The sequence below is a fragment of the Lolium perenne genome, chromosome 3 (assembly GCF_019359855.2).
Source record: "Lolium perenne isolate Kyuss_39 chromosome 3, Kyuss_2.0, whole genome shotgun sequence".
Lineage (NCBI taxonomy): Eukaryota > Viridiplantae > Streptophyta > Magnoliopsida > Poales > Poaceae > Lolium > Lolium perenne.
In genome coordinates, this window is record NC_067246.2 from 331,181,180 (window position 1) to 331,253,268 (window position 72,089).

Sequence of the window (72,089 nt, forward strand, 5' to 3'; positions counted from 1 at the left end):
TAAAGATCACTTTGTATCTCAAAATTGTGAAATTTGTATGAATTAAGAGTTGTATGTAAAACATTTGACACTTGCCACTATATATGTATCTCGATCGGGCTCTAAGTTATGTGATGATGATGTCTATAATATATCTGTGCAATGTACATGTTATTTATATTATATCTGCATATTTCTGTATGTTGTTGTATATTGATGTATATAACCTGTATGTGTATAGCAGGCAGCACAAAATCGTGTATAATATGAGCAAATGATGTGGCGAACCTTTTTCTGTGGCGCACCTAAGACCTCGTGCGCCACATAAATCTTAATTCTGTGGCACATGTACAGGTGCGCCACAGAAATATTATTTTTGTGGCGAAGTTTCTGTGGCGCACCGCTCATACGCCACATAATCATTTTTTGGTGCGCCACTGATGAGGCTTTCCCTACTTGTGATAGGCAGTACCAGACCAATAGCCTGATGTGTCACTAATAACAATATTGGGGATAGTTGTTTTCCTAGTAGGCCAAGAAAGATGTCGTGCATGTGTTTGGTATCCTCCAAGCTCGTTGGGCTATTGTCCGGCGTCCTGCTCGGATATGGAGTGTCCAAACAGTGTGGGAGGTGATAACTGCTTGTGTGATTAAGGACAACATGATTATTAAGCAAGAGCGGTATGATTCACTGTTTGATAACGATTGGAAAAGCCGGGGAAAGTTGGTTGATCCTTAGGTTGGTCCGACAATGTTCCAAGATATCCTCCATGTCCATCACGAAATCTGCTCGATTAAACAGTCACAATCAACTTCAAACTCACGTGGTTGAATACACGTGGGTTGCATGTTCGTAACAATATTGGGAACAATGAAGAAAACCCTGCCTAGGACACTTTCTGTCATTTTTAGTTTCATTTAGTTCACATAATATGTTATTTAGTTATTAGAGGATCTATTTTTGTAATACCTTTTGAATATTTTAGTGTAATTTATATAATTTTGAGATTATTTGTGTGCCCATTTGGCTAAATGGCTTGTTTGCTAAATAAAATCAAATTATTTTGCCGCGACCCAAATGTGACCGCGTTGGGTTGAGCGTGTAAACCAAATGGCCAGAGGAACGCCAACCTCTCCCCCCACATCTGCGAGGCCATCCAATAAGACTAAATATGACACAAAAGGTGACCTATTGGCTCGGCTAAGTTAGACTGGGTGACGAAGGGACCAGAAAACATCCGTTTGCGTCCGTGCGGGTAAAAAATCATCTCCATCGGTCTGAGCAAAATGACCACAATGTTCGTTCAGACGCAAACACAGACTAAATTTGCGCCAAGTCCTCGCGTACATTTTGCATGCGCTTCCACTATCTCTCACTCTTTTTAATTAATGCCCAACCCATGGTCTGGCCAATGGTGTCCACACAAAAGGAATCTTTTTCTCTCTCTACTCTCCAATCAATGCATGGCACGAGCGATTTACACAAAAATAACCCAAAAGTGAAAGAAAAGCACAAACTAACCCTCTGGCCAAACTATTTCACCCATCTAACCCTTTTGTGTGGCGCCCCTCTCATGAGCGCCACACATGGCAGTGTGGCGCCCGTGCCTCCGGCACCACTCTCCCAGCCGACATGTGTAACATCCCAAAATTTTAAAAACAAAGAAAATGAATTTCCCTATTTTCCAAATTTTGGAACCAACAAAAACTTTTATGAAATTAAGTTTGAGGCATAGTAATCATGCTTATATGTTGTGATCTTGCCATAATTGTTTGTTGAGTATTTTGAAAGGATCTTAAACCCTAAAACCCTATCCTTCTCACCTTCCAAGGTAAAACCAAAAGAAAATAAATAAAATAAGAAAAGGGCCTATGTGCCTATGGCTATTTTGGTAAAACTTTTACCTAGACCTTGCTACCTTGTGTATATGTTTTCAAAACATTAAATCAACCCTAGCTAGTGCTCAACAAATCAAATCCAAGGTGAAAAACAAATTAAAAGGAAAATAAAAATGCCATAGAGGCATATGAGAGTAAAGAGCCAATTTGTGAAATTAAGAATCTTGACCCTAAGACTTGTTGTGAATGGTTGGATCACTCCTCTATACCATTTCAACAATCAACAACATCAATTGGGTCAAGAGAAATCAAATCAAATCAAAGAAAAATTCAAAACCATGTGGCATGTGATAATGGTCACTTGTGCCATTTTTAACAACATGCCCACTTGGAGCCCTTTTATTAAGAGATTCTTAAACCAAAACCTAACAACTCTTTGCACCTCATCCAATACCTCATCAAGATGAGCAACTTTGATGTTGACCACTTTGACCAGATCTTTGACCATTGCTCAAAATAGTCAAGCCAAGATGCTATGTTGAATTAGATTCTAGATTCCCTCAAAATTTAGAATTTTTACAAATCCATTCCAAATCTCAAACAAATACCACACATTGCTGCCCAACATCATTTAGAACCCATCCATCACAAAAATTGGTCAAAAGTCATCACACATGAGACCATATAGCAAATAATCAAATCAAGTACATAGAGGTACAACCACTATTTCAACCACCCTCCATCACCTCACCCTCTCTCTCTTTGGCTCAGCTATAGTATCTTGTACTCCTAACAACTCCCTCTTGACCTCACCTAGTGTGCATGGTCACCTCACATCACCACCATGCCCAAAAATCATGTCAGGTGTCACATACACTTTGACAAATATTATATGTGCACACCCTAGACCCCTCTCACCTTGCCCACCATGTCTACTAGACTCACCTCACCCCCCTTAAGCTTGCAGCACCTTTTTACACAAGAAAAATATGCACAAAGCGTCAATGCCATGACATGCCACTCCAAATGACATCACCATGCCAACCCTTGTCCTTCTCCCTCTCTGGTCACCCTCCCCTTGTCAAGTTGACTCATCACACTCCCATGAACACCACTCTGCAGGAATTGACCCAAGAATATCCTTGCAAGGACCCTTGCCAACCCATGCCATTCACATGATCACCACCATGCACCCACTTGCCCTGCCCTTTTTCCCTCTCTCTCACCTTGTCACACACCTCACCCTGGACCCTAGACACCTGCTAGACATGGTCCTTGGTGGAGGAGAGCAAGGAATCGACCACCACACTCATGCCATGCCACTTGATCACCCACCCGTGGCCACCCCTCTCCCTCTGCATGCACACAGCAAATCAACGCGTCCCACCGCGCCACTAGCATCCTCTCTCTCTCACAAACATGCTAGACACCAGCCTTGACCCTCTCACATGCCCTGGCAACGCCACGACGCGACGCCCTCAAAGGACGCCGACGTCAGCCTCGTCCTCGTGCGCACTGCACACTATGTCTGCAGGCCAGCCACTGTGCACGCGTTCACCCCTCCCCAGTACCTCCCTGGCTGACGCCATGGCCGTGCCAGGAACCCCTGCACACGACACGCCCGGCGACGTCACCGCCATGCCGGCCACATTGCGCCCCTCCTTTCTGGCCGCTATATAAACCCCCTCCGCGCCCCGGGACATCACCACCCAACCCAGCAGCATCCCTTTCTCCCCCCTAGCACTTCCCTCTCGCCCTCCTCGCAGCTCACCGGCGCCAACAAGATCGCCGACGGCCACACCAAAAGCCGCCCAAATTTTCATCACCATAGCCACCAAGCCCTACACCACTTTGAAGCCCTCAAAAAGCCCTTTCCAACGCAGCTAATCCCGCCGCAATCCGAGCTCCGAGGTGAGAGTTATGCCCCCCACAAGCTCACTGCGTCGGGAGGAACACGACGGCCCAGCGCCGTCGGATCCCGATCCAACGTCCCACACTCCCCGCGCGTGCCCGACGTGCATGCGCCATGCACGCCAGGCCCGGGCAGCAGCTGGGCTGGCCCAATCGCTTCCCGTCCTCCGTTTGAATTTGAATTCCGTTTTAATCTTTTCATTTAAATTGCATACTTATGCATTGCTAGAATTTAAATAGTTTCAAATTTACAAATCCAAATTTAGTGATTCAAAATGTTCTAGAAAGCTTACGGAATGATCTAACTAATACCACTGGTTTCAATTAAAAATTCATTCTAGATCCTCTACAATAAAAATGACAAATCAGTAACTTTTCAAACTTCAAATAAATATCTAAAATCAACCATAAACTATTTTGAGGTGTTTCCAACTCTCATAAATCACATTTGATGTTGTATAATTTATTATGTAATAAAATACTATAGTTGCTTCATATGATCATGGGCTAGAATCAAAAATTGGCTATGTAGTCAATACTAGCCCATTTCAATTATTTTCAAATTTAGGAATTTAAATCTATGAGGTGTAGCACCTCATTTAAATCATCTTCTCAAGTGTTATGAAGTGATGTGATGATCCTTGATGCTTGGTCTCATATTTGCTCACTTGAGGATATTAAATCAAATAGGATTGAAATTGCATGAGATGATGAATCTCATTTAAATCATGTTTCTCAGATAATAAGTGTGAAGTGTTGACCTTGGTCAACATGTGATCATACCTTGTTGTTTGAGAAGATTAAATCTTAACAGGATTCAATGAGAGGAAATTATTTCTCCAAAGGAACTAAAAGAGAAACCCTAATCTACATTTTCAATAAGAGGAAATTATTTTCCTAACCCTAAGTAAGAAAACCCTGGACTAATATTGAGTAAGGTAGATGATGATGCTAGATCATCTTGAGTGAGCCATTAAGGCTAGTTAGGTTCTTTAACTATTGATTTGGTGTTTGTATCCTCGTATTCGTTTATAGACGCTAGTACCGGAGACTATCAAGAGGAGGAGGATTTCTACCAAGAAGAAGAAGAGAACCTTGACCACTACCCCAACCAAGGCAAGCTTTTACCAATGCAAGCTAGACTAATGCAATTTATATTGTTGCAAGCTAATATTCTTGCAAGATACCCCAAAGTGCAAAGCTCCACAAGAGCAAGGCACCCTCACATATTACTTTATGCTTAATGCTCCTATCCCAAGTTTTTTACTTTGCAAGCCTTATTAAATTTTATTTATCAAAGTTACTATTTGATTTATGATTCACTTGGTCTAGATATGGAATAGTACAAGAGCATCACACTTAGCCTAGAAAACAATAAGCTAGTTAGCACCCCTCCTGACTAGTTGCTAGTGCTAATACTAAAAGTGACTACTTTAGATGGGAACTTGTGAAAACCAATGACTTTGAAAACCTTGGAATGATGAGTCATTCTATCGAAAGATTTTGAAGGTGAATATGACTGGTGAATGACTTGGTGAATTTTACAAAACTGATGGTTGGGTTCGGATGCGAAACCATTCCAATTTTACAAGTACCCCCACAATACCTGAATTTGGGTAAGGCTTAGCTGGAAACTTATGTATTTTAGTATGAGTTCCCTCTGAGCAAGCATCATAGGGGTTATGCCAAGGCTGCCTCCGTTGAAAGTGAAATGACGTGAAATGAGGTGAATGTCAGACCCAAGCCCTGTGCAGTTCCCAGGTTGACGGTTGGTCTTCACTGGGAGGCGAAGCTCATGGGGAGAGGTGCCTATACTAGGGTATGTAAATGAAAGGTTATGATTGGTAGTTCGCATACTGCGTACGATAAATCAGGGCCAGTTACCCCTGATGAACTATTGCAATTGTTGTGGCACAAGTGTACAACCTCTGCAGAGTTTAACCTATTCGAATAGCCGCGTCCGCGGTCATGGACAGTTGGGAAGGCCATACTGTTCCGTCATCAGAACTTTTCTAAAAATATGAATGGTGACTTGTGAATTGAATTTGAAAGGTGACTTTGACTTTGAATCACAACAGAGTTGTGGGAATGACACTAATGTTCCCACTTAAGTTAAATTAGGCAAAGGATGAAGTTTTATTTACTAAGGTGCTTATGAAATAAAACTGGCTTTATGCAAATGAAACTAGAGCTTAGAACCCCTTTACTATAGTTGATAATGCTTACACAAGTATTAGTTTGCGGGTACTTTAAAGTACTCATGGCTTTCTCCCTGGCTATTCAAATGGCCAGACTATGAAGAGGAGTATCAGAACCAGGAAGAAGGACAGTAGGACGTCTACGACAACTAGGACCACTCCCGACGTCAACAGTTGCCTATGGAACAGATGGGCCACATCCGCTACTTCGCTTCCGCTATGTGTTTTGTAATTGATCAATAGATCAACTATTATTGTAATGAGACTAGATCATGTGATCCTTTAATTTGTAAGACTATTATGATGTTGTAATGAATGATGTTCTGTGATATCAATCTATTATGTCTCGCAAAAACAATATTCCTGGGATTGCGATGAATGGCATAATAGGCATCTGGAATTAAAAATTCGGGTGTTGACAACGTGGCACCCTCGACGCTGAGCTGGTGCGCCGATCCGACGTGGCAGGAAATGTGGCGCCGCTCGGAAGGGCGCCACACATCCACTTAAGTGTGGCGCCCGCGCCCACCCCAGCCCGAGCTCTCCTCTTCTTCTCTGTTCTTTTCTTCTCTGCAAGCAAGAAACCGTTGATACGTCTCAAACGTATCTATAATTTCTTATGTTCCATGCTTGTTTTATGACAATACCTACATATTTTATACATACTTTATGTCATATTTATACATTTTCCGGCACTAACCTATTAACAAGATGCCGAAGAGCCAGTTGTTGTTTTCTGCTATTTTTGGTTTCAGAAATCCTAGTAAGGAAATATTCTCGGAATTGGACGAAATCAACGCCCAGGGGCTTATTTTTCCACGAAGCTTCCAGAACACCGAAAGGGAAACGAAGTGGGGCGACGAGGCGCCCACACAACAGGGCGGCGCGGCCAAGGCTTGGGCCGCGCGGCCCTAGCGTGTGGGGCCCTCGTGGTGCCCCCTGACCTACCATTCCGCCTACTTAAAGTCTTCGTCATGAATACCCCAGTACCGAGAGCCACGATACGGAAAACCTTCCAGAGACGCCGCCGCCAATCCCATCTCGGGGGATTCATGAGATCGCCTCCGGCACCCTGCCGGAGAGGGGAATCATCTCCCGGAGGACTCTTCACCGCCATGGTCGCCTCCGGAGTGATGTGTGAGTAGTTCACCCCTGGACTATGGGTCCATAGCAGTAGCTAGATGGTCGTCTTCTCCTAATTGTGCTATCATTGTTGGATCTTGTGAGCTGCCTAACATGATCAAGATCATCTATTTGTAATGCTACATGTTGTGTTTGTTGGGATCCGATGAATATTGAATGCTATGTTATGTTGATTATTAATCTATCATCTATGTGTTGTTTATGATCTTGCATGCTCTCCGTTATTAGTAGAGGCTCTGGCCAAGTCGTTACTTGTAACTCCAAGAGGGAGTATTTATGCTCGATAGTGGGTTCATGCCTCCATTAAATCTGGGACAGTGACAGAAAGTTCTAAGGTTGTGGATGTGCTGTTGCCACTAGGGATAAAACATCAATGCTATGTCTAAGGATGTATTTGTTGATTACATTACGCACCATACTTAATGCAATTGTCTGTTGTTTGCAACTTAATACTGGAAGGGGTTCGGATGATAACCTGAAGGTGGACTTTTTAGGCATAGATGCATGCTGGATAGCGGTCTATGTACTTTGTCGTAATGCCCAATTGAATTTCACACTACTCATCATAACATGTATGTGCATTGTCATGCCATCTTTATTTGTCAATTGCCCAACTGTAAATTGTTCACCCAACATGCTATTTCTTATCGGAGAGACACCACTAGTGAACTGTGGACCCCGGTCCATTCTTTACATCGAATACAATCTACTGCAATACTTGTTCTACTGTTCTCTGCAAACATCATCATCCACACTATACATCTAATCCTTTGTTAGAGCAAGCCGGTGAGATTGACAACCTCACTGTTAAGTTGGGGCAAAGTACTTTGGTTGTGTTGTGCAGGTTCCACGTTGGCGCCGGAATCCCTGGTGTTGCGCCGCACTACACTCCGCCACCATCAACCTTCAACGTGCTTCTTGGCTCCTACTGGTTCGATAACCTTGGTTTCTTACTGAGGAAAAAACTTGCCGCTGTACGCATCACACCTTCCTCTTGGGGTTCCCAACGGACGTGTGCTTTACCGTCACAAGCAGCAAAGCTTTTTCTGGCGCCGTTGCCGGGGAGATCAAGACACGCTGCAAGGGGAGTCTCCACTTCCAATCTCTTTACTTTGTTTTTGTCTTGCTTTATTTTATTTACTGCTTTGTTTGCTTTCCTTATATCAAAAATACAAAAAATTTAGTTACTTGTTTTACTTTACTTAATTCCATGCATGTTTTTATTTCACTAGTTAGGCTTAATGGAAAACAACAAAAATATTAGAGATCTTTATAGTATTTATCTTGAGTTGGGACATGAGGTGTTTGAAGAGAAAATTAAAAAACCTATGGAACTTTATATGCGTGCTAATTGCAATGTTATTAGTATGAATGCTTTGAACACTATTATTGCTAATGCTATGGAAGAATTTAAGCTTGGGGAGGCTGGTTTTGATGAGCATGATATTTTTAGTCCCCCAAGCATGGAGGAAAAAATTTACTTTGATGATACTTTGCCTCCCATTTATGATGATAGTGGTATTTTGGTGCCACCTACTATGGAGGATAAAGTTTATTATGATTACAATATGCCTCCTACATTTGATGATTATGGTGATGAGAATAATAATGTTAGCTACTTTGTTGAATTTGCTCCCACTACAATTAATAAAAATGATTATGCTTATGTTGGGAGAAGTAATTATTTTATGCATGAGACTCATGATAAGAATGCTTTATGTGATAGTTATATTGTTGAGTTTGTTCATGATGCTACTGAAGGTTATTATGAGAGAGGGAAACATGGTTATATGCATCTTAATAATATTAAGTTTCCCCTCTTTATGTTGAGAATCTTCAAGTTACGCTTGTGTTGCCTTTCTATGCTTGTTGTGTTATGCTTACATGACTTGTTTATTTACAAGATTCCTTTTCATAGGAAGTGGGTTAGGCTTAAATTTGTTTCATACTTGCTTTTTGATGCTCTCTTTGCTTCAACTATCATCCTTATGTGAGCATCATTGAAATTACTGAGCCCATCTTAATGGCTATAAAGAAAGCACTTCTTGGGAGATAACCCATGTTTTTATTTTGCTACTGTTTTGTTGTGTCTTGGGCGTTGTTACTACTGTATCAACCTCTCCTTATCTTTATTTTATTACATTGTTGTGCCAAGTAAAGTCTTTGATAGTAAGGTTCATACTAGATTTGGATTACTGCGCAGAAACAGATTTCTTGCTGTCACGAATTTGGGCAGGGTTCTCTGTAGGTAACTCAGAAAAATCTGCCAATTTACGTGAGTAATCCTCAGATATGTACGCAACTTTCATTAAATTTGAGCATTTTCATTTGAACAAGTCTGGTGCACCTAAAAAATTCGTCTTTATGGACTGTTCTGTTTTGACAGATTCTGCCTTTTTTTCGCATTGCCTGTTTTGCTATGCTTGATGGATTTCTTTATTCCATTAACTTTCAGTAGCTTTGTGCAATGTCCAGAAGTGTTAAGAATGATTATGTCACCTCTGAACATGTGAATTTTGATTATGCACTAACCCTCTAATGAGTTGTTTTGAGTTTGGTGTGGAGGAAGTTTTCAAGGATCAAGAGAGGAGGATGATACAATATGATCAAGTAGAGTGAAAGCTCTAAGCTTGGGGATGCCCCCGTGGTTCATCCCTGCATATTTCAAGAAGACTCAAGCATCTAAGCTTGGGGATGCCCAAGGCATCCCCTTCTTCATCGACAACATTATCAGGTTCCTCTAGTGAAACTATATTTTTATTCCATCACATCTTATGTGCTTTACTTGGAGTGTCTGTATGTTTTTGTTTTTGTTTTGTTTGAATAAAGTTGGATCCTAGCATTCATTGTGTGGGAGAGAGACACGCTCCGCTGTTGCATATGGACAAATATGTCCTTAGCTTTACTCATAATGTTCACGGCGAAGGTTGAAACTGCTTCGTTAATTGTTATATGGTTGGAAACGGGAAATGCTACATGTAGTAATTGGTATAATGTCTTGAATAATTTGATACTTGGCAATTGTTTTGCTCATAAGGATCATGTTTAAGCTCTTGCATCATATACTTTGCACCTATTAGTGAAGAAATACATAGAGCCTGCTAAAATTTGGTTTGCATGATTGGTCTCTCTAAGGTCTAGATATTTTCTAGTAAGGGTATGAACAACAAGGAAGACAGTGTAGAGTTTTATAATGCTTGCAATATGTTTTTATGTGAGTTTTGCTGTATCGGTTCATACTTGTGTTTGCTTCAAATAAAATTGCTAGCATAAGCCTTGTATTGAGAGGGATTACTTCTCGTGCATCCAAATCCTTGAGCCAAAAACTATGCCATTTGTGTCCACCATACCTACCTACTACATGGTATTTCTCTGCCATTCCAAAGTAAATTGCTTGAGTGCTATCTTTAAACACTTCAAAAGTTATTACCTCTTATTTGTGTTAATGTTTTATAGCTCATGAGGAAGTATGTGGTGTTTATCTTTCAATCTTGTTGGGAAACTTTCACCAATGGACTAGTGGCTTCATCCGCTTATCCAATAATTTTGCAAAAAGAGCTGGCAATGGGATTCCTAGTCCCAAATTAATTAGCCTTCGTAATTTTACAAAAATAGACACTCCTCCATGGTATGTGATTGTTGGACGGCACCCGAGGATTCGGTTAGCCATGGCTTGAGAAAGCAAAGGTGGGGAGGAGTGTCATCTAAATAAAACTAAAATAAAAAGGCACTCCTTCATGGTATGAGATTGTTGGAAGGCACCCGAGGATTCGGTTAGCCATGGTTTGTGAAAGCAAGGTTGGAAGGAGTGCCACCCAAAAATAAAAATGTTTCATGGGAGCCGCTCTTCGAATGTTTGTCTGGCAAGGGGGTTAGAGTGCCCATTACCATTCGTTGACAATAAAAAACACCTCTCAAAACTTTACTTTTATGCTCTCTCTATGTTTTCAAAATAAAAGCTTTTGCACAAATATAGCAATCAATGCTTCCCTCTTGGAAGGGCCTTTCTTCTACTTTTATGTTGATTTAGTTTACCTACTTCTTCCATCTTAGAAGCAAACACTTGTGTTAACTGTTCATTGATTCCTACATACTTGCATATTTGCATTCATCATATTACTTTGCATTGACAATTATCCATGAGATATACATGTTACAAGTTGAAAGCAACCGCTGAAACTTATATCTTCCTTTGTGTTGCTTCAATGCCTTTACTATGAATTTATTGCTTTATGAGTTAACTCTTATGCAAGACTTATTGATGCTTGTCTTGAAAGTACTATTCATGAAAAGTCTTTGCTATATGATTCAATTGTTTAACCATTGTCTTTACCATTGCTTCGAATCGCTGCATTCATTACATGTGCTTACAATTGTATTGATCAAGATTATGATGGCATGTCACTTCAGAAATTATATTTGTTATCGTTTACCTACTCGGGACGAGTAGGAACTAAGCTTGGGGAAGCTTGATATGTCTCAAACGTATCTATAATTTCTTATGTTCCATGCTTGTTTTATGACAATACCTACATGTTTTATACATACTTTATGTCATATTTATGCATTTTCCGGCACTAACCTATTAACAAGATGCCGAAGAGCCAGTTGCTGTTTTCTGCTCTTTTTGGTTTCAGAAATCCTAGTAAGGAAATATTCTCGGAATTGGACGAAATCAACGCCTAGGGGCTTATTTTTCCACGAAGCTTCCAGAACACCGAAAGGGAAACGAAGTGGGGTGATGAGACGCCCACACAACAGGGCGGCGCGGCCAAAACTTGGGCCGCGCGGCCCTAGCGTGTGGGGCCCTCGTGGCGCCCCCTGACCTACCCTTTCGCCTACTTAAAGTCTTCGTCATGAATACCCCAGTACCGAGAGCCACGATACGGAAAACCTTCCAGAGACGCCGTCGCCGCCAATCCCATCTCGGGGGATTCAGGAGATCGCCTCCGGCACCCTGCCGGAGAGGGGAATCATCTCCCGGAGGACTCTTCACCGCCTTGGTCGCCTCCGGAGTGATGTGTGAGTAGTTCACCCCTGGACTATGGGTCCATAGCAGTAGCTAGATGGTCGTCTTCTCCTAATTGTGCTATCATTGTTGGATCTTGTGAGCTGCCTAACATGATCAAGATCATCTATTTGTAATGATACATGTTGTGTTTGTTGGGATCCGATGAATATTGAATGCTATGTTATGTTGATTATCAATCTATCATCTATGTGTTGTTTATGATCTTGCATGCTCTCCGTTATTAGTAGAGGCTCTGGCCAAGTCGTTACTTGTAACTCCAAGAGGGAGTATTTATGCTCGATAGTGGGTTCATGCCTCCATTAAATGCAGGATGTGAGAAAGTTCTAAGGTTGTGGATGTGCTGTTGCCACTAGGGATAAAACGTCAATGCTATGTCTAAGGATGTATTTGTTGATTACATTACGCACCATACTTAATGCAATTCTTTGTTGTTTGCAACTTAATACTGGAAGGGGTTCGGATGATAACCTGAAGGTGGACTTTTTAGGCATAGATGCATGCTGGGTAGCGGTCTATGTACTTTGTCATAATGCCCAATTGAATTTCACACTACTCATCATAACATGTATGTGCATTGTCATGCCATCTTTATTTGTCAATTGCCCTACTGTAATTTGTTCACCCAACATGCTATTTCTTATCGGAGAGACACCACTAGTGAACTGTGGACCCTGGTCCATTCTTTACATCGAATACAATCTACTGCAGTACTTGTTCTACTGTTCTCTGCAAACATCATCATCCACACTATACATCTAATCCTTTGTTACAGCAAGCCGGTGAGATTTACAACCTCACTGTTAAGTTGGGGCAAAGTACTTTGGTTGTGTTGTGCAGGTTCCACGTTGGCGCCGGAATCCCTGGTGTTGCACCGCACTACACTCCGCCGCCATCAACCTTCAACATGCTTCTTGGCTCCTACTGGTTCGATAACCTTGGTTTCTTACTGAGGGAAAAACTTGCCGTTGTACGCATCACACCTTCCTCTTGGGGTTCCCAACGGACGTGTGCTTTACTGTCACAAGCAGCAACCGTCGCTGTCACCCGCCTCACCTTCGTCCCCCCACCAAATCCACCAAGGATTTGTCAGATCTGGCCAACCAACTCCTTCTTCATCCATTCCTCAAGGTATTCCCCTTCGATTCCCTCCGATTCATCCACTAGTGTTGGTGGATTTGGTAGATTTGGATATGAACCCTAGACATGGAAATTTATGTTGGTGGATTTGGATATGAACCATAGATATGGAAATTAATGTTGGTGGAATCTACATTGTAGTCTATGTGTTTGAACCAAAGATTTGTTTGAACCCTAGATATGAAATTTTACATGTATGTATTCAAACCCTATGTATGTATGTGTTGAAATGTCTAATATTTGCCTAGCAAATGCATTCAAATGTGTTATGTATGCCTAGTATTTGTGATGCAATAACTCATATTTGTTAGGAATGGCTCATAATATGGTGCTCTATCCCTAGATATGAATGTATATGTATGTATATGATGTATGTGTGATCGCTTATTTGGATATATTCTCATGTATGTGTTGCTCATATTTGTTAGGAATGGCTCATAATATGGTGTATTTGTGTAAACATGTAGGATGGTGTGGCTCCTAGATCAAAAGTATGACAGGGAACACCGGGCTTTTCATATGACGGAGAGGACAACGGATCTTCAACCTTTGAAGATTCGTTACCATGGCACAGTGGATATAGCGTATGACGAGAGGTACACGGAGTTCATCGAGCCTACCGGTCTTCTCCCGTTCATATCGCTTGTAAGCCGTGGGGGGCCAAACATGAACGCCGCGATACTCACCGCCCTTGTCGACCGGTGGAGACCGGAGACGCACACCTTCCACTTGAGGGCCGGCGAGATGACCCCTAGTCTTCAGGTGATTTCCATGATCCTTGGACTTCCTATTCAGGGCGATCCACACTATGTATGAACACAGCTTCTGATGGGTGGCGCCAGCAGATGGAGGCGCTTATTGGCATGGCTCCTCCGGCGCCAGCAGATCCAAAGACGAGAGCTCCCGCCGGCGCAGCTTTCTCTTGGATTAGGCTTAACTTTGCACAATGCCCTCAAGGGGCCAATGAGGACACTATCAGGACGTACACCCGCGTGTACTTGTGGTACATGATTTCGAGGACTCTCTTTCCTGACACTGGTGGGAAGCTGGCCCATTGGTGTTGGCTCAAGGCGCTTACGGTGTTGGAGCACCGGTGGAGTTGGGGAACAGCAGCACTTGCCTACCTCTACCGGCAGGTGATGATTTGTTGTATGTACTATTCTTCTATAGTAGTGTGCTAGACAAAGTACTAACCAATTGTATTATGTACGCAGTTGGACGAAGCTTGTCGCAGGACTGGGAGCGGCGGTATTGGTGGATGCTTGCTCGTACTTTCCGTATGGAGCTGGGACCGCCTACCAGTTGGGCGGCCTAGGACACTCACCGAGAGGCCATGGCCCCATCACCATGACAACCTTGATCGGGAGCCCACTTGGCCATACCTTTGGGACAATGTCTCCTAGATGACGAGCGATCCAAAGATCATGTACAGGCACTACACTGAGGAGTTGGACTCTCTTACCGCTGAGCAGGTAACCGATCACTCTTTTGCAATCCGAATTCATAAATTCTACTGGCATGTTGTAAATTCTGAAATATTTGTATGCTGCAGGTGGATTGGGAGCCATATGGTACCTACTACCATATTGGCGCGAGGATGTCTGACCTCAACCACAAGTGCCTTGAGGAGGCGCGGTTCTGGCGTATGCGCTGCCCACTCATATGCATGTGGCTTGTTGAATACCACCAGCCACACAGAGTGATGAGACAGTTTGGGCTGTATCAGGAGTGCCCACCTCAGTTGCAAGACACGGACCACACGCTTCATAGGTAAACTTCTGGAATCATGCCATGGAAGATTCTTGATTGAAGAGGTAGAATATAACTTCTTGATTCTTGTAGGCTTGATAGGCAGCGGCAGAGGAAGATCACAAATTGGCCTGTCCATCATAGAGGCCACGTCACAGCGTTCCAACACTGTTTGGAAGCGATACAGAATGCTGGCCTTGTGGAGATTGTGCCTCACGAGTTGGCCGCTTTCAACACCTATCTCCAATGGTTCCATCAAAGCACGCGTATCAATTTAGTGAAACACGCGTATGGTGATGACATCTTGGACGATCCCATCGAGTTCGATGAGGTTGCGCAAAGCCAACACGACATCTATGCTCGCAAAGGAAGATCGACTTCAATTGGTTCCGAGCTGAACTTCGTGGTAATGGATTCTCTCATTAACTAGTACATCATCTAGATTGCCATGTGCTCGCTTAAATTGTGTATACTATGTTTGTCACAGCGGTCGGAGATCCAAAAAACAGCTGACGAGTGCGAGGTTATGTGGGATCAGAGCCTTAGAGATGAAAAGCCTGTCGGACCGTTGCAGCATTTCATTAAGATATGATCACCAACTTTGAATGTACGCTATTATGTTCTGGTGGCTTTGTAACCATGAGTTCCATGACGCAGAACACTGCATGAAAGATGCGGCGGTTAGCCAACTTGCTAGGTTGCCACGACGCCGAAATTCCTACATTCTCTTCTAAAGAGCCGGAGGTATGGACTATTTTGTTGCTGTCAAACATGTTCTTACTAATTTCAACTTTTGTAATCTCATGTGTTCATGTTTGTGAAGATTCCTGACGACGACGAAATTTTGAGTCAAAGCATTAGTCGCGGCAAGAAGCAAGCCACACGGTCTGCTTATCAGTTGAAGCCAAGGGGCAAGGCTCCAAACCGATACACTCCGGAAGATTATGTCAACCGAGGAAAGAAGGTTGTCATTGAGGAGGATGAGGCGCCGCCGCGTAGATCATCTTTGTCGAGGATGAGGAACGACGAGCCGTTATCTTCAGAGGAGGAGGAGCAGGAGGAGCAGCAACAAGAAGATCCACGGCAGCATACGAAAAGGATGGCCTTCCGGAAGCAGCCCGTGAGGATGGCACGTCGAGGACGATACTAGGATTTGCTACGTGTTGTTGTCAACTCTATCTTCATAAGTATCGTGTTGTGAACCCTATGTCATTTCGAACCATGTTTGTAATGCTACTTGTTGTTTGAATCTACGTGCTACGATGTGAGCTATGATGTGTTATATGTGTATGTGTATGAAATTGCTACTGTTGTGTTCAAAACTGTTTAACTAAGGCAAGATTTTTCATGGTTTTAACACAAGTCAACAAGTGGCGCCCCTCACACTGGCGCCACACCTCACTATGTGGCGCCCATGGCATCGGCGCCACATATGTTGTTTATGAGTCGAAAACATCGGCGCCACAGTGTGGCGCCCGCGGCATGGGCGCCACACATAGAGCCTCGCCAAAACGGCTAAGTCCCAGACGTCCGGAGCCCCTGGATGTTTTGGGCAATTACAACTGCATGTGTGGCGCCCATGGGAGGGGCGCCACACTTCCTGCCACGTCGGATCGGCGCACCAGCTCAGCGTCGAGGGCGCCACGTCGGCTGGGAGAGTGGCGCCGAAGGCACGGGCGCCACTCTGGCATGTGTGGCGCCCATGAGAGGGGCGCCACACAAAAGTGTTAGATGGGTGAAATACTTTGCCCGGAGGGTCAGTCTATGCTATAGTTGCAACAAAGGGTTATTTTTGTGTAAATCGCCCATGGCACGCCACTTGCGGTAAAAAATAGGTGTTGCTGCTGGGGGAGGTACAGACGCATACGAACATTTGACCATTTTTCGTGTACATGCCCGATGCAAATGGAAACAAATCGTGTCCAAAATGTGTCGGGACGGGCTGTCCGCGGAGACGCAAACGTGGCCCAAATATGCGCCTTGGATGCGTCTCTGCGGTCACACCGCGTGACTGCCCTCGTCTGGGCGGACGTTTCTCAGCAGCGCTAGTACAGGCGATGAGGCGTCGCTTTGGCAGCCTACGCCATGTTAATGGTAATGCCTCGCCCGCCGAGCGGTCAACACTCACCTCTGCCAACGAAGTTATTGGCAATGCCACGCGCACCGTGCCCCTCCGCTGCCTTTGGCGTATATAAACAGGGGTGCGCGCTCGGCAGCCTCATCATCTCGTCCACACAAATCTTAGCCGCCACAACCTTCACCGTAGCGCCGCCTCGCACATGTCCTCCACCTCTTCCATGAGCAGCGGCGGACGCGGCCAGGCTACTGCGCCTTGCTGAGCGTAGATTGCCGTGGGAGTTTACAATCTCTGTGGTGTAAATTTTCATCAGTTCCTCGGTAGCGGCGCCAACAAATCTTGATGGTGCTCCGGTGATGGCGCCAGCAATCTTGGTGGCGGTTGTTGTGGAAGCGGTTGGGAAACCCCAAGCAGAAGGTGTGATGATGTCAACACCCGGATTTTTAAGTCCAGATGCCTATTATGCCATACATCGCAATCCTAGGAAGATTGTTTTTGCGAGACATAACAGTTGAATATCAAAGAGTCATCATTCATTACAATACCAACATAGTCATTACACAAATAGGATCACATGATCCAGTCTCATTACAACACTTGATCTATTGGTCATTACACAAATACGTAGCGGAAGTGAAGTAGTAGTGGACTATCTATTCCACAGGCAACGCTTGACGTTAGAAGCTCCTAGTTGTGGTAGACGTCCTGCTGGTCGTCCTCTTCATACTGCTGCCCGGCTTCATAGTCTAGCCATTTGAATAGTCAGGGACAAAGCCGTGAGTACTTTCAAGTACTCGCAAACTAATACTAATGTAAGTACTAACATTGCTATTGGGAGTGTTCTAAGCTCTAGGGTTATTTGCATAAAGCCAATTTTAGTTTAGAAACATTTTAGTAAACAACTCCTCATGTGCTAACTAACTCAAGTGGGAACATTAGTGTCATTCCCACAACTCTATTGTGATTCAAATTCAAGTCACCTTTCAAGTTTAAATCCCAAGTCAAAAAGAGAGAAATTTCTGATGACGGAAACAGTATGGCCTTTCCAACTGTCCATGACCGCAGACGCGGCTATTCGAATAGATTTACACTCTGCAGAGGTTGCACACTTGTGCCACAACATTTGATTACATCCGTCAGGGATAACCCCGAATCATCGTAACTCAGTACGCGGATCATCAACCTTTAACCTTTCACTTACACATCCTAGTATAGGCACCTCTCCCCATGAGCTTGGCCTCCCGGTGATAGCCAACTGTTATCCCGGGAACTGCACAGGGCTTGGCCGTACAATTCACCTCAATTCACGTCATTTCACTTTCAACAGAGGCAGCCTCGGCATAACCTCTATGACGCTTGTTTAGAGTGAACTCATACTAAGACACATAAATTTCCAGCTAAGCCTTACCAATAATCAGGTATTGTGGGGGTACTCAAGAATTGGAATGGTATCCCATCCAACTCAATCATCAGTTTTTAACCAGTTCACCAAGTCAAATTCATGTCATATTCACCTTCAAAATCATTCAATGGAAATGACTCATCATTCCAAGGTTTTCTCCATCATTTCACAAACATGTGTTCCCATCTAGAGTAGTCATTTTTAATTTAGCACTAGCATCTAGGTATGAGGGGTGCTAAGTAATTTGCTTTGCTTCTAGGCTAACTTTGATACTCTTGTACTAATCCAATACTAACCAAGTGAATCATAAATCAAAAAGTACTTTGATAAAACAAAAGTAATAAAGCTTGTAAAGTAAAACTTGGAAATATGATCATGAACATAAAATAAATGGGGGGATGCCTTGCTCATGGTGAGCTTTGCACTTTGCAAGAGTATTATCTTGCCTTGGTCGGGGAATTGGTCAAAGTGGTCTTCTTCTCCTTGGAAGTAGACCTCCTCCTCCTCTTGATACTCCTCGGTACTAGCGTCTAAAATACGAATACGGGGTATACAATCATCATACCAAACTTAAGTACTAAACTAAGCACACACACATGAGTCACACAACTTAGGCTAGCATCACACATTACTATTAAGTGGGTGGACTTGTTTTCTTATTTAAGAAAAATAATTTCCTCTCATACTAATTAAGGTGTTACTTTTAATTCCTTAGAGAAATAATTTCCTCTCATTCTCTTATTACAATTTAATTTCCTTCATGAAAAAGATATGACCTAGGTTGACCAAAGTCAACCTCTTCATACTCATCATTTAAGAAAATGATTTAAATGAGGTGAAGCACCTCATGCAATTTAATCCTAACATGGTAATGTTTTAATATCATCAAACAATTTCACATGAGACCTAAATGACCAGGGTCTCTACCTCATTTTGAAATGTTTGTGACAAGATTTAAATGAGAGAAAAGCTCCCATATGATTTACAAATAGTTTTGGACAATATCATTGACTAGCAATAGCCATATAGTCCTTTAATTAAACTAGTCCATGATCACTCAAAGTAACCATGCCATATTTTTGCAGAAACAATTAACGTAAGTAAAATGTGAGCTATAGGAGTTGGAAATCAACTTAATAGCATTTTTGGTTGATTTTTAATAATTATTTGAAATCACAAAAGTCCCTGCCTTGTTATTTTTGCTACTTTAATTCTACAAAAGATCTAGGGTTCAAACCTGTGTAGTTGGAGAGATATTTTGATAGGCTTTCCAAATATATAAAATTTGTAAAATTTGGCCAAGTAGATTTCTCCCTATTGAATTTTGAAGTTGACATCAGATTGCAAAATTTATCTAATCTGAAATTTTGAATTTAAACGAAGTGGGTTGGCGGGAAACGCTAACGGGCTGTGCAGAGAGAGAGAGGGACTTGGGCCGGCCCAGCATTGCAACGGGCCACCTCACAGGGTGGGAGCCACCCGTCAGTGGGACTTAGCCAGCGAATCGGTACGCTGAGCGTGAGCCGTGCGATTAGAAGAGGATCGCACGGTCGAGGGACGCCATCGTCTCCGACGAGAGGGGAACTTACTGGCGGCGGCGGTAGGGGGTCGGCGAGCTCGTCGGAGCTCCGGCGGTCGTCGGAGGTGTGCGCAGCGAAGTTGTCGACGATGACGAAGCGCCTGGTAGCAGTGGCGTCTCCTGGGGTGGCGTCTTGCTCCGGCGATCTTCGGCGACGGAGCGAGGCAGTGAGCTAGCGATTGGGGCTATCTGGTGGGAAATGTGGCGAGGCGAGGTGGCTAGGCGAGTCAGGGAGAAGAGGGGAGGCGAGGTGCGTGCTCAATTTGAGGAGCGGGGTACTCCTTTTATAGCAGCTGGAGGTGCTGCGGCTCGGTGGAGAGGGGCGATCATTGCAATGGCGTCTGGAGCGACGAAGGGGCAAGGGAGTGGGCGCGTACGGTTGGTGACGTCCAGGCGGTCATCACGCTGCTCTTGGAACAGCAAACGGTGGTTTGAGGCGACGGGGCGAATGACGAGAGCTGGCAGCACCGTGGCTGACGGTCGTCGGAGTGGGCGTCGTCTGCGGCGTTCCTGCGGGCCAATGGAGGTGTCTGGGTGGTGCGCAGTGACGTCGTGAAGCCAGTCGTGCAGAGAGCCAGGGCGGAGGTGACGCGAGCGAGCGAGGCGACGGGTGCTCTGGGTGTGCCAGTGGTGCTCGCCGTGCACGCTCTGGCGCGTGCATGTGCACGTCTGGGCGTGTCTGGTCGCGTCGTGTTATGCACACTGCGATGGGATTTTTCGTTGAGGCTGGGTCTGGGCGTGATCAGGAGAGTGAGAGGAGCATGCTAGACATGGTGGTGCAGCGTGGAAGTGAGAGGTGAGGGAGATGGCACGGGGTGGCCATGCCATGCCACGGCATGGTCATGCCCTTGTCATTGTGGGAAAGTGGAGGTGCTGGAAAGGAGGGGCACTGGTGCTGAGAGGTGAAGAGTGTCTCCAGAGGTGCAGAGAGGGCAGGGTTGGACTTGGTCCAACTCACAATCTCAGCATGGGCCTCATTTTCCTCTCTGCCCACAAAGTGTTTGATAAAATGCCCGAAAGAAATTGATTTTCGAATTTTGAAAAGATTTTTGGTGGAGTGAAAATATATAATAAGAGAAGTAGAATGGAGGTGGTGGTGGTCAAAATGAAGTTGAAATGCAAAATCACATATTGCATATGATCTTACATATGTTTCATGGTCTCCACTTTTCTTGCTCACAATTTGAAATTGAGAAAGAATTTGGGGTGATGGTTTTGGGCAAAGTTGTTCACCTTGTTGTTGTCTTGGATGAGGTGCAAAGAGTCGGCAAAGTATAGTTTAGAAATCTTTCAAACCAGGGGCTCAAAGTGGGCATCATGCTAAAAATGTCACATGTGACCATAATTGCATGTGAGCTCAAATTTGATTCAAATTTGATTTGAGTTGAGTTTCTTTGCTTCCAAAAGTGTTAATAAGTGTTTAGTATCCAATTACAACTAATGGTGCATACCAAAATGGTCTAGGTTAAGAATTTGCAAAAATGGCATAAGCCCTATGTGTGTGTTGAGGTAAATTTTATCTTTTCTTTTCTTTTCTCTTTTCTTTTTATTTTATTGGGATGATCAAGGGATCATGGTTAGGGTTTGAGTGTAAGTGTAATCACACAAGCAAGCATCATGGAAAAATGCACACTCAAATAAATAACAAGGTGTTCAATATGCATAGCATTATATGATGATAAAAAGTTTTTGTTGGTTCTAAATTTTGGGTTTTTGGGAAACTCTCTCTTTCTTTATTGAAAAGTTGGGATGTTACAAACCCTTCCCCCTTACAAAAGATCTCGTCCCGAGATCTAAAGAAAACTAGGTACTAAAGAGATCTGGGTATTCCTTCTTCATATCTTCTTCGCGCTCCCACGTGGCTTCTTCTTCGGTGTGATTGCTCCATTGAATTTTCAGGAACTTGATACTCCTGGTGCGGGTGGTCCTGAAAGCTTCTTCAAGGATGCTAATAGGCACTTCACGGTATGTTAGATCCTTGTTGATATCAATGGCGCTGTGGTCGATGTTCTTGAACACTTCGGTCTTCTCCGGCACTTCCAGGCACTTCCGAAGTAGTGAGATGTGAAACACATTGTGCACAGCAGACATTTCTTCCGGTAGTTCAAGCTGATATGAAACTTCTCCTCGGCAACTCAGAACTTTGAAGGGTCCGACATATCTGGGGGCTAGTTTTCCTCTGAGTTGGAACATCTGCATTCCTTTGAGGGGTGAGACTTTGAGATACACAAAATCTACGATCTCGAATGTCATCTCTTGGCGTCTCTTGTCGGTGTAGCTCTTCTGTCTCGACTGGGCGGTCTTGAGGTATTCGCGGATCTTGTGCACCTTCTCTTTGGCTTCTCGGAGAATATCGGGGCCGAAGACTTGACTATCTCCGACTTCCGACCAGTTCAGAGGGGTACGGCCCTTTCTTCCGTGCAGGGCTTCAAAGGGGGCCATCTGCAAGCTAGCTTGATAACTGTTGTTGTAGGATAATTCTGCGTAAGGGAGGCAGTCTTTCCATTTGGATCCATACTCTAGCACACAGGCTCTCAGCATATCTTCAAGTATCTGGTTGACTCTCTCGGTCTGTCCGTCAGTCTGCGGGTGATAAGCTGTGCTGAAATTCAGACGGGTTCCTAGTCCTTCGTGCACTTTCTGCCAGAATCTTGAGGTGAATTGAGATCCTCTATCTGACACAATTGACTTCGGGGTTACGTGCAGGCTGACTATTCTGGAGATGTATAACTCAGCTATCTTTGGGCCTTGGTATGTGGTCTTGTCGGGGATGAAATGTTCAACCTTGGTTAACCTATCGATAACTACCCAAATCGAGTAATTTCCTCTGCTAGATTTGGGCAAACCTGTGATAAAGTCCATACCTACCGAATCCCATTTCCACTCAGAAATCTGTAATGGTTCCAACAGTCCTGCGGGTCGCTGATGTTCTGCTTTGACTCGTTGATAGATATCACACTTGGCGATGTAGCTTCCTATCTCTCGCTTCATTCCGTGCCACCAGAATTGATCCTTCAGGTCTTGGTACATCTTGGTTCCTCCGGGGTGAATGGAATATAGGGTATCATGAGCTTCCTTCAGAATGACTTGCTTCAACTCTGAATCTGAAGGTACACACAAGCGTCCGTTGTACCAAAGAACTCCTTCTTCATCTACGGTGAATCCCGGTGCTTTTCCTGCAGCCATCTGACTCTTGATTCCATCAATGCTGACATTTCCCTTCTGGGCTTCCTTGATTTGACTCATCAAAGTGGGTTGAAGCTCAATGCTCACTAAGAATCCTTCGCTCACTAGCTCTAGTCTAAACTGTTCAAACTCCTGAAACAGGCTGGGTTGCTCTATTGCGATCATGGAGTTCAACTGACACGGCAGTCTACTCAGGGCATCCGCTTCCACATTGGCCTTGCCTGGGTGGTAGTGAATTTCCATGTCGTAATCCTTGATCAACTCTATCCATCTGCGTTGTCTCATATTCAGCTCCTTCTGGGTGAAAATATACTTCAAGCTCTTGTGATCTGAATATATCTCGCATCGATTACCCATGAGGTAATGACGCCAAACTTTCAGGGCTAAGACTACGGCTGCTAACTCCAGGTCATGAGTGGGATAGTTCTGCTCATGTTGTTTGATACGTCTCCAACGTATCAATAATTTCTTATGTTCCATGCTTGTTTTATAACAATACCTACATGTTTTGTTCACACTTTACATCGTTTTTATGCATTTTCTGGAACTAACCTATTGACGAGATGCCGAAGTGCCAGTTCTTGTTTTCTGCTGTTTTTGGTTTCAGAAATCCTAGTAAGGAAATATTCTCGGAATTGGACGAAATCAACGCCCAACATCTTATATTTCACGGAAGCTTCCAGAGAGCCAGAGAGGGACGAGAGGGGAGCCCTGGGGGCCCCACACGCCAGGTCGGCGCGACCAGAGGGGTGCCGCGCCACCCTATTGTGTGGTCCCACCAAGGACCCTCCGAGGCTGCCCTTCCGCCTACTTAAGGACTCCATCGCGAAAACCCTAAATGAATAAGCCACGGTACGAGAAAAGTTCCAGAGCCACCGCCATCGCGAAGCCAAGATCTGGGGGACAGGAGTCTCTGTTCCGGCACGCCGCCGGGACGGGGAAGTGCCCCCGGAAGGCATCTCCATTGACATCACCGCCATCTTCATCACCGCTGCTGTCTCCCATGAGGAGGGAGTAGTTCTCCATCGAGGCTAAGGGTTGTACCCGTAGCTATGTGGTTAATCTCTCTCCCATGTACTTCAATACAATGATCTCATGAGCTGCCTTACATGATTGAGATTCATATGAGCTTTGTATCACTATTAATCTATGTGCTACTCTAGTGATGTTATTAAAGTACTCTATTCCTCCTCCATGATGTAATGGTGACAGTGTGTGCATCATGTAGTACTTGGCGTAGTTTATGATTGTGATCTCTTGTAGATTATGAAGTTAACTATTACTATGATGGTATTGATGTACTCTATTCCTCCTCCATGATGTAAGGCTTGTTAACTCCGGCATTGAGGTGCTCTTGTATCCCTACACAATTAATGGTGTTCATCATCCAACAAGAGAGTGTAGAGTGGTTTTATTATGTGATCAATGTTGAGAGTGTCCACTAGTGAAAGTATGATCCCTAGGCCTTGTCTCCGAATAGAAAATTCACACCACAACGATTCCTATCTCCCACGTCAACTGCACGCCAGCAAGCATTTTCTGGCGCCGTTGTCACTGTTTGTTTACAGTTCCACTGCATGTTTACTCGCTGCCATATTTATTTCAGATTGCTATTACCACTCATATACATCCATACTACTTGTATTTGACTATCTATTCACCGAACTAGTGCACCTATACATCTGACAAGTGTATTAGGTGTGTTGGGGACACAAGAGACTTCTTGCATTGTGATCGCAGGGTTGCTTGAGAGGGATATCTTTGACCTCTTCCTCCCTGAGTTCGATAAACCTTGGGTGATCCACTTAAGGGCCTTGTCTCTGGTCCCAGGTAACTAAGTTATTTTCTGGTATCGTTGTAAGTGCTCGAAGCTATTTCCTTTAGATCCTGTAATTGCATCTTTGTGTTTCTTGTTTTTATTTCACTAATTAGGAATAATGGAAAGCAACATGGAGCTTTTTAATCTATTTCCCGAGTTAAGACTTGGATGGTTTGATGCGAAAATTAAAAAACCCATGGAACATATTAGTATGAACACTTTGAACACCATTGTTGCTAATGATATGGAAAATTCTAAGCTTGGGGAAGCTGGTTTTGATGAGCATGATATTTTTAATCCCCCAAGCATGGAGGAGAAAATTTTGCCTCCCATTTATGATGATTATAATGATAGTGGTCTTTTGGTGCCACCTACTATGGAGGATAAATTTAATTATGATTACAATATGCCTCCTATATTTGATGATAGCTACTTTGTTGAATTTGCCCCCACTACAATTAATAAGAATGACTATGCTTATGTTGGGAGTAGTAATTATTTTATGCATGAGACTCATGATAAGAATGCTTTATGTGATAGTTATATTGTTGAGTTTGTTCATGATGCTACTGAAAATCTTTATGGGAGAGGAAAATATGGTTGTAGAAATTTTCATGTTACTAAAACACCTCTCTATATGCTGAAATTTTTGAAGTTACACTTGTTTTATCTTCCTATGCTTGTTGCATTATGCTTCATGAATTTGTTTATTTACAAGATTCCTTTTCATAGGAAGTGGGTTAGACTTAAATGTGTTTTGAATTTTCTTCTTGATGCTCTCTTTTTCTTCAACTCTTATTTCTTGGGAGTGCATCATTAAAATTACTCAGCCCATCTTAATGGCTATAAAGAAAGCACTTCTTGGGAGATAACCCATGTGTTTATTTTGCTACAGCACTTTTATTTTATATTTTAGTCTTGGAAGTTGTTACTACTGTAGCAACCTCTCCTTATCTTACTTTATTGCATTGTTGTGCCAAGTAAAGTCTTTGATAGTAAGGTTGATACTAGATTTGGATTACTGCGCAGGAACAGATTTCTGTCTGTCACGAATTTGGGCAGTGTTCTCTGTAGGTAACTCAGAAAAATCTGCCAATTTGCGTGCGTGATCCTCAGATATGTATGCAACTTTCATTCAATTTGAGCATTTTCATTTGATCAAGTCCACTGCCTCTAAAAAATTCTTCTTTACGGACTGTTCTGTTTTGACAGATTCTGCCATTTATTTCACATTGCCTCTTTTGCTGTGTTGGATGGATTTCTTTGTTCCATTAACTTTTAGTAGCTTTGTGCAATGTCCAGAAGTGTTAAGAATGATTGTGTCACCTCTGAACATGTGAGTTTTTGATTATGCACTAACCCTCTAATGAGTTTGTTTTGAGTTTGGTGTGGAGGAAGTTTTCAAGGGTCAAGAGAGGAGGATGATATATGATTAAGAAGAGTGAAAAGTCTAAGCTTGGGGATGCTCCCGTGGTTCATCCCTGCATATTTCAAGAAGACTCAAGCATCTAAGCTTGGGGATGCCCAAGGCATCCCCTTCTTCATCAACAATTTATCAGGTTTCTTCTCTTAAAACTATATTTTTATTCCGTCACATCTTATGTACTTTACTTGGAGCGTCTGTGTGTTTTATTTTTGTTTTGTTATATTCATTCTCTGAATAAATGCTTGTGTGGGAGAGAGACACGCTCCGCTGGTTCATATGAACAAATGTCTTCTTAGCTTTTAATGTTCATGGCGAAGGTTAAAACTGCTTCGTTAATTGTTATATGGTTGGAAACAGAAAATGCTGCATGTGGTAAATGGTATATGGTCTTGAATAATTTGATACTTGGCAATTGTTGTGCTCATATGGATCATGTTTAAGCTCTTGCATCATATACTTTGCACCTATTAGTGAAGAAATACATAGAGCTTGCTAAAACTTGGTTTGCATGATTGGTCTCTCCAAGGTCTAGATATTTTCTAGTAAGGGTTTGAACAACAAGGATATGGTGACCCAACATACCACTGCATGTTGTAGTATGCCAGTCGTTGATATAACATTCACGAAGTACCATTCCGCAAATATTACATCCCTCAGAGTAGTACAACAGAACATAGCAGGTCCATAACTCATTCATTTATTATTACAAATATCATACACATGTCGTCTCGGAGCTCCTCTTGGGTCCTAAGAGGAATACTCCTGGGTTCGAGGCGAACCCAACTTAGCTTACAATATAAGAGTCTCATTAAGTTATACATTTATTTTCTCGAGCAGCTAAATACTAAGAGTTTGGGCTGCTCAGCTACTACTACTACTCGAGATGTTCAGGCTTGATCTCCTCCGGAAGCCTCCCCGGTTCCGTAGACGATGAGGTAGTCTACGCCCTCGATACCTCCAGAGAGGTCTGGTTCTTCATAGCCGATGATCTCGGCTCCTTCATTGTTGTCGTAGTCCTCCTCCAGACGATTCAGACAATCTAAGCATGGGATTTAAGAGTGGTATGAGTACGAGCGTACTCAACAAGTTCATTATAGATAAGGGGTGTTTAATGCTCTAACTACGATATTAGACCAGAAAGTCTAACACCAATGCAAGTTTTGATAAACATTTCTTCAAGAGATTGCTTTTATTCCAAAGAGCTATGTCCGTCAGCCTTCACCGGTTTACTAGAACTTCATGGAGCTCCTTTCCGGCCGCTGTCATAGCTTCCTTATCCCGGAACAGGGAGTGACAGGTCACAGTTCTTTACACTCTGCAGAGGTGTGTTGCTTTACCCATAAGAGATCTTAACCTTGGTGCCAACCGGGCAGCTTTCCCGTCCACACTTCCTTCGGTGTGAGGCCCGGTATAAGGTCTAGCCAATCATGTTCCTCCGCTACCTCGAACACCCACCCTTTGTTGCATGCCCCGACCCTGGGTCCACGCCGGTCCCATTATTCCTGTAGATTTCAAGGTGGACCCCGACCACGACGACAGTGCTGGGCTCTACCATACACTCCTACACCGGTAGCTGCAACCCATCATAGACCGCATTACCGTGGGGAATTAGAATGGGATCCCCACCCTCCGGTTGTTCCGCAAGACACAACTGCTACGGTATGCAAAGCATTACCGTGGGGAATTAGAATGGGATCCCCACCCTCCGGTTGTTCCGCCAGATACAACTGCTACGGTAAGCGCATCCGTTGATGAACGAGAGGTGGAAACACTTTTGACTACTCCGTCCCACTCCGGATCTTATGGTTAACACGGGTATTACGGCACAAGAATCACTGGCGACATTTGTTGTTTAATCCTAGATGGATATAAACCCTTGCAATGGAACCTCCACCATATCAACACAATCCATGGTTCCATTGCCCACCACATAGTCATATTCATAGTTATGAAAATAGTGGTTTTGGTTTTTATGCAATAGTGATAACCATAATACTTTGCAAGTAATTTGATAGAAATACTCAAATGACATGAGCAAGTGATGAACTTGCCTGAACACTGCAAAGTTTTGCAGTTGGAAGGTGTGGACTGACCCTTGTCCTCTGTCTCTGAAAAATAGCATCATTGTCCGATAAGGGCAATGGTTAAAGAAGCAATTATGCATGATTCCAGTTTTAGGGTTTGATTCCCCCCTTCCGATGTCGTTATTATTTCATGTGAGAGGTTAATACTAAGAATAATTTAGGGATACTCTGTTTAGGGTAAAATACAACCTTGAAATGTTGTCAAGGTGTTTTTAAACTCTAATTGTATTTATGGACTTATTTTCATTATTGAAAATAATATGTGTGATTTAAATCATTATTTAAATCATCAAATTAAGACCTATTCTTAATTGTCTTCAAAAATTCTCTTTGATATTTTATTTAGATAGAGAATTTTATGCTGATCCATTTACATATTTTTAATTATTTTTTTAGAGCTTTTATCAATTTTCTATTGAATTTCAAAGTTTCAGGTTTTTATTGAATTGTGAAAAGTCATATTTGCCCCTGGGCCCACCTGTCAGTGGAGCCCAGTGGGTTGGGCTAAACCAGCTCGGGTCCAACCGACCCGAGCGGTCGCTCACTCGCCCACCACCTCGCGCCGCCTCGACCTAACCCTAATCCCCTTTCTCGCTCTGGCGACCTGCGTCGCCCTCACCGTCGCCGGCCGATTCCGGCGATCTCCGGCCGACATGACCCTCGCCATGGGGCGCATCTGCACCGCCACGTGACGGCGCACCAGATCATCGGCGTCGATCTGGTTCTTGCCGCCCCCTTCGCCGATCCCCCTCGCGTTTGTTCGCACGGTGGTGCGGTGCTCACCGGCGCCTCAGGTGTGATGGCGCCGCCGGGCCTTCGCCGCCGTGGTGCGGAGCGCTGCGGCGCTAGTCGGGCCTGGCATGGCCTGGCCAGGTGCCGCCGTGCCTTCGGCGCGCGCTGCCGTGGCCGCCATGGTTACGCCAGTCGTCTGCTCGCTCCAGGTACACGCGCCGCCTCTCTCTTACCCTCTGTGCTTGTTCTTCCTCCTCTTCTATGAGCTCTGGCCATGGCTTTCCTCCTCGTGGAGGTCTGCCGTCTTTATTCTGCTGCTCTGCTGCGCCTAGCTCGCTGTGTGTGCGTATGCTGCTCTGCTGCTGCCTTGATGCTTATGCTGCTGTGCTGTTCATGCGGCTCTCTGCTCCCTAGCCTTGACCATGGTCCTAGCTGTGCTACTGCTGCTGCCATGGCCTAGTTCTAGATCATGTGCTTATACTGATGCTCATGCTCATGCTCATGCTTTCTTGCTTAATTCCCTCTCTGTGGCTCTATTCTTGTTACTGAGCTTGCTAGATATTAAGTGTGTTTATGTTTGCTGCTCTGGCTTAGGTTCTGTGTGCATTACTTGCAATTGGGCAAGTGCCAGGGCAATAGTATGCTGTTCCTTGTGCTCAAATTCATGAGTATGCTCAATTGAGCATTACTGTTGGTTTAATTGTATGATTAGGTGATGAGCACTAAGTGCTTTACTTGTTATCATGATCCAGTGGTTCATCAAGCCTTTGATGTGCTTCTGGATACAATCATATGATTATGACTTCAGTATCTGTTTATTCAGTTAAGACTGGTGTGTAATTCTTTAGTGGCTGATTTATTTATGATGCTATGCTTGGCTTGTAGCAATCAGTAGCATGAGTGAGCAAGCTTTGATGATTATTAAATCATCATTAGCTTGATGGTTAACTGCTGTGCTTCCTACTGTGGCTAGCTGGTGCTTGCTCAAGCATCAGCTGATACTTGCAGTGATCCTCTGGATCATTAGCAAATGTTTGTTTCAAGATTTGCTTGTTAATATCAATTATTTGTGTTGCCTTTATTGATGGAGTGGATAATTGATGTGAATTGTGATACAGTGATGATCATCACAATTGATTGGCTTGGGCTAGATGGATGCCAACAGTGGCTGGGGACCCTAGCAATTCTTTGAACCCAATCAGGGTGATGATATTTGTATTTGGCTTGGTGGTTTGGCTGTTCTAGGGTTTGAGGTGACTCTGGCAGTAGTCATATGCTTCCCTAGGGTAGCTCCCCTATTTGTTGGCTTGCTGTTGCTCACCAAATGCTTTCTGGGTGATCCATTTATTGGATTGCCAGTGGCTCTTGATGTTGAAATCAAATAGACAATATTTTGTCTAGGTCTGATGGTCAACTAGCTGTAGGTGCTAAGTGTGTGTAACTAGGCTAACTTGTGCTCTCATCTCTTGCTGGATTTCTTCAGTTATGCAATGATTGTCATATCTGTTGTTCCCTTTTGATGATTGACCAGTGGCCTTTCTGCTCTTGCTTGCACCATATGGCTTAATAGCCAGATGATGACACAACTTGGGTATCACACCCTTTTGATTATGTGTGATTGATGCATATGCTTATATATGAACAAAACCATCTGGTTTGTACATGATGCTTGGTATACCTCACTCCAGCTCCTAGAATGTGATGTTGGTGTAGAGGTTTGCCTCTGTGTTGATCTTATGGTTGCTTTGCTTGCCCTGCTCCTCCTGGTGACTTGATGAAACTTGATTTAATTCAGTGGTGTGCTAGAATAGATTGAACAATGAGGCTGTTCTATCTGTTCTAGCTGTTCTTGGTGTTCTTGGTGGCTTACCAATTCAGTTCTGCCGATGGTTGAATCAAATGACTAGGGTTTGGCTGTGAAAAGCTTTTATATGCTTATGGCTTGCTCTTGTTGGTCGACAGCACTACCTCTTTCCATGGTGACTCACTGTGTGTGTGTGTGTTACACATGCACACAACCTTGTGTGCTGCCTGGTTGTGTGTGTGTGCAAGTGCTGTGCACTTGGACTTGATCCTATCTGTGGCATGGATCTGCTCGGCAGAGATTTGATCATATCCACTTCATTTCCATTATTTGCTAACCTGCCAAGTGGCAATGCCACTTGGCATAATATGCTCTATGTTATTTTTGTTTGCAGGGATCAACCTGATGCTCCAAGGATCATGGAGATCATCAAGTACAAGGCTAAATGAAGATTAGCTTGTAGTGTTAGGATAGATCATTGAATTGTAATTACCTTTTCTTTTCTTTTTCTAATTATTCAATTCTTGTAATTTGTTGTAATTCCATAATTCAATCTGAATATTGTAAAGACAATGTATTATGTGTGTGATGATCAATAAAGCCCAAGTTTTCCTTATTGAGCTTAATGTAATAGTTGTATTACTTATATTATTACTTAATGGTAATTGTTTGTGAAATTATCTCAAATTTGAATTATGTGATGATTATTTGATGTTTGAATTTGAAATTCAAATTCAAATTTGGTTTGAATTCAAACATACCACTTAACTTGTAATTCAATCATACAACTTAAGATTTCAATGCAATTATCACTTCTCTCTTCTCAAAACCCTAATTTAGACAAGTAGGAACAAGTTCATCGCACTCTCGAAACCCTAACCCTGTAAGGTGTCGAGAGAGAATCCTGTCCTCCTTCGATGCAGTTTTGTTTTAAAAGCGCGAAATTTCCCCGTAAATTACAATGCAATGCACATCCCTTTCTAAAATCTACCCCTCGATCGTCTCTAAACCTGGGATATTACAGCCTTTCCCCCTTAAAGAAAACTTCGTCCCGAAGTTGTGGTTGTAATACCTGAAAAGTTCGGGGTATGTTTTCCTCAGGTCTTCCTCCTTTTCCCAGGTGGCTTCCCTCTCGGGATGGTGCTTCCATTGTATCTTGCAGTACTTTATCGCTCGATTCCTGAGTTGTTTCCAGTTTTCCTCGAGAATCTTCGCTGGCTTCTCGATGTATGTCAAATCTGGTTGTAACTCAAGTTCTTCATGTGATACTGGCTCATCTGGGGTCTTCAAACATTTTCTGAGTTGCGACACATGGAATATATTGTGAACCTGAGATAACCTTCCCGGTAGTTCTAATTCGAAGGCTAACCCTCGGTTTTGACTCAGAATCTTAAAAGGTCCGATGTACCTAGGGCTGAGCTTTCCTTTTACTCCAAACCTCTGGAGTCCTTTCATCGGGCTCACCTTAAGATATACCATGTCTCCAACTCGTGGCTCCCAAGTTCTCCTCTTTTGATCGGCATAATGATGCCTACTTTCCCCCTCCTTTCCTGTAGACAGTGTTGGGCCTCCAAGAGCAGAGGTTTGTAGAACAGCAGCAAGTTTTCCCTTAAGTGGATCACCCAAGGTTTATCGAACTCAGGGAGGAAGAGGTCAAAGATATCCCTCTCATGCAACCCTGCAACCACAAAGCAAGAAGTCTCTTGTGTCCCCAACACACCTAATAGGTGCACTAGTTCGGCGAAGAGATAGTGAAATACAGGTGGTATGAATATATATGAGCAGTAGCAACGGTGCCAGCAAATAGCTTGCTGGCGTGTAGTTGATGGTGGTGGTATTGCAGCAGTAGTAACACAGTAAAACAGTAAACAAGCAGTAGTAACTCAGCAGTATTTAGGAACAAGGCCTAGGGATTACACTTTCACTAGTGGACACTCTCAACATTGATCACATAACAGAATAGATAAATGCATACTCTACACTTTTGTTGGATGATGAACACATTGCGTAGGATTACACGAACCCTCAATGCCGGAGTTAACAAGCTCCACAATTTGTTCATATTTAAGTAACCTTATAGTGTAAGATAGATCAACATAACCAGATAGATCACATCAATACCATCATAATGATAATTAACTCCACAATCTACAAGAGATCATGATCATAGCCTACGACAAGAACCACACGGTGCACACACTAGTCACCTTTACACACGTGCAGGAGGAATAGAACTACTTTAATAACATCACTAGAGTAGCACATAGATGAATTGTGATACAAAACTCATATGAATCTCAATCATGTAAAGCAGCTCATGAGATCATTGTATTGAAGTACATGGAGAGAGATTAACCACATAGCTACCGGTACAGCCCCGAGCCTCGATGGAGAACTACTCCCTCCTCATGGGAGCAGCAGCGGTGATGAAGACGGCGGTGGAGATGGCAGCGGTGTCGATGGAGAAGCCTTCCGGGGGCACTTCCCCGCTCCGGCAGGGTGCCGGAACAGAGACTCCTGTCCCCCAGATCTTGGCTTCGCGATGGCGGCGGCTCTGGAAGGTTTCTGTGGTTTTCGTCGAACGCCTCAGGGTTTTCGATCCAGGGGCTTTATATAGGCGAAGAGGCGGCGCAGGAGGGCTTACGGGGGGCCCACACCATAGGGCGGCGCGGCCCCCTCCGGCCGCGCCAGGGTGTGGTGTGGGGCCCCAGTGGCTCCCCTACGGCGGCTCTCGGGTGTTCTGGATGGTTCCGGGGAAAAATAGGAACCTGGGCGTTGATTTCGTCCGATTCCGAGAATATTTCGTTACTAGGATTTACTGAAACCAAAAACAGCGTAAAACAGAACCGGCACTTCGGCATCTTGTTAATAGGTTAGTTCCAGAAAATGCACGAATATGACATAAAGTGTGCATAAAACATGTAGATATCATCAATAATGTGGCATGGAACATAAGAAATTATCGATACGTCGGAGACGTATCAGCATCCCCAAGCTTAGTTCTGCTCGTCCCGAGCAGGTAAAACGATAACACAGATAATTTCTGGAGTGACATGCCATCATAAACTTGATCATACTATTTGTAAAGCATATGTAGTGAATGCAGCGATCAAAACAATGGTAATGACATGAGTAAACAACTGAATCATAAAGCAAAGACTTTTCATGAATAGCACTTCAAGACAAGCATCAATAAGTCTTGCATAAGAGTTAACTCATAAAGCAATAATTCAAAGTAAAGGCATTGAAGCAACACAAAAGAAGATTAAGTTTCAGCGGTTGCTTTCAACTTGTAACATGTATATCTCATGGATATTGTCAACATAGAGTAACATAATAAGTGCAATAAGTGAATATGTAGGAATCAATGCACAGTTCACACAAGTGTTTGCTTCTTGAGGTGGAGAGAAATAGGTGAACTGACTCAACATTGAAAGTAAAAGAATGGTCCTCCATAGAGGAAAAGCATCGATTGCTATATTTGTGCTAGAGCTTTGATTTTGAAAACATGAAACAATTTTGTCAACGGTAGTAATAAAGCATATGTATCATGTAAATTATATCTTAAAAGTTGCAAGCCTCATGCATAGTATACTAATAGTGCCCGCACCTTGTCCTAATTAGCTTGGACTACCGGATCATCACAATGCACATGCTTTAACCAAGTGTCACAAAGGGGTACCTCTATGCCGCCTGTACAAAGGTCTAAGGAGAAAGCTCGCATTGGATTTCTCGCTATTGATTATTCTCAACTTAGACATCCATACCGGGACAACATAGACAACAGATAATGGACTCCTCTTTTATGCATAAGCATGTAACAACAATTAATAATTTTCTCATTTGAGATTGAGGATATATGTCCAAAACTGAAACTTCCACCATGGATCATGGCTTTAGTTAGCGGCCCAATGTTCTTCTCTAACAATATGCATGCTTAACCATAAGGTGGTAGATCGCTCTTACTTCAGACAAGACGAACATGCATAGCAACTCACATGAAATTCAACAAAGAGTAGTTGATGGCGTCCCCAGTGAACATGGTTATCGCACAACAAGCAACTTAATAAGAGATAAAGTGCATAAGTACATATTCAATACCACAATAGTTTTTAAGCTATTTGTCCCATGAGTTATATATTGCAAAGGTGAATGATGGAATTTTAAAGGTAGCACTCAAGCAATTTACTTTGGAATGGCGGAAAATACCATGTAGTAGGTAGGTATGGTGGACACAAATGGCATAGTGTTGTTTGGCTCAGGATTTGGATGCATGAGAAGTATTCCCTCTCGATACAAGGTTTAGGCTAGCAAGGTTGTTTGAAGCAAACACAAGCACGAACTAGTACAGCAAAACTCACATAAAAGACATATTACAAGCATTATAAAACTATACATCGTCTTCCTTGTTGTTCAAACATCTTACTAGAAATTATCTAGACCTTAGAGAAACCAAATATGCAAACCAAATTTTAGCATGCTCTATGTATTTCTTCATTAATGGGTGCAAAGCATATGATGCAAGAGCTTAATCATGAGCACAACAATTGCCAAGTATCACATTACCCAAGACATTTATAGCAATTACTACATGTATCATTTTCCAATTCCAACCATATAACAATTTAACGAAGGAGAAACTTCGCCATGAATACTATGAGTAGAAACCAAGGACATACTTGTCCATATGCTACAGCGGAGCGTGTCTCTCTCCCATAAAGTGAATGCTAGGATCCATTTTATTCAAACAAAACAAAAATAAAAGCATACAGACGCTCCAAGTAAAGTACATAAGATGTGATGGAATAAAAATATAGTTTCAGGGGAGGAACCTGATAATGTTGTCGATGAAGAAGGGGATGCCTTGGGCATCCCCAAGCTTAGACGCTTGAGTCTTCTTGATATATGCAGGGGTGAACCACCGGGTGCATCCCCAAGCTTAGAGCTTTCACTCTCCTTGATCATGTTGCATCATACTCCTCTCTTGATCCTTGAAAACTTCCTCCACACCAAACTCGAAACAACTCATTAGAGGGTTAGTGCACAATATAAATTGATATATTCAGAGGTGACACAATCATTCTTAACACTTCTGGACATTGCATAATGCTACTGGACATTAATGGATCAAAGAAATTAATCCAACATAGCGAAAGAGGCAATGCGAAATAAAAGGCAGAATCTGTCAAAACAGAACAGTTCGTATTGACGAATTTTAAAATGGCACCACACTTGCTCAAATGAAAATGCTCAAATTGAATGAAAGTTGCGTACATATCTGAGGATCTTGCACGTAAATTGGCTTAATTTTCTGAGCTACCTACAGGGAGGTGGACCCAGATTCGTGACAGCAAAGAATTCTGGAACTGCGCAGTAATCCAAATCTAGTACTTACTTTTCTATCAACGGCTTTACTTGGCACAACAAAACACAAAACTAAGATAAGGAGAGGTTGCTACAGTAGTAAACAACTTCCAAGACACAAATATAAAACAAAGTACTGTAGCAAAATAACACATGGGTTATCTCCCAAGAAGTTCTTTTCTTTATAGCCATTAAGATGGGCTCAGCAGTTTTAATGATGCACTCATAAGAAATAGTAATTGAAGCGAAAGAGAGCATCAAGAGGCAAATTCAAAACAAATTTAAGCCTAACATGCTTCCTATGCATAGGAATCTTGTAAATAAACAAGTTCAAGAAGCATAATGCAACAAGCATAGAAAGATAAAACAAGTGTAGTTTCAAAAATTTCAGCACATAGAGAGGTATTTTAGTAACATGAAAATTTCTACAACCATATTTTCCTCTCTCATAATAACTTTCAGTAGTGTCATGAGAAAACTCAACAATATAACTATCACATAAAGCATTCTTATCATGAGTCACATGCATAAAATTATTACTCTCCACATGAGCATAATCAATTTTATTAGTAATAGCGGGAGCAAATTCAACAAAGTAGCTATCATTATTATTCTCATCATCAAATATAGGAGGCATATTGTAATCATAATCAAATTTATCCTCCATAACAGGTGGTACCAAAAGACCACTATCATTATAATCATCATATATGGGAGGCAAAGTATCATCAAAGAAAATTTCCTCCTCAATTCTTGGGGGACTAAAAATATCATGCTCATCAAAGCCAGCTTCCCCAAGCTTAGAATTTTCCATATCATTAGCAACAATGGTATTCAAAGTGTTCATACTAACATGTTTCATGGGTTTTTTAATTTTCACACTAAACCATTCATGTCTTGACTCAGGAAATAGAATAAAAAGCTCACAGATGTTTTCCATTATGCCTTACTAGTGTAAACAAGAAACAAAAAGATGCAATTGCAGGATCTAAAGGAAATAGCTTCAAGCACAAACACAATGGCGCCAGAAAAGTACTTTACCTGGAACCGGAGTATGAGTGCCTTTTACCTTTCCTCCCCGGCAACGGCGCCAGAAAAGTGCTTGATGCCTACTTTCCCCCTCCTTTCCTGTAGACAGTGTTGGGCCTCCAAGAGCAGAGGTTTGTAGAACAGCAGCAAGTTTTCCCTTAAGTGGATCACCCAAGGTTTATCGAACTCAGGGAGGAAGAGGTCAAAGATATCCCTCTCATGCAACCCTGCAACCACAAAGCAAGAAGTCTCTTGTGTCCCCAACACACCTAATAGGTGCACTAGTTCGGCGAAGAGATAGTGAAATACAGGTGGTATGAATATATATGAGCAGTAGCAACGGTGCCAGCAAATAGCTTGCTGGCGTGTAGTTGATGGTGGTGGTATTGCAGCAGTAGTAACACAAGAAACAAAGAAACAAGCAGTAGTAACTCAGCAGTATTTAGGAACAAGGCCTAGGGATTACACTTTCACTAGTGGACACTCTCAACATTGATCACATAACAGAATAGATAAATGCATACTCTACACTTTTGTTGGATGATGAACACATTGCGTAGGATTACACGAACCCTCAATGCCGGAGTTAACAAGCTCCACAATTTGTTCATATTTAAGTAACCTTATAGTGTAAGATAGATCAACATAACCAGATAGATCACATCAATACCATCATAATGATAATTAACTCCACAATCTACAAGAGATCATGATCATAGCCTACGACAAGAACCACACGGTGCACACACTAGTCACCTTTACACACGTGCAGGAGGAATAGAACTACTTTAATAACATCACTAGAGTAGCACATAGATGAATTGTGATACAAAACTCATATGAATCTCAATCATGTAAAGCAGCTCATGAGATCATTGTATTGAAGTACATGGAGAGAGATTAACCACATAGCTACCGGTACAGCCCCGAGCCTCGATGGAGAACTACTCCCTCCTCATGGGAGCAGCAGCGGTGATGAAGATGGCGGTGGAGATGGCAGCGGTGTCGATGGAGAAGCCTTCCGGGGGCACTTCCCCGCTCCGGCAGGGTGCCGGAACAGAGACTCCTGTCCCCCAGATCTTGGCTTCGCGATGGCGGCGGCTCTGGAAGGTTTCTGTGGTTTTCGTCGAACGCCTCAGGGTTTTCGATCCATGGGCTTTATATAGGCGAAGAGGCGGCGCAGGAGGGCTTCTGGGGGGCCCACACCATAGGGCGGCGTGGCCCCCCCTCTGGCCGCGCCAGGGTGTGGTGTGGGGCCCCCAGGGCTCCCCTCTGGCGGCTCTCGGGTGTTCTGGATGGTTCCGGGAAAAATAGGAACCTGGGCATTGATTTCGTCCGATTCCGAGAATATTTCGTTACTAGGATTTCTGAAACCAAAAACAGCAGAAATGTGAACTGGCACTTCGGCATCTTGTTAATAGGTTAGTTCCAGAAAATGCACGAATATGACATAAAGTGTGCATAAAACATGTAGATATCATCAATAATGTGGCATGGAACATAAGAAATTATCGATACGTCGGAGACGTATCACATAACTCTTCTGTCGGCTCTGGGCTATTTTGAGCCTATCTCTGATGATGTCAATGATTTGTTGCTTTTCCTTGACATAATCAGGGTTGAACTCTTTGCTTGCTCCGGCTTCATACCAACATATCGGTGATCTACACTTTCTTCCATACAAAGCTTCGAACGGTGCCATCTTGATACTGCTTTGATAGCTATTATTGTATGAAAACTCTGCTAGTGGTAAGTGCTCCTCCCATGATCCTCCGAAGTCTAGGGCACAAGCCCTAAGCATATCCTCTAAGATTTGGTTGGTTCTCTCGGTTTGTCCACCTGTCTGGGGATGATAAGCGGTACTATAGTCCAACTTGGATCCTAAAGCTTCGTGTAGTTGCTTCCAGAATGCTGACGTGAACACGGATCCTCGATCCGACACGATCTTCTTAGGCACTCCATGCTTACTCACAATCTCTTTGATGTAAAGATCGATGAGTTTCTATCCTTTGTCCTGCTGATTTACCGCTAGGAAGTGTGCACTCTTCGTCAATCGGTCCACGATTACCCATATCATGTCCTTCTTTTTATTGGTCATGGGTAATCCGGTGATGAAATCCATTCCTATCTCCTCCCATTTCCATTCTGGAATAGGTAAAGGTTGTAATTTCCCTGCCGGACTCTGATGTTCAGCCTTCACTCTTTGGCAGGTATGGCATTCCGCCACGTATTGTGCTATCTTGATGGCGTGTATTTCACATGTTCGTTGGGCAACCCCAAGAGGAAGGTATGATGCGCACAGCAGCAAGTTTTCCCTCAGAAAGAAACCAAGGTTTATCGAACCAGGAGGAGCCAAGAAGCACGTTGAAGGTTGATGGCGGCGAGATGTAGTGCGGCGCAACACCAGGGATTCCGGCGCCAACGTGGAACCTGCACAACACAACCAAAGTACTTTGCCCCAACGAAACAGTGAGGTTGTCAATCTCACCGGCTTGCTGTAACAAAGGATTAACCGTATTGTGTGGAAAATGATTGCTTGCAGAAAACAGTAAAACAGTATTGCAGTAGATTGTATTTCAGTAAAGAGAATTGGACTGGGGTCCACAGTTCACTAGAGGTGTCTCTCCCATAAGACGAACAGCATGTTGGGTGAACAAATTACAGTTGGGCAATTGACAAATAAAGAGAGCATGACCATGCACATACATATCATGATGAGTATAGTGAGATTTAATTGGGCATTACGACAAAGTACATAGACCGTCATCCAACTGCATCTATGCCTAAAAAGTCCACCTTCAGGTTATCATCCGAACCCCCTCCAGTATTAAGTTGCAAACAACAGACAATTGCATTAAGTATGGTGCGTAATGTAACTAGTGACTACATCCTTGAACATAGCACTAATGTTTTATCCCTAGTGGCAACAGCACAACACAACCTTAGAACTTTCTGTCACTGTCCCAGGTGTCAATGCAGGCATGAACCCACTATCGAGCATAAGTACTCCCTCTTGGAGTTACAAGCATCTACTTGGCCAGAGCATCTACTAGTAATGGAGAGCATGCAAGATCATAAACAACACATAGCATAACTTTGATAATCAACATAACAAGTATTCTCTATTCATCGGATCCCAACAAACGCAACATATAGAATTACAGATAGATGATCTTGATCATGTTAGGCAGCTCACAAGATCCGACAATGATAGCACAATGGGGAGAAGACAACCATCTAGCTACTGCTATGGACCCATAGTCCAGGGGTAGACTACTCACACATCACACCGGAGGCGACCATGGCGGCGTAGAGTCCTCCGGGAGATGATTCCCCTCTCCGGCAGGGTGCCGGAGGCGATCTCCTGGATCCCCCGAGATGGGATCGGCGGCGGCGGCGTCTTTGGAAGGTTTTCCGTATCGTGGTTCTCGGTACTGGGGGTTTCGTCACGGAGACTTTTTATAGGCGGAAGGGCAGGTCAAGAGGCGGCACGGGGGCCCCACACTACAGGCCGGTGCGGCCAAGGGGGGGCCGCGCCGCCCTATGGTGTGGCCCCTCCGTGGCCCCTCTTCGTCTCTCCTTCGGACTTCTGGAAGCTTCGTGAGAAAATAGGCCCCTGGGCTTTGATTTCGTCCAATTCCGAGAATATTTCCTTACTAGGATTTCTGAAACCAAAAACAGCAGAAACAAAGAATCGGCACTTCGGCATCTTGTTAATAGGTTAGTTCCAGAAAATGCACGAATATGACATAAAGTGTGCATAAAACATGTAGATAACATCAATAATGTGGCATGGAACATAAGAAATTATCGATACGTCGGAGACGTATCAGCATCCCCAAGCTTAGTTCTGCTCGTCCCGAGCAGGTAAAACGATAACACAGATAATTTCTGGAGTGACATGCCATCATAATCTTGATCATACTATTTGTAAAGCATATGTAGTGAATGCAGTGATCAAAACAATGTGTATGACATGAGTAAACAAGTGAATCATATAGTAAAGACTTTTCATGAATAGCACTTCAAGACAAGCATCAATAAGTCTTGCATAAGAGTTAACTCATAAAGCAATAATTCAAAGTAAAGGCATTGAAGCAACAAAAAAGAAGATTAAGTTTCAGCGGTTGCTTTCAACTTGTAACATGTATATCTCATGGATATTGTCAACATAGAGTAATATAATAAGTGCAATAAGCAAATATGTAGGAATCAATGCACAGTTCACACAGGTGTTTGCTTCTTGAGGTGGAGAGAGATAGGTGAACTGACTCAACATTGAAAGTAAAAGAATGGTCCTCCATAGAGGAAAAGCATCGATTGCTATATTTGTGCTAGAGCTTTGATTTTGAAAACATGAAACAATTTTGTCAACGGTAGTAATAAAGCATATGCATCATGTAAATTATATCTTATAAGTTGCAAGCCTCATGCATAGCGTACTAATAGTGCCCGCACCTTGTCCTAATTAGCTTGGACTACCGGGTAATCACAATGCATTGTTTTTACCAAGTGTCACAAAGGGGTACCTCTATGCCGCCTGTACAAAGGTCTAAGGAGAAAGCTCGCATTGGATTTCTCGCTATTGATTATTCTTCAACTTAGACATCCATACCGGGACAACATAGACAACAGATAATGGACTCCTCTTTTATGCATAAGCATATACCAACAATTAATAATTTTCTCATTTGAGATTTGAGGATTGTTGTCCAAAACTGAAACTTCCACCATGGAGCATGGCTTTAGTTAGCGGCCCGATGTTCTTCTCTAACATATGCATGCTTAACCATATGGTGGTAGATCTCTCTTGCTTCAGACAAGACGAACATGCATAGCAACTCACATGAAATTCAACAAAAGTTGATGGCGTCCCCAGTGAACATGGTTATCGCACAACAAGCAACTTAATAAGAGATAAAGTGCATAATTACATATTCAATACCACAATAGTTTTTAAGCTATTTGTCCCATGAGCTATATATTGCAAAGGTGAATGATGGAATTTTAAAGGTAGCACTCAAGCAATTTACTTTGGAATGGCGGAAAATACCATGTAGTATAGGTAGGTATGGTGGACACAAATGGCATAGTGGTTGGCTCAAGTATTTTGGATGCATGAGAAGTATTCCCTCTCGATACAAGGTTTAGGCTAGCAAGGCTTATTTGAAACAAACACAAGGATGAACCGGTGCAGCAAAACTCACATAAAAGACATATTGAAAACATTATAAGACTCTACACCGTCTTCCTTGTTGTTCAAACTCAATACTAGAAATTATCTAGACCTTAGAGAAACCAAATATGCAAACCAAATTTTAGCATGCTCTATGTATTTCTTCATTAATGGGTGCAAAGCATATGATGCAAGAGCTTAATCATGAGCACAACAATTGCCAAGTATCACATTACCCAAGACATTTATAGCAATTACTACATGTATCATTTTCCAATTCCAACCATATAACAATTTAACGAAGGAGAAACTTCGCCATGAATACTATGAGTAGAAACCAAGGACATACTTGTCCATATGCTACAGCGGAGCGTGTCTCTCTCCCATAAAGTGAATGCTAGGATCCATTTTATTCAAACAAAACAAAAAACAAAAACAAACCGACGCTCCAAGAAAAAGCACATAAGATGTGATGGAATAAAAATATAGTTTCAGGGGAGGAACCTGATAATGTTGTCGATGAAGAAGGGGATGCCTTGGGCATCCCCAAGCTTAGACGCTTGAGTCTTCTTGATATATGCAGGGGTGAACCACCGGGTGCATCCCCAAGCTTAGAGCTTTCACTCTCCTTGATCATGTTGCATCATACTCCTCTCTTGATCCTTGAAAACTTCCTCCACACCAAACTCGAAACAACTCATTAGAGGGTTAGTGCACAATATAAATTGACATATTCAGAGGTGACACAATCATTCTTAACACTTCTGGACATTGCATAATGCTACTGGACATTAATGGATCAAAGAAATTCATCCAACATAGCGAAAGAGGCAATGCGAAATAAAAGGCAGAATCTGTCAAAACAGAACAGTTCGTATTGACGAATTTTAAAATGGCACCAGACTTGCTCAAATGAAAATGCTCAAATTGAATGAAAGTTGCGTACATATCTGAGGATCATGCACGTAAATTGGCTTAATTTTCTGAGCTACCTACAGGGAGGTGGACCCAGATTCGTGACAGCAAAGAAATCTGGAACTGTGCAGTAATCCAAATCTAGTACTTACTTTTCTATCAACGGCTTAACTTGGCACAACAAAACACAAAACTAAGATAAGGAGAGGTTGCTACAGTAGTAAACAACTTCCAAGACACAAAATAAAAACAAAGTACTGTAGGTAAAAACATGGGTTGTCTCCCATAAGCGCTTTTCTTTAACGCCTTTCAGCTAGGCGCAGAAAGTGTGTATCAAGTATTATCAAGAGACGAAGTGTCAACATCATAATTTGTTCTCATAATAGAGTCAAAAGGTACCTTCATTCTCTTTCTAGGGAAGTGTTCCATACCTTTCTTGAGAGGAAATTGATATTTTATATTACCTTCCTTCATATCAATAACAGCACCAACAGTTCGAAGAAAAGGTCTTCCCAATATAATGGGACAAGATGCATTGCATTCAATATCCAAGACAACAAAATCAACGGGAACAAGGTTATTGTTAACGGTAATGCGAACATTATCAACTTTACCCAAAGGTTTCTTTGTAGAATGATCAGCAAGATTAACATCCAAATAACAATTTTTCAGCGGTGGCAAGTCAAGCATATTATAAATTTTCTTAGGCATAACAGAAATACTTGCACCAAGATCACATAAAGCATTACAATCAAAATCTTTAACCTTCATCTTAATGATGGGCTCCCAACCATCCTCTAGATTTTTAGGAATAGAGGCTTCGCGCTCTAGTTTCTCTTCTCTAGCTTTTATAAGAGCATTTGTAATATGATGCGTGAAAGCCAAATTTATAGCACTAGCATTAGGACTTTTAGCAAGTTTTTGCAAGAACTTTATAACTTCAGAGATGTGGCAATCATCAAAATTCAAACCATTATAATCTAAAGCAATGGGATCATCATCCCCAATGTTGGAAAAAATTTCAGCAGCTTTATCACAGGCAGTTTCAGCGGTTTTAGCAGTTTCAGGCAGTTTTTCGCGCTTTGCATTAGAAGTGGAAACATTGCTAACACCAATTCTTTTATTAGTATTAGTGGGAGGTGCAGCAACATGTGTAGCATTAGCATTACTAGTGGTGGTAATAGTCCAAACTTTAACTATATTCTTTTCTTTAGCTAGTTTTTCATTTTCTTCTCTATCCCACCTAGCACGCAGTTCAGCCATTAATCTTATATTCTCATTAATTCTAACTTGAATGGCATTTGCTGTAGTAGTAATTTTATTATGATGATTCTCATTAGGCAAAACTTTTGATTTCAAAAGATCAACATCAGCAGCAAGACTATCGACTTTAGAAGCAAGTATATCAATTTTCCCAAGCTTTTCTTCAACAGATTTGTTAAAAGCAGTTTGTGTACTAATAAATTCTTTAAGCATGGCTTCAAGTCTAGGGTGAACTCCTATTATTGTTGTAAGAATTCCCATAAGAATTACCATAGCCGTTGCCATTATTATAAGGATATGGTCTATAGTTGTTACTAGAATTGTTCCGGTAAGCATTGTTGTTGAAATTATTATTTTTAATGAAGTTTACATCAACATGTTCTTCTTGTGCAACCAATGAAGCTAATGGAACATTATTAGGATCAATATTAGTCCTATCATTCACAAGCATAGACATAATAGCATCAATCTTATCACTCAAGGAAGAGGTTTCTTCGACAGAATTTACCTTCTTACCTTGTGGAGCTCTTTCCGTGTGCCATTCAGAGTAGTTGATCATCATATTATCAAGAAGCTTTGTTGCTTCACCAAGAGTGATGGACATAAAGGTACCTCCAGCAGCTGAATCCAATAAATTCCGTGAAGAAAAATTTAGTCCTGCATAGAAGGTTTGGATGATCATCCAAGTAGTCAGTCCATGGGTTGGGCAATTTTTAACCAAAGATTTCATTCTTTCCCAAGCTTGAGCAACATGTTCAGTATCTAATTGTTTAAAATTCATTATGCTACTCCTCAAAGATATAATTTTAGCAGGGGGATAATATCTACCAATAAAAGCATCCTTGCATTTAGTCCATGAATCAATACTATTCTTAGGCAGAGATAGCAACCAATCTTTAGCTCTTCCTCTTAATGAGAAAGGGAACAATTTTAGTTTAATAATATCACCATCTACATCTTTATATTTTTGCATTTCACATAATTCAACAAAATTATTAAGATGGGCAGCAGCATCATCAGAACTAACACCAGAAAATTGCTCTCGCATAACAAGATTCAGTAAAGCAGGTTTAATTTCAAAGAATTCTGCTGTAGTAGCAGGTGGAGCAATAGGTGTGCATAAGAAATCATTATTATTTGTGGTTGTGAAGTCACACAACTTAGTGTTTTCAGCGTTGGCCATTTTAGCAACAGTAAATAAAGCAAACTAGATAAAGTAAATGCAAGTAAACTAATTTTTTTGTGTTTTAGATATAGCAAACAAGATAGCAAATAAAGTAAAACTAGCAACTAATTTTTTTGTATTTTGATTTAGTGCAGCAAACAAAGTAGTAAATAAAACTAAGCAAGACAAAAACAAAGTAAAGAGATTGAGAAGTGGAGACTCCCCTTGCAGCGTGTCTTGATCTCCCCGGCAACGGCGCCAGAAATTTAGCTTGATGGCGTGTATTTCACACGTTCGTTGGGCAACCCCAAGAGGAAGGTATGATGCGCACAGCAGCAAGTTTTCCCTCAGAAAGAAACCAAGGTTTATCGAACCAGGAGGAGCCAAGAAGCACGTTGAAGGTTGATGGCGGCGAGATGTAGTGCGGCGCAACACCAGGGATTCCGGCGCCAACGTGGAACCTGCACAACACAACCAAAGTACTTTGCCCCAACGAAACAGTGAGGTTGTCAATCTCACCGGCTTGCTGTAACAAAGGATTAACCGTATTGTGTGGAAGATGATTGCTTGCAGAAAACAGTAAAACAGTATTGCAGTAGATTGTATTTCAGTAAAGAGAATTGGACCGGGGTCCACAGTTCACTAGAGGTGTCTCTCCCATAAGACGAACAGCATGTTGGGTGAACAAATTACAGTTGGGCAATTGACAAATAAAGAGAGCATGACCATGCACATACATATCATGATGAGTATAGTGAGATTTAATTGGGCATTACGACAAAGTACATAGACCGTCATCCAACTGCATCTATGCCTAAAAAGTCCACCTTCAGGTTATCATCCGAACCCCCTCCAGTATTAAGTTGCAAACAACAGACAATTGCATTAAGTATGGTGCGTAATGTAACTAGTGACTACATCCTTGAACATAGCACTAATGTTTTATCCCTAGTGGCAACAAGACAACACAACCTTAGAACTTTCTCACACTGTCCTGTGTGTCAATGCAGGCATGAACCCACTATCGAGCATAAGTACTCCCTCTTGGAGTTACAAGCATCTACTTGGCCAGAGCATCTACTAGTAACGGAGAGCATGCAAGATCATAAACAACACATAGCATAACTTTGATAATCAACATAACAAGTATTCTCTATTCATCGGATCCCAACAAACGCAACATATAGAATTACAGATAGATGATCTTGATCATGTTAGGCAGCTCACAAGATCCGACAATGATAGCACAATGGGGAGAAGACAACCATCTAGCTACTGCTATGGACCCATAGTCCAGGGGTAGACTACTCACACATCACACCGGAGGCGACCATGGTGGCGTAGAGTCCTCCGGGAGATGATTCCCCTCTCCGGCAGGGTGCCGGAGGCGATCTCCTGGATCCCCCGAGATGGGATCGGCGGCGGCGGCGTCTCTGGAAGGTTTTCCGTATCGTGGTTCTCGATGCGGGGGTTTCGTCACGGAGACTTTTTATAGGCGGAAGGGCAGGTCAAGAGGCGGCACGGGGGCCCCACACTACAGGCCGGCGCGGCCAAGGGGGGGGCCGCGCCGCCCTATGGTGTGGCCCCTCCGTGGCCCCTCTTCGTCTCTCCTTCGGACTTCTGGAAGCTTCGTGAGAAAATAGGCCCCTGGGCTTTGATTTCGTCCAATTCCGAGAATATTTCATTACTAGGATTTCTGAAACCAAAAACAGAAGAAAACAAAGAATCGGCACTTCGGCATCTTGTTAATAGGTTAGTTCCAGAAAATGCACGAATATGACATAAAGTGTGCATAAAACATGTAGATAACATCAATAATGTGGCATGGAACATAAGAAATTATCGATACGTCGGAGACGTATCATATCTCTCTCTTCATATTATTCCACCAGAATAACTCCTTTAGATCCATGTGCATCTTTGTACTACCCGGATGAATAGAGTATGGTGTTTGATGGGCTTCCCGGAGTATTACTTCCTTGATTTCAGCAATATCCGGAACACAAATTCTCTTCTCGAACCATAATGATCCAGATTCTCCGCGGTGAAATTCTGATGGTCTTCCTTCATCTATTCTTCTCATCTCCTCCACGATGAATGGATCGTCCAGCTGACCCATCATTATCTCATTCTTCAGGTTAACATTCAACTCATCGGCTACTTGCAAAGCCGATAGTCCTTCATGAGCTTCCTTCTCCCAAAGTTGTATTTGGGCTTGACTTATTTCCTTCCTCAACTCCGGTGATATTTCTTGTTCCACTCCTCCGGTGCTCTTCCTACTCAAGGCATCTGCTACAACATTGGCCTTCCCTGGAGTGTAATTGATGGTCAAATCATAGTCCTTGATCAATTCTAGCCATCTTTTCTGCCTCATGTTGAGTTCCTTCTGAGTGAAGAAATATTTGAGACTCTTATGATCTGTATAGAGCTCACACTTGGCTCCATAGAGAAAATGCCTCCAAGTTTTGAGTGCAAATACGACTGCTGCTAATTCCAAGTCATGTGTTGGATAATTCACTTCATGAGGTCTGAGTTGCCTCGATCCATAAGATATCACTTTCCGATCTTGCATGAGTACGCAACCCAATCCATGCTTGGATGCGTCACAGTACCCGGTGTAATCCTTGCCAACTTCCGGAACTGCTAACACCGGTGCCATGGTGAGTTTCTCTTTTAGAGTTTGAAAACTCTTCTCACACTCCTCTGACCACACGAATGGTGTGTTCTTTCTTAACAGCTTCGTCATTGGTCCTGCTATCTTGGAGAATCCTTCAATGAATCTCCGATAGTATCCTGCCATTCCGAGGAATCCTCGGATTTCCTTGACAGTCTTGGGTGCTTCCCATTCTAGAACTGCTGCTACCTTGCTCGGGTTAACAGCGATTCCATCTTTGCTAATGACATGACCAAGAAATTCCACTTGATCTAGCCAAAATTCACACTTACTAAATTTGGCATAGAGTTGATGTTCTCTTAGTGTTTGCAACACTAATCTCAAATGTTCAGCATGTTCGGCCTTGTTCTTGGAATAGATCAAGATATCATCAATGAATACGATGACAAACTTGTCTAGATATGGCATGAAAATCTTATTCATGAGATTCATGAATATTGCTGGGGCATTTGTTAATCCAAAAGGCACTACAAGGTATTCATGATGTCCATACCTTGAGACAAAGGCAGTTTTCGGGACGTCTTCCTTCTTGATCTTTATCTGGTGATAACCGGATCTTAGATCAATTTTCGAAAAGACTCCCGCGCCTCTAACTTGATCGAATAGATCTTGTATTCTTGGAAGTGGATACTTGTTTTTGATTGTGACGTTGTTCAAATTCCTGTAGTCTCCGCACATCCTTCTTCCTCCATCTCTTTTATCCACGAAGATTACAGGTGATCCCCATGGTGAAACACTCTCTTGTATGAATCCTTTTTGTTCCAAGTCATCCAGTTGCTCCTTAAGTTCTTTCAACTCCTTGGGCCCCATCTTATATGGTGCCTTCGCAATCGGAGCTATTCCTGGAATTAGGTCGATAGTGAATTCTATCTCCCTATCTGGTGGCATACCAGGTAATTCCGCAGGAAACACATCCTGGAATTCATTCACTACAGGTATATCTTCCAATTTCACTTCCTTCATGCTGTTCAGCTGTAGCTCAACTTCAATCTGTGTATGTTTGTCGCCTTGGTAGATCATTCTACTTCCATCGGGGCTTTTCAAAGACACCTTCTTGTTCACACAGTCGATCAATGCTCCATTAGCTTCCAACCAGTTCATACCAAGAATGACATCAATGTCCTTCATCGGTAAAATGAACAGGTCTGCGTCAAATGCGCACTTATTGATCATGATGACTTGCCTTTGTTTGGTATGGGTTACTACTATCGTTCCCCCCGCAGAAAGTATGGGTATGGGTGTATCTAACTTAGTGCAACTAATCCCATGTTTGATGATGAATTGTTGAGAAATGAATGATGTAGTTGCACCAGTATCAAAAAGTACTTTGCCAGGATGAGTGAGTATCTGGAGCGTACCTATCACCGCCTGATCGGATTTGACCACCTCCTCCAGACTGGTGCAGTTCAGCTTGCCGAAGGGCTTCTTATTCTTCCAGTTCCCTCCGGTGTTTCCTCCTCGGCTTCCACCTCCTCCAGACTGACCTCCTCCGGTGTTTCTCTTGGGGCAGTCCTTCATCATGTGCCCCTCCTGGCGACAACCAAAGCATATGATCTTTGGCTTCTTGCAATCCTTGGCAAAATGCCATGTGAATCCACAGCTTCTGCAAACTATTTGATTTGCAGACTGGAATGCTTGGTTCTTCCTACTACCGTAGTAGTTGCTGTTGTTGTTGTTGTTGTTGTTGTTGTTGTATCTGGGCTTGAAACTCAAGCTGGTATTAGGCATGTTACTAACAAACCTCTTAGGCTCATACTTGGCCTTTTTCCTTTTCTCCTCCTGCAGTTGTTTGAAATCATCTTCCAGAGTGATGGCAGCATCCACCAAGTCTTGGAACTCTGTTGCTCTCATCATACGGAGCTGTACTTTAAACCGGGGACTTAACCCCCTCAGAAACCTTTTCTTCTTCTTGTCCTCGGTGTTGACTTCTTCAACAGCATACCGGGACAGTTTTGAGAATTCCCTGACATAAGTCAGGATGGCCTTGTCCTTCTGCTCGAGACTTTCAAATTCTCGACGCTTCAGTTCCATGATACTTTCAGGGACATTGGATTCCCTGAACTTCCTTGCGAATTCCTCCCAGGTAAATACTTTTCCAGCCGGATAAACGGCTACTATATTGTCCCACCATGATGTGCCAGGTCCACACAGCAGATGGGTAGCATAACGGACCTTCTCTTGGTCGTTACATCCAACGGTATTGAGCTTTCGCTCAGTATCCATAAGCCAACCTTCCGCGTCCATTGGCTCGGGCGCGTATGCGAAAGATATAGGCTTGGTGTTCTGGAAGTCTGCTAAGGTGACTCCCGGATTCTCGGGTCTCTCTACCCGGTTCTGTTGCAGCAATTCTTGGAAGAACTTGTTCTGCTGCTCCAACGTTACACGTTGTCTTTCCTCCACCAGCTGCATGTACTGAACAAAATTCTGCTGCGTCATGGGTGGTGATGGTGGTGGAAACTGATTCCTGGCTGCTTCATCAGCCTCTTCCTTTTGTTTTGCTTCGCGCTCCATGCGCTGCGCTTCGGTCTCCTCTCCTAACGCTCCCGACATAACCCCCTAGTTCTGCAACACAAGATGATACTCATAATTACTCCATGCGCAAGTTTTCTGAGCTCAACTTTGTGCACAGAACTAGTCACGCAATGGAAATCAAGAAGCAAATCCAAATCATACAAAACATATACCATGTATATACATACTTAAGTGGCCTTATTACAATACTCAAGTCGATGTGAGTATGCAAACTCACTTATTAAAGTATATGTACAAATTTATACAAATATTAAATACTATAATACACGTGGTACTTGTGTATTATAGCCTCGCCTCCCTTGGTGGACTCTAGTCGATCTTCACTCCCGGTACATCCCAGGCTTCCATCCGGTCGAACGTGTCGTCCTCCTGATAGACCCTGGAACATAAGGTCTCCCCGTCGGCTGGTAATCCGAATCAGATGATGATCCTAGGGAGAAGTCAGTGTTCACAAACTGGTCGTTAAGTGCATCATAGTCCACCCATCGGGTGTACTCCCCTGTAGCTCCACCATAAGTGTTTCCAACACTCGTAAACCTGTGTCGGATACCCTCCATCAACTCCTTCATTACTAGGATAACTTTGGTTCTGGGTTGTGGCGTCATCATTCATCTATCCGTCATAATACACTGAAGTACTATGAGTTCCCGTATCAGATCCCCAATGCCAACCCGTGGAATTTTCTATAGGAGTCTCGGAACGCTGATTGTTTCCGGATTCCTCTCCGCCCTCGTATCCCCCATAGGAACTACCCAGGTAGTTCCCAGGTGTAACAGGTGTAGGTTCACGCTCAAGAGGATCAATACTAATGTAGTCACCAGCTGAGTAAACTGGTGTGTGCACCACATTCTCCATAGGTTCTTTCCCCCTAATCTCCTCCTTGGGTTCAGTAAACTCCTCTAGCATTGTATCAATTGCTCCCGTCAGATGATGGTTCAACTGAACGAGTAATGATATGAAGTTGCGGCTATTATCCATATATTTTGCAGCTGCTATTGGTTTGCGTTTAGCGTATTTGTAGTGGTTAAGCATGGGATCCTCTTCCTCCTGATTATGAGGAATGTGGGTAAATTCGGAACCCATAAGCTCTTTCATCTTATGCTCCCGAATGTCGGTTATGGCTCTCATAACGGCTATATGGTAGGCTGTGTTGATAGTTCTGGCTTCCCCTGCTGGCATTACTACGCTCATTCCCAAAGATTCGGGAAGTCGTAGTCCTACCCTACACTTGGCTAATACAGTACCATCGTAGTACATGTATTTCTTAACTTGAATCTGGGGATCACACCCAAATTCAAGTAACATGGCTCGTAGAATATCTGCAAGTCCTCCTTCATATTCACTCAGTGCGGAATCCATCACTTTCACGTTTCGTCCTGGACGTGAACTTGCCATGTTGGCTGTAGAAATAGAAAGATTATAAGATTAGTAATAATGCATCATAATAGAGATAATAAAGAATTATCGCACTAAAAGATATGATTGTTGTATTCTCAATTGAATATACACCATATTTTTAGAGAATTCTTTACTAATCCTATTTGACTCCTAACGTTTGGTCCCATTTACTAGGTTCCAACCTAAGGTCAAAGCTTTTGCTCTGATACCAACAGTGGTGACCCAGCATACCACTGCATGTTGTAGTATGCCAGTCGTTGATATAACATTCACGAAGTACCATTCCGCAAATATTACATCCCTCAGAGTAGTACAACAGAACATAGCAGGTCCATAACTCATTCATTTATTATTACAAATATCATACACATGTCGTCTCGGAGCTCCTCTTGGGTCCTAAGAGGAATACTCCTGGGTTCGAGGCGAACCCAACTTAGCTTACAATATAAGAGTCTCATTAAGTTATACATTTATTTTCTCGAGCAGCTAAATACTAAGAGTTTGGGCTGCTCAGCTACTACTACTACTCGAGATGTTCAGGCTTGATCTCCTCCGGAAGCCTCCCCGGTTCCGTAGACGATGAGGTAGTCTACGCCCTCGATACCTCCAGAGAGGTCTGGTTCTTCATAGCCGATGATCTCGGCTCCTTCATTGTTGTCGTAGTCCTCCTCCAGACGATTCAGACAATCTAAGCATGGGATTTAAGAGTGGTATGAGTACGAGCGTACTCAACAAGTTCATTATAGATAAGGGGTGTTTAATGCTCTAACTACGATATTAGACCAGAAAGTCTAACACCAATGCAAGTTTTGATAAACATTTCTTCAAGAGATTGCTTTTATTCCAAAGAGCTATGTCCGTCAGCCTTCACCGGTTTACTAGAACTTCATGGAGCTCCTTTCCGGCCGCGTTCGCAGTTCCTTATCCCGGAACAGGGAGTGACAGGTCACAGTTCTTTACACTCTGCAGAGGTGTGTTGCTTTACCCATAAGAGATCTTAACCTTGGTGCCAACCGGGCAGCTTTCCCGTCCACACTTCCTTCGGTGTGAGGCCCGGTATAAAGTCTAGCCAATCATGTTCCTCCGCTACCTCGAACACCCACCCTTTGTTGCATGCCCCGACCCTGGGTCCACGCCGGTCCCATTATTCCTGTAGATTTCAAGGTGGACCCCGACCACGACGACAGTGCTGGGCTCTACCATACACTCCTACACCGGTAGCTGCAACCCATCATAGACCGCATTACCGTGGGGAATTAGAATGGGATCCCCACCCTCCGGTTGTTCCGCAAGACACAACTGCTACGGTATGCAAAGCATTACCGTGGGGAATTAGAATGGGATCCCCACCCTCCGGTTGTTCCGCCAGATACAACTGCTACGGTAAGCGCATCTGTTGATGAACGAGAGGTGGAAACACTTTTGACTACTCCGTCCCACTCCGGATCTTATGGTTAACACGGGTATTACGGCACAAGAATCACTGGCGACATTTGTTGTTTAATCCTAGATGGATATAAACCCTTGCAATGGAACCTCCACCATATCAACACAATCCATGGTTCCATTGCCCACCACATAGTCATATTCATAGTTATGAAAATAGTGGTTTTGGTTTTTATGCAATAGTGATAACCATAATACTTTGCAAGTAATTTGATAGAAATACTCAAATGACACGAGCAAGTGATGAACTTGCCTGAACACTGCAAAGTTTTGCAGTTGGAAGGTGTGGACTGACCCTTGTCCTCTGTCTCTGAAAAATAACATCATTGTCCGATAAGGGCAATGGTTAAAGAAGCAATTATGCATGATTCCAGTTTTAGGGTTTGATTCCCCCCTTCCGATGTCGTTATTATTTCATGTGAGAGGTTAATACTAAGAATAATTTAGGAATACTCTGTTTAAGGTAAAATACAACCTTGAAATGTTGTCAAGGTGTTTTTAAACTCTAATTGTATTTATGGACTTATTTTCATTATTGAAAATAATATGTGTGATTTAAATCATTATTTAAATCATCAAATTAAGACCTATTCTTAATTTTCTTCAAAAATTCTCTTTGATATTTTATTTAGATAGAGAATTTTATGCTGATCCATTTACATATTTTTAATTATTTTTTTAGAGCTTTTATCAATTTTCTATTGAATTTCAAAGTTTCAGGTTTTTATTGAATTGTGAAAAGTCATATTTGCCCCTGGGCCCACCTGTCAGTGGAGCCCAGTGGGTTGGGCTAAACCAGCTCGGGTCCAACCAACCCGAGCGGTCGCTCACTCGCCCACCACCTCGCGCCGCCTCGACCTAACCCTAATCCCCTTTCTCGCTCTGGCGACCTGCGTCGCCCTCACCGTCGCCGGCCGATTCCGGTGATCTCCGGCCGACATGGCCCTCGCCATGGGGCGCATCTGCACCGCCACGTGACGGCGCACCAGATCATCGGCGTTGATCTGGTTCTTGTCGCCCCCTTCGCCGATCCCCCTCGCGTTTGTCCGCACGGTGGTGCGGTGCTCACCGGCGCCTCAGGTGTGATGGCGCCGCCGGGCCTTCGCCGCCGTGGTGCGGAGCGCTGCGGCGCTAGTCGGGGCTGGCATGGCCTGGCCAGGTGCCGCTGTGCCTTCGGCGCGCGCCGCCGTGGCCGCCATGGTTACGCCAGCCGTCTGCTCGCTCCAGGTACACGCGCCGCCTCTCTCTTACCCTCTGTGCTTGTTCTTCCTCCTCTTCTATGAGCTCTGGCCATGGCTTTCCTCCTCGTGGAGGTCTGCCGTGCTGTTGCTGCTGCTCTGCTGCGCCTAGCTCGCTGTGTGTGCGTATGCTGCTCTGCTGCTGCCTTGATGCTTATGCTGCTGTGCTGTTCATGCGGCTCTCTGCTCTCTGGCCTTGACCATGGTCCTAGCTGTGCTACTGCTGCCGCCATGGCCTAGTTCTAGATCATGTGCTTGTACTGATGCTCATGCTCATGCTCATGCTTTCTTGCTTAATTCCCTCTCTGTGGCTCTATTCTTGTTACTGAGCTTGCTAGATATTAAGTGTGTTTATGTTTGCTGCTCTGGCTTAGGTTCTGTGTGCATTACTTGCAATTGGGCAAGTGCCAGGGCAATAGTATGCTGTTCCTTGTGCTCAAATTCATGAGTATGCTCAATTGAGCATTACTGTTGGTTTAATTGTATGATTAGGTGATGAGCACTAAGTGCTTTACTTGTTATCATGATCCAGTGGTTCATCAAGCCTTTGATGTGCTTCTGGATACAATCATATGATTATGACTTCAGTATCTGTTTATTCAGTTAAGACTGGTGTGTAATTCTTCAGTGGCTAATTTATTTATGATGCTATGCTTGGCTTGTAGCAATCAGTAGCATGAGTGAGCAAGCTTTGATGATTATTAAATCATCATTAGCTTGATGGTTAACTGCTGTGCTTCCTACTGTGGCTAGCTGGTGCTTGCTCAAGCATCAGCTGATACTTGCAGTGATCCTCTGGATCATTAGCAAATGTTTGTTTCAAGATTTGCTTGTTAATATCAATTATCTGTGTTGCCTTTATTGATGGAGTGGATAATTGATGTGAACTATGATACAGTGATGATCATCACAATTGATTGGCTTGGGCTAGATGGATGCCAACAGTGGTTGGGGACCCTAGCAATTCTTTGAACCCAATCAGGGTGATGATATTTGTATTTGGCTTGGTGGTTTGGCTGTTCTAGGGTTTGAGGTGACTCTGGCAGTAGTCATATGCTGCCCTAGGGTAGCTCCCCTATTTGTTGGCTTGCTGTTGCTCACCAAATGCTTTCTGGGTGATCCATTTATTGGATTGCCAGTGGCTCTTGATGTTGAAATCAAATAGACAATATTTTGTCTAGGTCTGATGGTCAACTAGCTGTAGGTGCTAAGTGTGTGTAACTAGGCTAACTTGTGCTCTCATCTCTTGCTGGATTTCTTCAGTTATGCAATGATTGTCATATCTGTTGTTCCCTTTTGATGATTGACCAGTGGCCTTTCTGCTCTTGCTTGCACCATATGGCTTAATAGCCAGATGATGACACAACTTGGGTATCACACCCTTTTGATTATGTGTGATTGATGCATATGCTTATATATGAACAAAACCATCTGGTTTGTCCATGATGCTTGGTATACCTCACTCCAGCTCCTAGAATGTGATGTTGGTGTAGAGGTTTGCCTCTGTGTTGATCTTATGGTTGCTTTGCTTGTCCTGCTCCTCCTGGTGACTTGATGAAACTTGATTTAATTCAGTGGTGTGCTGGAATAGATTGAACAGTGAGGCTGTTCTATCTGTTCTAGCTGTTCTTGGTGTTCTTGCTGGCTTACCAATTCAGTTCTGCCGATGGTTGAATCAAATGACTAGGGTTTGGCTGTGAAAAGCTTTTATATGCTTATGGCTTGCTCTTGTTGGTCGACAGCACTACCTCTTTCCATGGTGACTCACTGTGTGTGTGTTACACATGCACACAGCCTTGTGTGCTGCCTGGTTGTGTGTGTGTGCAAGTGCTGTGCACTTGGACTTGATCCTATCTGTGGCATGGATCTGCTCGGCAGAGATTTGATCATATCCACTTCATTTCCATTATTTGCTAACCTGCCAAGTGGCAATGCCACTTGGCATAATATGCTCTATGTTATTTTTGTTTGCAGGGATCAACCTGATGCTCCAAGGATCATGGAGATCATCAAGTACAAGGCTAAATGAAGATTAGCTTGTAGTGTTAGGATAGATCATTGAATTGTAATTTCCTTTTCTTTTCTTTTTCTAATTATTCAATTCTTATAATTTGTTGTAATTCCATAATTCAATCTGAATATTGTAAAGACAATGTATTATGTGTGTGATGATCAATAAAGCCCAAGTTTTCCTTATTGAGCTTAATGTAATAGTTGTATTACTTATATTATTACTTAATGGTAATTGTTTGTGAAATTATCTCAAATTTGAATTATGTGATGATTATTTGATGTTTGAATTTGAAATTCAAATTCAAATTTGGTTTGAATTCAAACATACCACTTAACTTGTAATTCAATCATACAACTTAAGATTTCAATGCAATTATCACTTCTCTCTTCTCAAAACCCTAATTTAGACAAGTAGGAACAAGTTCATCGCACTCTCGAAACCCTAACCCTGTAAGGTGTCGAGAGAGAAACCTGTCCCCCTTCGATGCAGTTTTGTTTTAAAAGCGCGAAATTTCCCCGTAAATAACAATGCAATGCACATCCCTTTCTAAAATCTACCCCTCGATCGTCTCTAAACCTGGGATATTACAAAGGAAGACAGTGTAGAGTCTTATAATGCTTGCAATATGTTCTTATGTGAGTTTTGCTGTATTGGTTCATACTTGTGTTTGCTTCAAATAACCTTACTAGCCTAAGCCTTGTATTGAGAGGGATTACTTCTCGTGCATCCAAATCCTTGAGCCAAAAACTATGCCATTTGTGTCCACCATACCTACCTACTACATGGTATTTTTCTGCCATTCCAAAGTAAATTGCTTGAGTGCTACCTTTAAACAATTCAAAAGTTATTACCTCTTATTTGTGTCAATGTTTTATAGCTCATGAGGAAGTATGTGGTGTTTATCTTTCAATCTTGTTCGGCAACTTTCACCAACGGACTAGTGGCTTCATCCGCTTATCCAATAATTTTGCAAAAAGAGCTGGCAATGGGGTTCCCAGTCCCAAATTAATTAACTTTCATAATTTTACAAAAAAAAATAGACACTCCTCCATGGTATGTGATTGTTGGGCGGCACCCGAGGATTCAGTTAGCCATGGCTTGAGAAAGCAAAGGTGGGGAGGAGTGTCATCTAAATAAAACTAAAATAAAAAGGCACTCCTTCATGGTATGAGATTGTTGGCAGGCACCCGAGGATTCGGTTAGCCATGGTTTGTGAAAGCAAGGTTGGAAGGAGTGCCACCCAAAAATAAAAATGTTTCATGGGAGCTGCTCTTCAAAGGTTTGTCTGGCAAGGGGGTTAGAGTGCCCATTACCATTCGCTGACAACAACAAACACCTCTCAAAACTTTACTTTTATGCTCTCTCTATGTTTTCAAAACAAAAGCTCTAGCACAAATATAGCAATCCATGCTTCCCTCTTCGAAGGGCCATTCTTCTACTTTTATGTTGAGTCAGTTTACCTACTTCCTTCCATCTTAAGAAGCAAACACTTGTGTTAACTGTGCATTGATTCTTACATGCTTGCATATTTGCATTCATCATATTACTTTGCATTGACAATTATCCATGAGATATACATGTTATAAGTTGAAAGCAACCGCTGAAACTTAATCTTCCTTTGTGTTGCTCTAATGCCTTTACTTTGAATCTATTGCTTTATGAGTTAACTCTTATGCAAGACTTGTTGATGCTTGTCTTGAAAGTACTATTCATGAAAAGTCTTTGCTATATGATTCAGTTGTTTAATCATTATCTTTATCATTGCTTTGAATCGCTGCATTCATCTCATATGCTTTACAATAGTATGATTAAGATCATGTTGGTAGCATGTCACTTCAGAAATTATCTTTGTTATCGTTTACCTACTCGAGGACGAGTAGGAACTAAGCTTGGGGATGCTGATACGTCTCCAACGTATCGATAATTTTTTATGTTCCATGCTTGTTTTATAACAATACCTACATGTTTTGTTCACACATTACATTGTTTTTATGCATTTTCTGGAACTAACCTATTGACGAGATGCCGAAGTGCCAGTTCCTGTTTTCTGCTGTTTTTGGTTTCAGAAATCCTAGTAAGGAAATATTCTCGGAATTGGACGAAATCTACGCCCAACATCTTATATTTCACGGAAGCTTCCAGAGAGCCAGAGAGGGACAAGAGGGGAGCCCTGGGGGCCCCACACGCCAGGTCGGCGCGACCAGAGAGGGGGCCGCGCCACCCTATTGTGTGGTCCCACCAAGGACCCTCTGAGGCTGCCCTTCCGCCTACTTAAGGACTCCGTCGCGAAAACCCTAAACGAATAAGCCACGGTACGAGAAAAGTTCCAGAGCCGCCGCCATCGCGAAGCCAAGATCTGGGGGACAGGAGTCTCTGTTCCGGCACGCCGCCAGGACGGGGAAGTGCCCCCAGAAGGCATCTCCATCGACATCACCGCCATCTTCGTCACCGCTGCTGTCTCCCATGAGGAGGGAGTAATTCTCCATCGAGGCTAAGGGCTGTACCAGTAGCTATGTGGTTAATCTCTCTCCCATGTACTTCAATACAATGATCTCATGAGCTGCCTTACATGATTGAGATTCATATGAGCTTTGTATCACTATTAATCTATGTGCTACTCTAGTGATGTTATTAAAGTACTCTATTCCTCCTCCATGATGTAATGGTGACAGTGTGTGCATCATGTAGTACTTGGCGTAGTTTATGATTATGATCTCTTGTAGATTATGAAGTTAACTATTACTATGATGGTATTGATGTGATCTATTCCTCCTTTCATAGTCTGTCGGTGACGGTGTGCATGCTATGTTAGTACTTGGTATAATTGCGTTGGTCTATCATGCACTCTAAGGTTATTTAAATATGAACATCGAATGTTGTGGAGCATGTTAACTCCGGCATTGAGGTGCTCTTGTAGCCCTATAAAATTAGTGGTGTTCATCATCCAACAAGAGAGTGTAGAGTGGTTTTATTATGTGATCAATGTTGAGAGTGTCCACTAGTGAAAGTATGATCCCTACGCCTTGTCTCCGAATAGAAAATTCACACCACAAAGATTCCTATCTTCCACGTCAACTGCACGCCAGCAAGCATTTTCTGGCGCCGTTGTCACTGTTTGTTTACTGTTCCACTGCATGTTTACTCGCTGCAATATTTATTTCAGATTGCTATTACCACTCATATACATCCATACTACTTGTATTTCACTATCTCTTCGCCGAACTAGTGCACCTATACATCTGACAAGTGTATTAGGTGTGTTGGGGACACAAGAGACTTCTTGCATTGTGATCGCAGGGTTGCTTGAGAGGGATATCTTTGACCTCTTCCTCCCTGAGTTCGATAAACCTTGGGTGATCCACTTAAGGGAAACTTGCTGTTGTTCTACAAACCTCTGCTCTTGGAGGGCCAACACTGTCTACAGGAAAAGAAATGTGACTAGACATCAAGCAATTTTCTGGCGCCGTTGCCGGGGAACGAAGGAAAGCTACACCATTTCCTCCCTCGTCAACCACGCGCCAGTCCTGGACAGCATCATTGTTTCAGTTGCCTTGATAGGTATGATATCACCTTGCCTCCTTGCATCAACACAGATCCAAGACCAATCTTGGATGCATCACAATAGACGTCGAATGGCTTGGTGACATTGGGCATGATCAGAATTGGGGCAGTGGTTAATCTGCGCTTGAGTTGTTGAAAGCTTTCTTCACATTTGTCATTCCAGTCAAACTTCTTGTCCTTCTTCAACAGTTGAGTCATTGGCCTTGGGATGCTGGAAAATCCTTCAACGAACCTGCGGTAATATCCCGCTAATCCCAAAAATGCCCAGACTTCAGTCTGGGTGGTTGGGGCTTTCCATTCCTCAACGGTTTTGATTTTAGCGGGATCTACGGCAATTCCTCCTCCAGACAAGATGTGTCCCAGGAATCCTACTTCCTTCAACCAAAACTCGCATTTGCTAAACTTGGCGTACAACTTGTGCTGCCTCAGGGTTTCTAGGACCACTTCCAAATGTTGCTCATGTTCGTCTTCGAATTTGGAGTAGATAAGAATGTCGTCGATGAAGACAACGACAAACTTATCCAATAAGTCCATAAAGATCTTATTCATGAGATTCATGAAATAAGCAGGGGCATTGGTCAATCCAAATGACATGACATTGTATTCATACAATCCATATCTGGTGGTAAATGCAGTCTTAGGAATATCTGTTGCACGGATCTTCAGTTGATGGTAACCTGTCCTAAGATCAATCTTAGAGAATACTCGGGCACCGGTCAGCTGGTCAAACAGGTCTTCTATCTTTGGCAAGGGGTATTTGTTTTTGATGGTGACATCGTTAAGCTTACGGTAATCCGTACATAAATGAGTGGCACCGTCTTTCTTATCCATAAACAAAACTGGCGATCTCCAAGGCGACGCACTTGGTCGAATCAGACCTTTGTACAGCATATCATCCAGTTGTTTCTTCAGTTCCACTAACTCCGCGGGGTTCATGCTATAGGCTCTTTGGGCTATAGGTCCTGTTCCAGGGATTAACTCGATGATGAACTCGATATCCCGATCTGGGGGCATACCGGGTAGATCCTCTGGAAACAAATCAGGGTATCGACAAACGACCCTGATCTGATCCAGGGTTGGCTTGGCTAAACTCTGGTTGCAAGAGAACTTTCTGGGTAGTCTCTCAGATATATGTTCTATTATTATTCCGGTGCTACTAGTCATGGTGATGGCCTTCTTGGCACAGTCAATCAATCCATGATGTTTCGACATCCAATCCATACCCAGTACTACTTCCAATCCTTTTGTTCCCAGAACAATCAAGTTGGCGTAAAAATCGATTTCATGAATTCTGATGGGTACATCTTTGCAAAATTTTCTAGCTTTGGTGGTTGACCCAGATATTTGAACTATCATTACATGTTTCAAACTGATTGGTTGAATCTTACTAGTGCAAACAAAATCTTCTGTAACAAATGAATGCGATGCTCCGGAATCAAACAACACTCTTGCTGGTATTGAGTTAACAGAGAACATACCCAGCACCACGTCTGGGGCTTCCTGGGCTTCCTCAGCGTTCATGTGGAAGAGGCAGCCTCCATGGTTGTTCGGGTTGTTGGGGCGAACTTCTTGCCGGTGGAGACACGGCGTTGCTGCTGAGCAGGTGCAGAGGTGTTGGCGGCGATCTTGGCTAACCTTTTGGGGAACTCATTGGAGTAGTGTCCCACAACTCCACATTCATAGCAAGTGATTGTGGCCTTGTCCTTGGTTGCAACGGGGATGGCGTTGCTCCCAGTCCTTGGAGCCGGTGTTGGTGTTATTATTGTTGTTGGGGGCTCTGGGCGGAGCGCGGTTGAAGTTGTTGTTGTTGTAGTTGCTGTTGTTGTTGTGGTGGCCTCCTGGCCTGGGGTTTCCTCCACTCCGGTTCTGAAAACCCGGACGTGACATCTGTGCATTGGGCTTGTTGTTCCTGGAGGCGAAGCCTCCGCTTGAGCTGGGGCGATACCTTGGGGTATTGCTGGGCCCACTCTGATTCATCATGCGGCGCTTGCGGTTCTCGTTGGCTTGATGCAGTTTGCCCGCCATTTGGATGGAGGAGTCAACAAGGGCTTCAAGGTCGGCGAAGGGGATATTCACCAACACAGTCTGCATCTCATCATGCAGTCCGTTCAGAAACCTTTCCTTCCTTTTCTCGGTGGTATCAGTCTCATCCGGGGCGTACCTTGACAGAGTCAGAAATCTGTCGCGGTATTCCACCACGGACATCCTGCCTTGCTTCAGTTCACGGAATTCATCCCTCATCTTCTTTATCAGACCCGGGGGCACATGGTACTTGCTGAACTTGAGCTTGAAATCTTCCCAAGTCATGAATTGTCCCGCGTTCATGGCACGGGTGCTTGTCCACCAAGCTCTTGCTGGTCCTGCTAAGTAGTGTGTGGCAAACAGCACTTTCTCATTGGCCTCCACTCCAGCCACTTCTAGATTGTTCTCCATAGTTAGTAGCCAATCATCCGCATCAAGGGGTTCCTCAGTCTTGCTGAATACTGGCGGGTTTGTGTTCTGGAAGTTCTTGAGCTTAGATCCTGGGTGATCATGGTTCCCATGGCCATGGTTGTTAGCAAGCTATTGAAGTGCTGCAATGTTGGCTTGGCGTTCAGCTCTTTCGGCCTCTCTATCTTCCAGCATGACTTGCAACATCTGCATCATGGCATCTTGAGTTGCGCTACGAGTTGGAGGGGCCATCTGAACATTGAGATAGATCATGAGATAAGAGGGAACTCTCTATGGCTTGTTTTGTGTTTAAGTTAAAAGCTTAAAACTTGAAGTCTTTTCATGATACAACAAACATACATTCATTCATAACAAACATCACACATTACAAGATAACACACTAAGGGTTTTAAGAACCCTTCTTCTCCAAGCTATGATACATGGGGCGGGATACAACTCACAACTACGATAGTGAACAAGTGAAACTACTCCTCATCTACATCTATGGGGATGTAGTCATCCTCTCTGGCGTCCAGGAACTCGTAGTCCTCCTCCTCAGTGAACTCATCCTCCTCGAAGTCGTCGTCATCACTCAGGAAGGCTCCTCCTCCCTGAATGTCTTCTCCATCTTCCTCCATCTTCTTCATCTGCTCCTCTTGGGCCTTGACAGTGGCCTCCAAGGATGCTATCTTCTCGCGGAGGCGAGTGATGGTAGCGTCCTTCTTGGTACGCTGCTGGCGGAGGGTCCTGCGGTCCTTGGCGAGCATCTTGATGGCTTCGCCCTGCTGGATGATGTGGGCGTGAGTCTGGTTGGCGTACTCACGAGCGTGGTCGAGATCCTGCTGGGTGTGGTACAGGATGAAGTCGAGATGCTCCACATGGTGCTTCAGCTCCGGGTGGGGCTGCATGTCCATGGGCTCTCCAGCAGAGTTACGCCTGGCGAGGTGAGAAAAGCGAGGGTCCTTGAGGGCCTCCCCGCTCATCCCGCTCAAGCGTGCAAGTCCTTCCTGCAGAGCGTGGGCAAGTTCGTCCAGCCAGTTGATTTCCCTAAAGGAGAAGAGGATCCTCTCAGAAGTGGGAGGCTCCATCTTGCCCCTCAAGTCAGCGGTGATGATCCACTGCAGCTCTCCTCCTGGCTGGTCAGTGACCTGGACTCCGTGGAACTCCGGGTGAGGGCGATCAAGCTGATAGGACAGGGCGTTGAGGTCATGCTCGAAGATCAAGCTTCCCCCATTCCCAAGCTGGTAAAACTTCGTGTTCACGGGCTCCATCTGAAAGTGAAGTGAAGGATTAAGTTAGATAAGTGAACAAGTGTGGTAAAATTTTAGGTACATTTCTAAGGAAGAGCATGACTTCTTATTTTCCCAAAAAACTCAAAGAGAAGACAAAGACTTAGTTTTTCAGAAATACTCACTTCATTTGTTTTTGAAACTAAATTTTCAGAACGTCCATTTCTAACTAGGGTCTCCTAAGGTCAAACAATGCATGGCTCTGATACCAACTTGTCAACACCCGGATTTTTAAGTCCAGATGCCTATTATGCCATACATCGCAATCCCAGGAAGATTGTTTTTGCGAGACATAACAGTTGAATATCAAAGAGTCATCATTCATTACAATACCAACATAGTCATTACACAAATAGGATCACATGATCCAGTCTCATTACAACACTTGATCTATTGATCATTACACAAATACGTAGCGGAATCGAAGTAGTAGTGGACTATCTATTCCACAGGCAACACTTGACGTTAGAAGCTCCTAGTTGTGGTAGACGTCCTGCTGGTCGTCCTCTTCATACTGCTGCTCGACTTCATAGTCTGGCCATTTGAATAGCCAGGGACAAAGCCGTGAGTACTTTCAAGTACTCTCAAACTAATACTAATGTAAGTACTAACATTGCTATTGAGAGTGTTCTAAGCTCTAGGGTTATTTGCATAACGCCAATTTTAGTTTAGAAACATTTTAGTAAACAACTCCTCATGTGCTAACTAACTCAAGTGGGAACATTAGTGTCATTCCCACAACTCTGTTGTGATTCAAATTCAAGTCACCTTTCAAGTTCAAATCCCAAGTCAAAAAGAGAGAAATTTCTGATGACGGAAACAGTATGGCCTTTCCAACTGTCCATGACCGCGGACGTGGCTATTCGAATAGATTTAGACTCTGCAGAGGTTGCACACTTGTGCCACAACATTTGATTACATCCATCAGGGATAACCCCGAATCATCGTAACTCAGTACGCGGATCATCAACCGTTAACCTTTCACTTACACATCCTAGTATAGGCACCTCTCCCCATGAGCTTGGCCTCCCGGTGATAACCAACTGTTATCCCGGGAACTGCATAGGGCTTGGCCGTACAATTCACCTCAATTCACGCCATTTCACTTTCAACGGAGGCAGCCTCGGCATAACCTCTATGAAGCTTGTTTAGAGGGAACCCATACTAAGACACATAAATTTCCAGCTAGGCCTTACCCATAATCAGGTATTGTGGGGGTACTCAAGAATTGGAATGGTATCGCATCCAACTCAATCATCAGTTTTTAACCAGTTCACCAAGTCAAATTCATGTCATATTCACCTTCAAAATCATTCAATGGAAATGACTCATCATTCCAAGGTTTTCTCCATCATTTCACAAACACATGTTCCCATCTAGAGTAGTCATTTTTAATTTAGCACTAGCATCTAGGTATGAGGGGTGCTAAGTAATTTGCTTTGCTTCTAGGCTAACTTTGATACTCTTGTACTAATCCAATACTAACCAAGTGAATCATAAATCAAAAAGTACTTTGATAAAACAAAAGTAATAAAGCTTGTAAAGTAAAACTTGGAAATAGGATCATGAACATAAAATAAATGGGGGGATGCCTTGCTCATGGTGAGCTTTGCACTTTGCAAGAGTATTATCTTGCCTTGGTTGGGGAATTGGTCAAAGTGGTCTTCTTTTCCTTGGAAGTAGACCTCCTCCTCCTCTTGATACTCCTCGGTACTAGCGTCTAAAATACGAATACGGGGTATACAATCATCATACCAAACTTAAGTACTAAACTAAGCACACACACCTGAGTCACACAACTTAGGCTAGCATCACACATTACTATTAAGTGGGTGGACTTGTTTTCTTATTTAAGAAAAATAATTTCCTCTCATACTAATTAAGGTGTTACTTTTAATTCCTTAGAGAAATAATTTCCTCTCATTCTCTTATTACAATTTAATTTCCTTCATGAAAAAGATATGACCTAGGTTGACCAAAGTCAACCTCTTCATACTCATCATTTAAGAAAATGATTTAAATGAGGTGAAACACCTCATGCAATTTAATCCTAACATGGTAATGATTTAATATCATCAAACAATTTCACATGAGACCTAAATGACTAGGGTCTCTACCTCATTTTGAAATGTTTGTGACAAGATATAAATGAGAGAAAAGCTCCCTTATGATTTACAAATAGTTTTGGACAATATCATTGACTAGCAATAACCATATAGTCCTTTAATTAAACTAGGCCATGATCACTCAAAGTAACCATGCCATATTTTGCAGAAACAATTAATGTAAGTAAAATGTGAGCTATAGGAGTTGGAATCAACTTAATAGCATTTTTGGTTGATTTTTAATAATTATTTGAAGTCACAAAAGCCCCTGCCTTGTTATTTGTGTTACCTTAATTCTACAAAGATCTAGGGTTCAAACCAGTGTAGTTGGAGAGAGCTTTTGATAAGCTCTCCAAATATATAAAATTTGTAAAATTTGGCCAAGTAGATTTGTCCCTATTGAATTTTGAAGTTGACATCAGATTGCAAAATTTATCTAATCTGAAATTTTGAATTTAAACGAAGTGGGCTGGCGGGAAACGCTAACGGGCTGTGCAGAGAGAGAGGGACTTGGTCCGGCCCAGCATTGCAACGGGCCAGCTGACAGGGTGGGAGCCACCCGTCAGTGGGACTTAGCCAGCGAATCGGTACGCTGAGCGTGAGCCGTGCGATTAGAAGAGGATCGCACGGTCGCGGGACGTCGTCGTCTCCGACGAGAGGGGAACTTACTGGCGGCGGCGGTAGGGGGTCGGCGAGCTCGTCGGAGCTCCGGCGGTCGTCGGAGGTGTGCGCAGCGACGTTGTCGACGATGACGAAGCGCCTGGTAGCAGTGGCGTCTCCTGGGGCGGCGTCTTGCTCTGGCGATCTTCGGCGACGGAGCGCGGCAGTGAGCTAGCGATTGGGGCTATCTGGTGGGCAATGTGGCGAGGCGAGGTGGCTGGGTCTGGGCGTGATCAGGAGAGTGAGAGGAGCATGCTAGACATGGTGGTGCAGGGTGGAAGTGAGAGGTGAGGGAGATGGCACGGGGTGGCCATGCCATGCCACGACATGGTCATGCCCTTGTCATTGTGGGCAAGTGGAGGTGCTAGCAAGGAGGGGCACTGGTGCTGAGAGGTGAAGAGTGTCTCCAGAGATGCAGAGAGGACAGGGTTGGACTTGGTACAACTCACAATCTCAGCATGGGCCTCATTTTCCTCTCTGTCCACAAAGTGTTTGATAAAATGCCCGAAAGAAATTGATTTTCGAATTTTGAAAAGATTTTTGGTGGAGTGAAAAGATATAATAAGAGAAGTAGAATGGAGGTGGTGGTGGTCAAAATGAAGTTGAAATGCAAAATCACATATTGCATATGATCTTACATATGTTTCATGGTCTCCACTTTGCTTGCTCACAATTTGAAATTGAGAAAGAATTTGGGGTGATGGTTTTGGGCAAAGTTGTTCACCTTGTTGTTGTCTTGGATGAGGTGCAAAGAGTTGGCAAAGTATAGTTTAGAAATCTTTCAAACTAGGGGCTCAAAATGGGCATCATGCTAAAAATGCACATGTGACCATAATTGCATGTGAGCTCAAATTTGATTTGAGTTGAGTTTCTTTGCTCCAAAAGTGTTAATAAGTGTTTAATATCCAATTACAACTAATGGTGCACACAAATATGGTCTAGGTTAAGAATTTGCAAAAATGGCATAAGCCCTATGTGTGTGTTGAGGTAAATTTTATCTTTTCTTTTCTCTTTTCTTTTTCTTTGTATTGGGATGATCAAGGGTTCATGGTTAGGGTTTGAGTGTAAGTGTAATCACACAAGCAAGCATCATGGCAAAATGCACACTCGAATAAATAACAAGGTGTTCTATATGCATAGCACTATATGATGATAAAAAGTTTTTGTTGGTTCTAAATTTTGGGTTTTTGGGAAACTCTCTCTTTCTTTCTTTATTGAAAAGTTGGGATGTTACAGATGAGCACAAAAACTAGTTTTCCCTCAGTAAGAAACCAACGTTAAATCGATCAATAGGAGAAAGACGTGACTTCTGAAGGTGTTGCTAGCTGACTAGTGGCAGGTTGCATTACCGACGTCAGCAACAACGTGTAACCACAACACATCCACAATACTTTGCTCTAACTTACAGTGAGGTTATCAATCTCACCAATTTGTTAAACAGAAAGGATTAGACGTATCGAGTGAAAATACATGTTTGCAGTAATTAAAGAGAACCGAGTTTTGTAGTAAGTAACAGAGCAGATTGCAGTGGTTGTATTTATCAGTGTAAAGGAAAAAAGACCGGGCTCCACAGTTCACTAGAGGTGTCTCTTCATAAAGATAAATAGCATGTTGGTGAATAAATTACAACTGGGCAATTGACAGAATATCAACCATACATGACAAGATGATTACTATGATATTTGTTTGGGCATTATAACATAATACATGGACCGTAATCCAACCGCATCTATGAATAATAAACCACCTTCCGGTTATCGTCCTAACCTCTTTCAGTATTAAGTTGCAGGCAACAGATTATCGCATTAAGCAATGTGTGTAAAGTAAACAATATAATTACCCTTGGATAAACATTGTTGTTTTCTCCCTAGTAGCAACATCACATCTACAATCTTAGAAGTTATTGTCACTCTCCCAGAAAACTAGAGGCATGAACCTACTATCAAGCATAAATACCTCCTCTTGGAGTCACAAGCATCAACTTGACCAGAGTATCTACTAGCAACGAAGAGCATGCAAGATCACAAATAACATATGACATGAATATATAATCGACCTCAACATAGTATACAATATTCATCGGATCCGAGCAAACACAACATGTGGGATCACATAAGGATGATCTTGATCATGTAGGGCAGCTCACAAGATCTATACACGAAGCATAAATTGGAGAAGACAACCATCTATAGCTACTGCTATGGACCCATAGTCCGGGGATGAGCTACTCACGCATCACTTCGGAGGCGGGCATGACGATGTAGATGCCTCCAACTATGATTTTCCCCTCCTGCGGGGTGCCGGGAAGAGCTTCAGAACCCCCCCGAGATGGGTTCTGCGATGGCGGCTGCGATGAAATTTTTCGTGGATGGAGACTTGGATATCCAGGATTTTCCCGAGATCGTGCTTAAATAGGTGGAGGATTTAGGTCGTTGGGGTGCCGTGGGGCCCACACCACCCCTAGGCGCGAGCCACACCTAGGTCGCGCCATGGGGGGTCTGGCTGCCCTGTGGCGCCACTTCGTCCCTCCTCTGGACTTCGTCTTTGTTTATGTAAAATATTGACTTCAGCTTTTGTTTCGTCCAATTCCGAGAATATTTCCTGTACAACTTTTCTGAAATACAAAAATAGCAGAAAACGGGGAACTAGCACTGTGGCATGTTGTTAATAGGTTAGTGCCAGAAATCATGTAAAACTGAAATTAAGTGTAAACAAAACATATATGAATTGTTCTAAAACAAGCATGGAGCATCAAAATTATAGACACGTTTGAGAAGTATCATGCCTCCACCTCCAACTCCACCTCCCCCAGCCAACAACTCTGATGAGGAGAACGAGGATAGAGTGGACAACAACATCGACGCGGCCATGGACGTGAAGTTCATGGCTGACGTGGAGCGGGAGGCAGAGGAGGAGCATGCAGCCCACACGACCTTCGATGCGGAGCATCAACACCGCAGGGATGCGGAGGCCGCAGAGGACGAATCCGATGACGATGAGTTCGACCAGAACTGGCCTGACCCGGAGGAGAAGGCGGCTGAGCAGAGGGCCTTAGTCGAGTCTTTTGAGACGCTGATGAAGGCCGAGGATGCCACCAACGAGGCATTGCAGCATCAGTTACTAGAGGATGCGGTGGCCCACCGAGCTCTGGCGACGGCACGACGGATGGAGCGACGGGAGGGGAAGAAGCTGATGAGGAGGAAGGGAGGCAACAATGGTGCCAAAATTAGTAGAAAAATCCTACTATCGGCTTGTGGATTTTCGGTACCAGTCGCGGGTGGCGAACACAGTTTCGGTGGAGTCTATTCATGTGAAACATGGAGAATATGTCTTCAAATCTCAGGAAAACACGCCCGCATGGTGTTTATCGAAAGAAGAGATTACATACAAATAAGACGCATTTCTTATTCAAGAATGAGGTCATGTAGACTCCTCATATCACCAGGTAGCATTTGGTATTTGTCCCACGATAACATAGGTTCACCCGCCACATGACATTGTTGGTCTTGCGTGTAGATCTTCTCCACAATCCGGTTTGTCTGGCAAGCGACATAATCCATTTTCTAAGGTCTTTTCCGTCCCTTTTTTTCAAAGTAGGCTCGGCAGGATCTGACGCCACATGTGATGCGGGCACAGCAGGAGCTGACGCCACATGTCTTGTAGACAAGGCAGAACCAGATGGCACATTGCGTTGGTACTTGGGATGTGACCCTTTTCTACCTCTGGCAATCCAATCTTCAATCGACTGGATCAAGGTTGTTGTTGACCCTATTTTCAACTTGGTTTTCGATAATGGTGGTCATGTTTGCTTTTAAGGTCACCAATTCTTGCTTAACTACATTAAGTTTTTCTCGGACGGCTACATTTTCTTCTGCGTCTCCACGTGAACCGCTTGAAGATGACCCCGCGACAACGTCATTGCGTTTTCCGCAAAACGACATGGCTAGCTAACACTAATCAAAATTGAAAAATATTAGTAATCAAAAAATAAAATCAAAACGGATTTTTTTGGCATGACCTTTGGTAAAAAAGGACATACGAAGTGCTAGAAATTTATTGAAATTGAAAATAATCAACATTACGACAAAACATCAGCAACTCATATTCCTGTAAAACAAAAGTCAAGCATATCCAATGTAATCGGCAACCCTTAGAGACATTTTATCGAACATGTGCATGGCGCACAGTTCATACCGGGTGGGGGTGGGGGGATGGGGAGCAGCACGGTCGGCGGCCGGTGATGGAGGCGCGGAGCGGCAGGGGTCAGAGGCTTGGAGGGTGGCGGCGTGGAGGTTGAGCGCTCCGCCATCCAGAGATATTGGGGGGAGATGTGAACTGGGGGAACAGAAACACCCGTTGCACTACAGTTTTGATTTAAGTGAAAATAATAGCAGTGGGCCCCATAAAACTACGTTGCCAGTATTAGGCGCACCCCTCCGCCGCAAACTATTGTCAATGTGCAACCATTATGGCGCGCGAATGATAAGTCGTTACTAGTTGTGTGCCACCATAGGGACACGTTGCGGCCAAGTTCTATGCCCAGACGTAGTCGGGGCCCGCATACTAGTTGTGTGCCCTGCCCCGTGGTACGCTACTACTACCGGTCTACTTGTCGCGTGACCCTTCTTCACCAGCTTCTAAATATAGCAGTCACGTGCCCATTCTAGGGCCCGCTACCATTAGTCGAGTCACTATAGCCTTTTCCCTACTAGTGCTGGCCGTCAACAACCCCA